The sequence below is a fragment of the Microcaecilia unicolor genome, chromosome 1 (genome assembly GCF_901765095.1).
Source record: "Microcaecilia unicolor chromosome 1, aMicUni1.1, whole genome shotgun sequence".
Classification (NCBI taxonomy): Eukaryota; Metazoa; Chordata; class Amphibia; order Gymnophiona; family Siphonopidae; genus Microcaecilia; species Microcaecilia unicolor.
The window spans coordinates 29,950,409-30,022,497 of NC_044031.1; the positions used below are offsets into that span (position 1 = coordinate 29,950,409).

Below are 72,089 nucleotides of genomic sequence, written 5' to 3' on the forward strand. Positions count from 1 at the left end.
CACCATATCCAAAGGAGTGGAGGAGTGAGTTAGGGGTGTATGCTGAAACGGAGGACATTAACAGCAGAACCCGAGTCGGAGGTATCAATCCTAAACCCGTAAGAGGAATCAGCTTGGAGTTTTTGGTTCCTGTGGAGGTTACATTGAATATCATCTGGAAGGCGCTTCAGGACTTAACGGTGTTAGTAAATAACTTAGTTCCAGATATAATCTTACTAGTGAGTTACTTGGATAACTTAACCAAATCCTTTGAGAATGAAAATTGATATAATAAATGAAGCTTTACAGGAGTAGGAAGTGGTTAAGATTTTGAAAATTATAATAGACCAGATATTTAGAATAAAATGAACATTATTATAGATGATTAATATTGAGATTATTGTTCTTTCCCAGAATTCCGGGTATGACTCCTAAAGATTTCCTCAAAAATTTTGTAAAGTTTTTTTTTCCTCTTTAAATTATTCCTCTTAGTAATATTAATTCAAAAGGAGTGAAGCCTGTGACAACTGGGATTGCCTTAATCAGTGGGATTTGAATTGAGACAAGTGTTTGCATTGTTCAACAATTTCTGGTTTTTTTATGTTTCAACGGTTTTTATTGATGACAATAAACATTGTGAACATAATCAATAAATTCAAACACTTCATAAACATAAGAACAAGTCACAGTTGCATACATACATCGTAACTGCATCATCAATATTTTCTATCATCATTTTCTCCCCCCACCCCCGGTTTAACATCATCACAGTGATCTTCTTACTTCATGGTGTCTAGTCTTTCCCAATGTCTATTACAGGACTGTACCCATCTACAACATGGAGTACTTACAACAATTTCTGGTTTTAAAAGAGAAAGAATGGAATCAGATGTATTATTTCTACTAACATTGGAAAATAAGTACATTTTCAACAAAAGGAATTGACTATACACCGTTTTGGCTTTGAAGGAGCCAACCAGACGATCAATGTGGAATAATGATTTAGACGAATAATAACTGGGGATAATCAGGTTAATATCACATTTTTTTCTTTTTTTAGTGTTGTTTAATTGATCTCCTTGCCTTGTTTCACTCTCCCTATTTAGTGGTCTAAGGAAGAATATAGAATTACCTGATTGAATTAATTCTTGTGTATTACTTTCTCTGTATTTCTGGCAAGTTATTTTATCACTAGTAAATTTAAATTGCTATTAAAAAAAAAAGAAAAAGATATGGTGGATTTAGAAAAGGTACAGAGAAGGACGACAGAAATGATAAAGGGGATGGGACGACTTCCCTAGGAAGAAAGGCTAAAGCGGCTAGGACTCTTCAGCTTGAAGAAAAGACGACTGAGGAGAGATATGATAGAGGTCTATAAAATAATGAGCGGAGTGGAATGGGTAGAAGTGAATCGCTTGCTTACTCTTTCCAAAAATACTAGGACTAGGGGGCATGCGATGAAGCTACAAAGTAGTAAATTTAAAACAAATCAGAGAAAATATTTCTTCACTCAACGTAGAGTGATGTGGTAGCCGTTTTAGTCCACTTTTAAAGGTAATCAATAGAAATAAAATAAAACAGAGAAAAGAAAATAAGATGATACCTTTAGTCCAATAAAAAAGGTATCATCTTATTTTCTTTTCTACATTTTATTTATTTCTATTGATTACCTTCACTCAATGTGTAATTAAACTCTGGAATTTGTTGCCAGAGAATGTGGTGAAAGCAGTTAGCAGGGTTTAAAAAAGGTTTGGATATCATCCTAAAAAAAAATGGCCATAAGCCATTATTAAGATGGACTTAGGAAAATCCACTGCTTATTTCTTGGAAAAGAGTGTTTATGAACTTGAAAATCTAAAGGTGGATAAAGCCATGGGTCTGGACGGGATCTGTCCAAGGATATTGAGGGAGCTCAGAGAGGTTCTGGTGGGTCCTCTTAAATATTTGTTTAATAAATCCTTGGAGGCAGGGAGGTTCTGTGGGATTAGAGAACGGCTGTGATCCCTCTTCACAAAAGTGGTGACAGAGAAGATGCTGGAAACTACAGGCCAGTAAGCCTCATGGGGAAGGGGTGAGAATGGGGACAAAGCCCCTGGGGTCAGGGACAAACTTTGCCCCTGTGCCATTTTCTACTTTGAAGCCTGATACAGACGACGATATTTTGATTTTTTGGAAAAATAAGCAATCATGCTGGCCACAACTAGCAAATAGGGGATCCTGTACATCCTGCTACCAGCACATCTTCTAAGAAGACAAATTGCTTGTTTTTCTTATTGTTTTCTATTTGTGATTTATAAACAACAGTTGCACAGCATCTTGTTCCTTTTTATACTTTAATAAAAAGATTTAAATATAAAATTATAAGTGTTCAAGGCTTCTACAGATGAGAACAGAGCCCACGGGGACGGGACAGAGACAGAACCTGCGGGGATGGGGACAAACTTTGTCTCTGTTTCATTCTCTACTAAGAAAGGAGTGGTTTAGCTTCAAGATAGTTGGCAAGTTGTAAAGAGGATTCAACAATCCATACAATGAACTACTCCTTCATTGTGTAAATTCTCTCAAGAAAGTTTGGTTAAAACAAAAGAGATGGATCAGAGACTTATAAAAGTTGAAACAGCATTTCGAAAGAGCAAACTGTTGTTACCTTGCAATCCACTGCAGCTTCTGCTGTTAAGGACAGTTGGCCGATTCATTCACACCTGGAAGCTCTGGAAAATGAAATCTCAGGGGTCCTTTTAACTAAAGGGTTGCCGTGCAGTGGCAGCTCCAACCCGAACGCGCAGCATTTCCAGCGCTAGCGGAAATATTGGAAAAATATTTCCACAGGGGTTTACCGCTAAGTTAGTGATGGAACCCTGCTTTGTCGGTGGGGCTTGAAATGCCCATTTGGCCTCCCTTTATCTTTCCTTTGTGCCAGCCGTTAGCATAATGAGGCGTGCCGGTGTGAGGCATGTTGCGCCCCTCCCATACACGGCACAGGAGATTGGGGATGTAGCAGGGAGAACTGGACTGACTCGAACATTTTCCTCCTTCCAGAGTGCTTTAGGTTGTCTGCTTTAAACGCTCCTTTTGCATGCTTTAAATCTCCTCCTTATTTGCTGACAAAAGTCCTTTTCCTGCTTGTCGGTGGGGCTTGAAATGCCCATTTGGCCTCCATTTATCTTTCCTGTGTTACAGCAGTTTTAATCTTGCCTCTGCTCAACACGTGGGGGTGTTATTCCCGCCAGTATTAAAAGGTGTGAAAAGTCGCGCTCCTGCCGGTCTGTGATGACGTACAATAGGGGTGGGTCACTAGAGAACGGCACCCCAGCAATTTAAAGATTACTTTCGTTTCCAAGGAAGGTTGCAGGGCTTTATTTAGGCTTCAGTTAAGAGGCATGAACAGCCTAGGGCTGCAATTTTGTGATTGACCACTGGAGGGAGCCCTGGCCATGCTATTCTGCTTGTTAGCTTCATCATAGTTTTCACTACGGTTTCAGACAGTACCATTCAAATATTTTGCTACTTATTTGTTTGTTGCATATGTATCCCACATTTTCCCATCCTTGGGCAGGCTCAAGGTGACTTACAATACAGATTTGTCATAGGGGGTTACATAAGGATTTAGGTGGCATGGTAATACAAGACATAATAGTATAATAGAGGACACAAACTCACAGGCAAAGGTATATGTGGGAGGTTTTCATGACTTAGTCATATAATCACTGCAGGTGTACCCCACAGTTAATTCTTTGCCATTAATTCAAAGAGATGCACATTTTGTTTTGGGCGTCATACCGCCATAAGCATGCTAATAAAATTCTCTTCTTAGTGATTTTACTGCAGATATGCCTTCTCGTTGCAAGACACAAGGAGGGACCCCAGCGACGTCTTATCGCAAGACGCAAGGAGGAACCGCGGCGACGGCGAAGTACACCAATAAGCCCCAGACACCCGCCAGCAGGAAGAGATCAACGACGGCGCGGAACGCAGCCTCCCAAGACTCGGACACGCTGATGGTCGACCTACAAAAACTTATTGATCAGCATGGGGCGGCATCCGTTACACAAAAGCTGCAGTCCATGGGAGGAGCAACATCAGCGGCATCGACTCCCCAGCAGCTGCTGCCCCGTGAAAATGGACCTTCACTGGTGGCAGCCTTAGCTACCAACGTGCCTCAGGCGCTGTCTGCAGCGGGTGAGTCTGCCAATTACTATACACCACAGCACACGAAGGATACATCCGTGATAGAGGTCCTTAGGAAAGTGCTAACTGACTTTGACGCTCGCCCTATATTGAGTCCGTCCTAGGCAGGGAGTGAGGCCACCCTGGCATCGACCAAGACACTCTTAGCCGGGACAGACTCGCCCCACGCACTGACTGCTCAAGCCCTCGACAATCCTGTCTCTCAGCATGGGGTTGTTAATCCGCGTGCTGACGTGGTTTGCGAGGTATTCACACTGTCTAGATGTGTCTCTAAAACAATGAAGGAAAAGATATAGAAACGGGAGTTCATCGATATTTTCTCGCTCCTTTTACGGGAGTCAGATGAGGAGGGCGGAAATGTACAGGAAAAATTTTTGAATACCATTGGTATGGAGAGAAAACCGCGCGTAGTTAAGTCCATTAACAACTGGACTTCCGCGTTCCATATCTTCATGTCAGTCTTAGTCGAAAAAGACCCCGGAATGAGCCAATACTTGATTTGATATATGGACTCCATCATTGGAGCCCACAAACGCTATGGGGGGTAGGCGTGGCTCAATTATGATACGAAATTCCGGAAGAGCATGGCCGATGACCCAGCTATTACATGGCAGCATAAATTGGTGGACCTATGGCTAGAAGAAATGTCTGCTAACTGGCCTTTTCCCCAAGAGAAAGGATATAGTCTCTGGGACACAACAGCGCAGACGAATACTAGGCAAGGGCAATCCTTTCTCCAGATCGGGGGGCGAGGAAAACTATCAATCCCCAGGGAGGTAAAGGGGTATGCAGGCAATATAACGGGGGACAGTGTACATGACATCCCTGTAAGTTCCGCCATGCATGCTCACAATGTGGGGGCGGTCACCCTTTTGTGCAGTGCAGATCACCAAAAGATAGAAGAGGCCCCTCGCACAAGTGCTTGACAGAGCTCGCCCCGTCTCCCATTAAACTGCAGCCCATGTTGCACTGGCTGGCTAAGTACCCAGACGAGACGAGTGCTGACGCTATTAGGCAGGGATTTCAAATGGGCTACCCAATTCCTTACAAAGGGGAACTGCTCCAATCGATTATGTGCCCTAAAAATGCCAAGTCCATAGATACTTACAAGTGGGTAGCTAGTGAAAAGATAGAAAAGGAGGTGCGGCTCCAGCGGTTAGCGGGCCCATTTGACACACTCCCTTATTCAGCCGCAATAATTTCCCCCATTGGCATCATACCAAAGAAGGACCCGGGTAAATTTAGGCTTATTCATAACCTGTCCTATCCATTAGGACGCTCAGTGAATGATTTTATTGACCCAGAGGAGTGTTCAGTGCAATACACATCTTTAGACCAGGCCATCAAAATCATTCAGGCACATGGCCGTGAGGCCTATCTGGCGAAAACCGACATAGAGTCGGCATTTCGATTTCTACCGATTTCCCCGGACTCCTTCCACCTATTCGGTTTTCGCTTCGAGGACAAGTACTATTTTGACCACTGTATGCCAGTGGGCTGCTCAATTTCTTGTGCCTACTTCGAACAATTTAGTTCGTTTGTCCAATGGGTGGTGGAACAGGTGGCCCCAGGGGGGGCACTGGTCCATTACCTTGATGATTTCCTGTGTATCGGCCGGGATAACCGCCAGTGCGCAGCCATGCTGCAAGCATTTTCGGAGGTGGCCCAGAGATTTGGCATACCCTTGGCAGCAGACAAAACGGTCGGCCCTAGCATGGTCCTCACTTTTCTGGGTATCGAATTAGACGTCAGAGGCCAACTGTCATGGCTCCCGGGAGACAAAATCGCCAAATTAAGGGCGGCAGTGTGGCAGCTGAGGCAACAGCGTAAAGCCACGTTACAACAATTCCAAGAAGTCCTGGGTCTCTTATGCTTCACAACGCGGGTCATTCCCATGGGTCGAGTCTTTGCAAGGAAATTAGCATTTGCAACGAGGGGGGTGACACAACCTCATTGCCACATAAGAGTCACTCAGGCCATCAAAACCGATCTTAGCGTTTGGGAGACATTCCTGACGCAATTCAACGGAATCTCCTTCTGGCACGATGCCCCTACCCCTTTGTCAGCTCTCCAGGTGTACACGGACGCGGCGGGGGGGGAAGGTTTTGGCATTTATTTTCAAGGAGCCTGGTGCGCGGCGTGCTGGCCCCCAACGTGGGTGGAGTCAGGGACCACGAAGGATATTACCTTCCTCGAATTGTTTCCCATTATGGTGACTTTCCACATTTGGGGCCAGAGACTCGCAAATCAGGCACTACTGTTCCACTCGGACAACATGGCGGTAGTTGAAGCACTCAACAGGTTGTCCGCCCATACGATACGCACAATTAACTTGTTGCGGGACATAGTGTTGCAGTGTCTTCATGGGAATATAGTGATCAAAGCGCAGCATGTGCCAGGCAAGCAGAACTCCATAGCTGATGCTTTGTCTCATTTTAAGTTTTCAGAATTCAGAATGCGAGCTCCGACGGCGGACCCATCGCCGACTCCAATACCGGCCAGCATCTGGTAGTTTGGCCCGTAGCATTTTGGGAACTAATGCTGTCCTCTCTGTCAGAAGCCACAAGGAGAAGATACCTGAGTGCCCTGGCGACTTTCCTGGATGACTTGGACGGTCAGGGAGAGTCGAGGGCGTTCAGTGTAGACACCATAGTGCGCTATCTCCTGGTATCCCGGGCAAACGGGGTCGGAAAGGGCCGAGTGGCCGTCACCTTGGCGGCCATAGGTTTCTTTGCAAAGGCGATGGGACTAGACAATCCGACACGCAGTTTTGTAGTCACTAGATTGTTACGAGGGTGGCATAGGGAGGAAGGGCATCGTCGCGATGGGAGGCGGCCCATTATGCACGGCGAACTGCTACAACTGTCCCAGGCGACTGGAGCAGTATGTGCCACCCCCCATGAGACTTGCCTGTTCCGCTGTGCCTTTTCTTTAGCATTTTTCGGGGCGCTGCGGGTGAGTGAGCTAGTGGCTAAGTCACATAACGCTTCCCCCGAGATGGGGCTATTGCTAAGGGATGTCACCTTGCACGGGGGCTCCGTAACCTTAGCAATCAGAAAATCCAAAACCGACCAGCTGTCTAAGGGAACCTGCCTATCTTTACATCAGCAAAAGGACATGAGGACATGCCCGGTGCGGTCACTGCCCGAGTACCTTCAGATTCGGCCCACGGGGGGGAGTGGCTGCTAGTCCATCAGAACGGATCACCACTCACTCGTTTTCAGTTCACCTGGGTGCTGGCTTTATGTGTACAGCAAGCAGGGTTGCCTACCGGTTTTAGTCCCCATTCCTTTCGCATAGGAGCAGCGGCGGCGGCCCAAGGGATGACAGCGCAGCAAATTATGAACCTGGGCCGCTGGAAGTCGCAGGCCTACAAGACTTATATCAGACCTTAGTACACCAACAACCAGGGCACCCAGTAAGCCTAAGGGGTTTCCTATCAAAAGGGGTATTGTGCCTTACCGGGCCCGCTCTCACGTCATCTTTTAGCTTTGCTTGTAATATCCCTTATTTCATGTATTGCATTTACCCTTGTCAATAACACCTTGCTTCACACATTGCAGGTGCCCAGGTGAAAGAGCGTGAAATATGGATCTGCGGTCATTCCTTCGTGCATTGGGCTCGTAGGAGGGCAGCAGTTCGGCCCCACGGGGAGAACTTGGGTTTCCCCAGAGGGCAAGTAACAGTCCCTTGGCTGGGACTACGAGGGATGCGATGGGCACAGTTGCTGCCAACCTTGGTATGGAGATTGAACTCTCACCCCCCCCCCCCCTCAAGTCCTGATTGTGCATCTAGGGGGCAATGATCTAGCACTGGTAAATAGCATCCTCCTTTTTTAAAAAATGCAACACGATTTGTTACAATTGGCATCCTCATACCCACAATTGCGGTTGGTCTGGTCTGATATTATACCGCGCAGGGTGTGGCGAGGGGAGCGGTCCCATGCGGCCGTTGACCAGACTAGGAGGAAGCTTAACAAGTGGATGGCCAAGTTTCTAGCCACCCTGAAGGGTCATGCTGTTGCACCTCCCCTCCTCACAGAAGCCTCTGCAGGGTTGTACAGACCAGACGGGGTCCATCTATCAGACATAGGGCTAGATATCTTTAATTTGGACCTACAGGATTACATTGAAGCTACAAACTGGGGGGGAGGGGCACTAGGGTTTACAGGACCGGGTATGCCGCAGCCAAGGAGCACATACAGGGGGGAGCCCCCGGCAAACGAGGCTTCGTTGCCGCGGGCTGTGGCGGTTAGGGAGAGGGATTAGGAAAACCTAAGGCGGGTACACAGCATGGCAGCACAGAATAGTTCCTCATGGGCGGAGACTAATAGCTGACGTCCAAGGTCAAGTTCAAATTTACGACCGGCAAGGGGCCAGGTAGAAGTTCATTTAGCGTGATCGCGTCGGCGTCTGGCTTAAACGGCTGGGGGCCCTGAGATTAAGCAGGGTGCGTCCTTAAACGGGAGGCACCCTAATCACCGGGGGGTGTGCTTTTACGGCACAACCGGCAACGCGAGGAGCAAGAAACGAATGACACGCTGTGTACCCAGGGGTTTCCTATGAGTTATGAAATTGGCAACAGAAGTAAATGCGATTTATGAGATGTAATGCAAAGTGCTTGGCTGCGGCCATAATAAATTCCAAATTCGTCAAAGAAGCAGCTGGTCCTCTGTCTTCTGTTGGTGGTAAAAGGAGAGTGGACGAATGAGCAGTGCCGAATGCCCCAGTTGTGTATCTAAAGAATATTGTTGGGTATCCTCATGCAGCTGTTCTATCTGTCAAGGGTATATTTTATGTTCAAAGAAGCTCAATTCAGATAAGAAGAGAGGGTGAAATGGACCAAGTACTGTCTAGTCCTGTAGAAAGTTTAGATTTATCTCAATTTTTGGAGTCGTCACAGGATTTGATAGCAAAAAAGAGCTAGTCTTCTGGTTACATTTTCCTCTAAAAGGGAAATGGGACTTGATATACCGCCTTTCTGAGGTTTTTGCAACTACATTCAAAGTGGTTTACATATATTCAGGTACTTATTTTGTACCAGGGGCAATGAAGGGTTAAGTGACTTGCCCAGAGTCACAAGGAGCTGCAGTGGGAATGGAACTCAGTTCCCCAGAATCAAAATCCACTGCACTAACCACTAGGCTACTCTTCTAATTGACCCCCCCCCCAATATTCTTAAATTATATTTCTCCAAAAAATCTGTACCTTTCTGTGGTCACCAAATTTATTTGTTTCCTGATGTCTCCAGGCAGAAGCAATTATGTAGAAAGCAGTTGCCACACTTAAAAGTAAAGTTTTGGCTGTGGGAGCAACTTTTTTCCTTAATTTTCCCCGTAAATGCCTTCAAGAGGGAAGCAATAGTTATATTTTGGGGAATTGTTTCTTTCTGATAAACCGGTACTTGCTAATCAGGTTTTTGAGGTTTTGGAGTGATAGATGAATATATTTGCATCGCCTGCTCTGCTTTACAGTGTTCCCATTTTCCTCTTGAGTTTCCAGCTTCCTCGTTAGCCTACTGCACTTTCCTAGATGTGGACTAAGCCTATGTATCTTTTTCTTTATTATTATTTTTCTAATTTTTGAATTATTCTTGGATGTTTCTCTACTCTTTTATCTGTGGTAATGGAGGAAAAAGACCTCAGGAGCGGTAGAAGCTCTGAAGATCAGTGGCTTAACACACCTTACAGACCAGCGGTACTTCCGAATTGCCACGCAGCGAGCCTGCAATAGACTTTCTGCACTTCAGAAAATGGTCCCTTTATACATTTGTTTTAAACCATTTTTCTCTCCGGTGACACCCTATAGGCCATTGCAGCTTCACTTCTTAAACATTTAGAATATTTAACTGATTTATTGAATAAGTCATTTCATGTCGTTGCAGCTTGATATGGCATTCAGGAAAATTTAAATGGTTTCTCTGTTGTATAATTCATTATATGCCATTTGCATCTCGGTCTCTGTAACCAGTCCACCATATACTCACTGTGAGGTTTAACCTCTTCACACCACCTCTGCGATGGGGACGTCTTACCCAAAAAATTCTCACACATCCAGCTGTCAAATTCAGCAAGATTCTCTTTATTTTTCTTAATTCAAGCAGCAGACAAAAATCATAAGCAAGGGCAGAGTGCAAGCAGCTACTGAAACATAAAAGAGAAAGATCAGGAGGGGAGCTCAGCTAGGGAAGATAAGACTCCTCTCAAGCTAAGGGTGGATCCCCTTATACAGGTCTTCTATCTGTCTATCTGTGCTCTCCTTCTCATTTGCTTATCTGTCTTTTCCACTTAGTTTCCATCCCTCCCATATTCCATACAGGCTTACCTTAATGTACTTTATATAAGTAATGCTAATATAATTCATATATGTAACTCCCTGCCCAGAGCTTATAATGTTACCGTTTTTACAATGCTTAAAGTGTAATGAACTCCTGAACACTCTCTACCGAACTGCCACACAGTTCACACATACTGGTCCACGATCCTTGCTCTTAAGCATGTCTTAATGCCTTAAACTATGTGACAGGCCTATGCAATCCCTCTTTTCAGATTTCCTAGTTGTTTGTGCAGGCCATTGGCCTGCTCTGACTTTCCTCTCTGACAGTAACCCCTTGTTTTTGAACATGTATAACATCTTGAATATTTATGTGGTTTTTCTACTGTGATTTATTGCAAGCCGAGTCAGATGGTTCTTCCCTCTGAAACATTTATCACATTCTAAACATTTAAATGGTTTCCCTCCCATATGAGTCCTTTTGTGCTATTTCAATTGGACCTTCTTATTAAAACATTTATCACATGCTTAATATTAAAATGTTTTTTCTTCCTTATGAGTTTTCGTGAACATTCTCCTTGGCCTTCCTTCTGAAACATTTATCACATTTGGAACATTTATGGTTTGTCTCCCATATGAGTCCTTTCGTGGTGTTTCAGTTTGTCCTTCCTATGGTAATATTTATCACATTCTGAACATTGAAATGGTTTCTCTCCCATATGAGTCCTTTTGTGCCGTATTAGTTGGTCCTTCCTATGGAAACATTTTACACATTCTGAACATGGAAATGGTTTCTCTCCTGTATGAGCCATTTTGTGACGTTTCATCTTGGCCTTGGTTATGAAACATTTATCACATTCTGAACAGTTAAATGGCTTCTCTCCTGTATGAGTTCTTTCATGATTTTTCAGCTCGGCCTTGATTATGAAACATTTATCACATTCCAAACATTGAAATGGTTTCTCTCCTATATGAGTCATTTTGTGGCTTTTCAGGTTCACCTTGGTTGAAAAACATTTATCACATTCTGAACAGTTAAATGTTTTCCCTCCTGTATGAGTCACTTTGTGACGTTTCATTGTACTCTTGGTTCTGAACCATTTATCACATTCTAAACATTGAAATGGTTTCTCTCCTGTATGAGTTCTTTTGTGATTTCTCAGGTTGAACTTGCTTATGAAACATTTATCACATTCTGAACATCTAAATGGTTTCTCTCCTGTATGAGTCATTTGGTGACATTTCATCTTGTTCTTGGTGATGAACCATTTATCACATTCTAAACATTGAAATGGTTTCTCTCCTGTATGAGTTCTTTTGTGATTTCTCAGGTTGAACTTGCTTATGAAACATTTATCACATTCTGAACAGTTAAATGGTTTCTCTCCTGTATGAGTCATTTTGTGCCGTTTTAGATACTCCTTGACACTAAAGGATTTATCACATTCTGTACAGTTAAATGGTTTCTCTCCTGTATGAGTCATTTGGTGCCGTTTTAGATACTCCTTGACACTAAAGGATTTATCACATTCTGAACATTGAAATGGTTTCTCTCCTGTATGGGTCATTTTGTGGATTTCCAGGTTTCCCTTGGTTCTGAACCCATGTTCTGAACAGTCTCCTTTCTGAGCTGCTGCTTTCTCACCGGTTGGTATTATGCTACCGCTACCTCCTTCACAGTCTGCTGAAGGATCTGTGCTGTCTCTGTCTCTGGAGGAGTCTTCATGTTTCCATTCCTCTTTCTGCTGCTCATCACACATTCTCACTCTTTCACTCTCATTCCCAAATCCATCATCTGTTGGATAAGAGTACGATCATTAATTTTACAGCTATGGAAAAGGATATACTTAAGGTGGGCAGGAGCGAGGAGAATGTGCTCCTACCCCAGAAAATCCACTGGAGCACCTGGGTAGAGGTAGAAGCGGGGGTTGGAGGGGGGGAAGAAAGGATGGAACACTGTCAGGAGAGTCCGGGGGTGGGGGGGTTGAAATTTAAAAAAAAAGGTTATGTGGGTTCCAGCCCAATATTCAGTAGTTCATGTCCTATGTGAGCCAGCTGACACCCGCATAACCCTGGGCTCCTCCTATATGCCTCCCCCTCATAACCGCCCCTTATTTTGTGAGCGATCAGAGGCAATATTCAGGGTATTGGTACTACCTGCTTTAATGCCACTGAACATTGGGGGTTAGGCAGCCCCAGGGAATTCTTGAGAATATGTCCTAGTTAATCTGAAGGGTACAGATTTACAGGCATGAAGATATTAAATACATTTCTCTTACTGTGGATTAAACAAAACACAAAAACATTCCCCTGCACTACTCAGGCCAAAGCAATTAAATTACCTCAGAAGAAACCTCCCCCTTTCCCTAAGAGGAACTCTGCTACAGTATAATTATGTCCACGACTATGTTTGATGAAGAGCGAAACAGCTGGAGAGAAGGAAGCAGGTGGCCAGTGTTTCCATCAGCGCTATATTATGGCTGGAGGGTTATGGAGGGAACAAGACAGATGAAGAGACCTGGGTGCCTTAAGGCCAGAGAGAAAAGATGGAACAATAAAACCAACTGGTTCCTGAGAACGTCACCTTTTCCTCAGAACCATGACCCCTTATCTTGTATAAGTGAGATAACTACTACTACTACTTACTTAACATTTCTAAAGCGCTACTAGGGTTACGCAGCGCTGTACAATTTAACATGGAAGGACAGTCCCTGCTCAAGGAGCTTACAATCTAAAAAGACAGGTGTACAATCTAAAGACAAGTGTAGAGTCCGTCTGGTAGGTGATACTATATTTCATGAGAGGTTAGGTGCCGAACGCGGCATTGAAGAGGTGAGTTTTAAGCAGAGATTTGAAAATGGGTAGGGAGGGAGCTTGGCGTAGGGGTTGAGGAAGATTGTTCCAGGCAAAGGGTGAGGCAAGGCAGAATGAGCGGAGCCTGGAGTTGGCAGTGGTGGAGAAGGAAACTGACAGGAGGGATTTGTCCTGTGAGCGGAGGTTACGGGCGGGGACATAGGGGGAGATGAGGGTAGAGAGGTAGTGAGGAGCCGCAGACCGGGTGCATTTGTAGGTAAGGAGGAGAAGCTTGAATTGTATGCGGTATCTGATCGGAAGCCAGTGAAGTGATTTGAGGAGAGGAGTGCTGTGAGTATATCGGTTCTGGCGGAATATAAGACGTGCGGCAGCGTTCTGAACGGATTGAAGGGGGGATAGATGGCTACGTGGGAGGCCGGTGAGGAGTAGGTTGCAGTAGTCAAGGCGAGAGGTAATGAGAGCATGGACGACAGTTCGTGTGGTTTGCTCAGATAGGAAAGGGCGAATTTTGCTGATGTTGAAGAGGAAGAAGCGACAGGTCTTGGCAGTCTGTTGGATATGCGCAGAGAAGGAGAGGGAGGAGTCGAAGATGACTCCGAGGTTGCGGGCAGATGGGACGGGGAGGATGAGGGTGTTATCAACTGAGATAGAGAGTGGAGGAAGAGGAGAGGTGGGTTTGGGTGGAAAGACGAGGAGCTCGGTTTTGGCCATGTTTAGCTTCAGGTGGCGGTTGGACATCCAGGCTGCAATGTCAGATAAGCAGGCCGATACCTTGGCCTGGGTCTCCGTGGTGATGTCTGGTATGGAGAGATATAGCTGGGTGTCATCAGCATAAAGATGATACTGAAAACCATGAGATGAGATCAGTGAGCCTAGGGAGGAGGTGTAGATTGAGAAGAGAAGCGGTCCAAGGACAGATCCCTGGGGAACTCCAACAGATAGTGGGATGGAAGTGGAGGAGGATTCATGAGAGTGTACTCTGAAGGTGCGGTGGGAGAGATAAGAGGAGAACCAGGAGAGGACAGAGCCTTGGAACCCAAAAGAGGACAATGTGGTAAGAAGTAAATCATGACTGACAGTGTCAAATGCAGCGGATAGATCGAGCAGGATGAGGATGGAATAGTGGCCTCTGGATTTGGCGAGGAGGAGGTTGTTGCAAACTTTAGAGAGTGCTGTTTCTGTCGAGTGTAGAGGGCGAAAGCCAGATTGAAGTGGATCTAGGATGGCATGAGAGGAGAGAAAATCAAGGCAGCGACTGTGAACGGCACGTTCAAGAATTTTGGAGAGGAAGGGGAGGAGAGAGATGGGGCGGTAGTTGGAGGGGCAGGTAGGGTCAAGTGATGATTTTTTTAGGAGAGGTGTGACTACTGCGTGCTTGAAGGTGTCAGGGACCGTTGCAGTGGAGAGAGAAAGGTTAATGATGCGACAGATGGAGGGGGTGATAGTATGGGAAATGGTATTAAGTAGGTTGGTGGGGATGGGATCGGAGGAACAGGTGGTGCATTTCGAGGAGGAAAGAAGGCGGGAGGTTTCATCCTTGGTGATCTCAGGAAAGGAGGAGAAAGAGGCCATGGTTGGTTGGTTGTTGGATAGGGCTACAGGCTGAGGAGGAGGTAGTTTGGTAGTGAACTCAAGGTTGATCTTTTGTACTTTGTTGCGTAAGTAGTCAGCCAGTGATTGAGGAGAGAGTGAAGGGGGATTGGGGGCACTTTGAGGAGAGAGTTAAGGGTGGTGAAAAGACGACGAGGGTTGGAGCTGAGAGAATTGGTCAACTGGGTGTAGTAGACCTGTTTTGCAAGGAATAGGGAGGAATGGAAGGAGGATAGCATGAATTTGTAGTGAAGGAAGTCTGAATGGGTACGAGATTTCCTCCAGAGGCGTTCCGCGGATCGGGTGCAGGAGCGAAGGTAGCGGATGCAAGGGGTCAGCCAAGGCTGGGGACTAGTACGCTTAGTGGGACGGGAGGTGGATGGAGCGAGGGTGTCCAAAGCAGAGGAGAGAGCGGCATTGTAAGCAGAGACCGCTTTGTCTACAGTCTCAGAGGACATGATGGAGGGAAGGAGATCAGAGATACTAGAGTGATGGGGGTCAATAGCCTGGAGATTCCTGGAGGTGGTGGTTAAAGTTGGGGGGGGGCGGAGGGGGGGGGGTGAAGAAGTGTGAATGTGATGAGGTGATGATCGGAGAGAGGGAGAGCAGAGGCGTGGAAATTGGAGGGTGAGCCGGAGGAGGAGAGGACTAGGTCAAGACAATGGCCGTCACGGTGAGTGGGGGTGGTGGAGCACAGCTGGAGGTTGAAGGAGGATGTTAGGGTGAGGAACTTAGAAGCGTTAGTCGAAAGGGTCATCAACGTGAATGTTAAAGTCTCCGAGAATGAGGGACGGAGATGAAGGTTCAAGAAAGACAGAGAGCCACGCATCAAAGTCGGTGAGGAAGGAAGAGAAGGATTTTTCAGGGGGGCGGTAGATGACTGCGACTCTGAGTGGAAGCGGGTAGAATAGGCGGATGGATTGGGCTTCAAAGGATGAGAAGCAGTGGGACTGCGGTAGGGGGAGGGGTTGGAAACTACAGGAGGGCGAGAGTAGTAGCCCAACGCCTCCACCGCGGCCAACTGGGCGGGGAGTGTGGGAGAAGAGATAACCTCCGTGGCAGAGGGCCGCGACTGAGGTCGAATCTTCCGGGGAGATCCAGGTTTCGGTAAGGGCGAGCAGTTGAAGGGAGCGAGAGATGAAGAGATCGTGGGTGAAGGGCAGTTTGTTACAGACTGAGTGAGCATTCCACAGGGCGCATGAGAAGGGGAGGGAAGAGGGGGGGAGGAGGGGAATAGAGACGAGATTGGAGACATCTCGGAATCGTTTGCATGGATAGGACGGGGACAGGCAAGGGGGACCGGGATTAGGGTTAATGTCTCCCGCGGATAGCAGGAGAATGCGGAGGAGGGTGGGGGAGGTCGGGCGGCGAAGGCAACGAAGACGAGGCGCACTAAGGAGGAATGGGGATGGGTTAATGGCAGGAAGGAAGTGTTGAAGGTTAAAAGCTAGGAAGCAGGTGGGAGACAGGAGGGATGGTGAGGTGGTGGGGGATGAGGGTGAATAGGGTATTGCCGTGGTGGGTAGGGTGGGAGGGCAGCGAGTTCTAGTGGTAGACAGTGGGAGTGGGGGGGAAAGAAGATTAGGAAGGGACAGGGCAAGGAAGAGAATGTGGACAGGGGCCATAAGTAGTGTCTGAGGTGTGACAGGTGACTATGTGGTGACTGAGGTGATAGGTCGTTAACAGGTGTTAACAGGTGGCTATGGAGTGACTGAGGCGACTGAGGGTTAAGTGGATAGATAGAGCTGGATTTTAGACTGGCGAGTAGGTAAGTCAATGGCTGAGAAGCTAGCAGGCAGGTTGGTAAGTCAATGGCTGAGAGGCTCGCGAGCCGGTAGGAGGGTTACTCGATGTGTTAACAGGCAGGCGGGTAGCATCTGGAACAAGTGGTCACGAACAAGCTGGGGTAGATGGACAGGAGCAAGCTGGAACAAGCTGGAACCGGCTGGAACAAGTCGGAACAAGATGGACAGGAGCAAGCTGGAACAGGCCGGAGCAGGTTGGAACAAGTCATAACAAGCTGGAACAGATACGCTGGAACAGACGGACTGGCACAGGCCGGTCATGCAGGAACAGATGGAACAAGTTGGGGCAGGCTGGAACAAGCGAACTGGAACAAGTTGGAATAGACGGACTGGAGCAGACTGAAACACACTGGAGTCGATGGACTGGAACAAACAGGGGGTAAGCTGGATCGCCGGACTGGAACAAGCTGGGAATAGGAGGACTGGAACATGCTGGAGCAGTTGGGTGGAGAGTCTGGATCAGGCGGACTGGACCACACTGGAGCCGATGGGCTGGAACAGGCTGGGAGTAAGCTGGATCGGTGGACTGGAACAGGATGGGATCGCAAGCAGGAAGAATCTGGATCAGGCAGACTGGAGCGGGGACTGGAACACACTGGAGCACACGGGAACACACTGGAGTTGATGGACTGGAACACGCAGGAGGAAAGCTGGGTCTGCGGAGTGGAACACACTGGAGTCGATGGACTGGAACACGCAGGGTGAAGGCTGGATCAGTGGACTGGATAGCAGGGGGAAGGCTGGATCAGTGGACAGGAACAAGCTGGGAACAGATGGATAGGAGGACTGGAAGAAACCAGAACACGCTGGAGCAGATGGAACACGCTGGAGCAGATGGATAGGAACAGGCAAGGAGGAGCTGGATCAGGCGGACTGAAAGACACTGGAGCAGATGAACTGGAGCCAGCAGGGCTGGAAGAAACTGGGACACGCTGGAGCAGATGGAACACGCTGGAGCAGATGAGCTGGAGCATGCTGGAGCAGATGGAACACGCTGGAGCAGATGGATAGGAGCAGGCAAGGAGGAGCTGGATCAGGCGGACTGGAAGACACTGGAGCAGATGAACTGGAGCCAGCAGGGCTGGAAGAAACTGGAGCACGCTGGAGCAGATGGAACACGCTGGAGCAGATGGTTAGGAGCAGGCAAGCAAGATAAGCAGTTCTAACAACAACGGGCCCAATTGGGACCCAGGAAATGCATCTTTTATGTGCCTTCTCAATGAAAAATAAAATGACATTTTACAGAACCAACTTCTTTGACTTCTAAGCTAAGAGAAATTGTACATAAGTCTCTTGTAAGGAAGGGGCAAGAAGACTACTGACCATCTCTCACTTGTTGGTCTCACCTAACAATGAGATATAGGTGTTCCTCCTGCCGGCTTCTCCCTTTTGCCTGTGTAGCCCAATTACCCTGCGTTATTTTTGCTGCAAAATACTTTCTTATTTTAACTTTGGTAAGAACAAAACAGAGAGAGAGAGAGAGAGAGAGAGAGTAAAGATGAAAAATGGCAGGGGGCACAGAAAGAGAGAAGGCTGCCTGGCAGGGGGAACAGAGAGAGAATGAGGGACAGAAGAGACATTGCATGGGACAGAAAGAGGAAGAAAGAGACAGAAGAGGCTGGATGGCAAGGGGTATAGAGAGAGAGAAGCAGCAGCTTTACTGCAGGGGGCAGAGAGAGAGAGAGAGAGAGCGTGAGTGAAGAGGCTGCACTGCAACGGGCACAGGGAGATTGAGAAGAGGCTAGGGTGGAAGTGCAGAGGAAAGAAGGGGAGAAATGGGACGGGGGAGGAATGGGGACACAGAAAGCAGATACTGAACATGGGAATAGGGACAGGGACACAGAGGAAATGATGGCGGAAAAAAAAAGTCAAATAGACAAATCCTGGAAAGCACAAAATGGAGGAAACTGGTGTTTGGGGGGAGGAAGGAAGGAGCAGAAGATGGGTGGGGTGGGGGAAGGAGCAGGATGCAGATGGGGCTAGGGGTAGAGGGGTTGTGAAGGAGGGGGAAGGGGTTGGAACAGGAGATAGGGCTATGGGGTGTGGGTGGGGAAGGGAACAGAGAAGAAGATGGATGGGACTGGGGAAAGGAGCAGGAGTTAGATGGGGCTACGGGTTATGGGTAGAGGGGAGGGGAATGAAGTAGAAGATGGGGCTGGGGTGGGGGAGGAGCAGTAGGTGGATGGGGCTAGAGGGTATAGGTAGAGGGGAGGGGAACAGAGTAAAAGTGATGGACAGACTCTTCAGGTGGCCGCAGGGTAACCCCAGGCAGGTGCTAGGTGTTTCAAGATACAGACGTACTGATTTTGGTAAAATGGGGGAATATCTGAAGAAGGAGCTGATGGCATGGGTCAGGATAGGTGAAGCGCAAGTGCAGTGGTCCAAGCTGAAAACTGCTATAAATAGGGCAACCGATCTTTACACAAGGAAAGTAAACAAAAACAAGAGAAACAGGAAGCCTATGTGGTTCTCCAAACAAGTAGCTGAAAAAATAAGAGCAAAAGAGGCTCAGTTCAAGAACTACAAAAGAACGCAACGAGAGGATCACGGAAAAGATTAAACTTAAAGAAGCGAAGAAGGAAATACAACTAGTGACAGCGAAGCAGAAGAAAATGGCTAAAGATGTAAAGAGAGGTGACAAGACCTTTTTTTTAGATATATTGGGGACTGGAATTGCAAGACTGAAAGATGCTGAGAATAGCTATGTGGAGAGTGATGAGGATAAAGTGAATGCGCTAAACAAATACTTCTCTTCAGTGTTCACGGAAGGAAATTCTGGAGAAGGATCACAGTTGGTTGAGGAGGAAATATCGGAGAATGGAGTAGATACTGCGCCGTTCATAGAAGAAAAGCGTTTATAAACGGCTTGAAAACCTGAAAGTGGAAAAAGCTACGGAGTCGGATAGGATACATCCCAGTGAGGGAGTGTTTTCTGCCTCTATGTCACTCCCTCCTTCACGGCCCACTATAATTAACCACTTGTAACCACTCGCCTCCACCTACCCTCCTCTCCTCCTTCCTGTACACATTAATTGATTTGATTTGCTTACTTTATTTTTTGTCTATTAGATTGTAAGCTCTTTGAGCAGGGACTTTCTTTCTTCTATGTTTGTGCAGCGCTGCGTACGCCTTGTAGCGCTATAGAAATGCTAAATAGTAGTAGTAGTAGTAATCAGGTAGAATTTATTACTGGAAGGCAAGCAGCAGATGGTAGAAGAGTACTTTCCATCTATGAACGGTGAAATACAAAAGAGGTGTTTAGACTCTTTGCTTTCATATCAGACTGCTAAAATAGACAAGGAAATTTCTTCCTGGATAGTTCAGGCATCAAGTTCAAAACAGATTTGTTTCAGAATTATGGAAGGAAATGAACATATTAGTTTTAATTCATGATAATGTTATGCTGTAATTTCTGGTTTGTCTAGTCTCGTTGTATGTAACCCACATAGAACTGCGAGGTGTTGCGGACTATAAAAACAAAGTGTTATTGTCACCAAACGCCTAGCGCCCGCCTGGGGTTAACCCTGTGGCCACCTGGAGGGTCTGTCTCCAACATTGCTCAGGACCGCCTCCACCTGGGCATGTGCTCTATACTAGCACCCTCCCCCACCGACTGTCCTGTTTGCCTCTGAGCTAGTCTCCAACTCTCAGATTATTCTCTGGTGATTTCTAGGACACTGGGGCCACACTCCAGGAGTTCCACAGTTTCTAGAAAGCAAACCCAAAAACACAAACCAGGATTCTTAGTCAATCCAGGACGGCAGAACTAATAAACTATAGGTTTATTATCATGAAAATGAACAGTGAATGTTTGAAAAACCAGATGCAAAAGTACAGCAAGCAATAACAGATAACCACCAAAACAAGGGCCAACATTAAAACTATCTAACACTTGTTCCTACCTGGGTAGTACCTGGGGAGTTCAGGAACTTAACTGTTCACAAGCCATGAACAGGATATCAGGACAAAGACGTTCCTCCTCTGTACACCCACACTGAGAATAAAGAAAAATCCGGTACCTCCTGGCTAGTTTGAAGTCCAAGTCTAATCAGAGCCCCAGGACATCAACTTTGAAAGTATCTGGCCAATGATTGCAGATTGCCTTTCCATAAGCTTAAACTGGAAAAGAGAAAGCCTTTTTTTCTGCTACAGCTTTAAAACTCAAAACAAGAGCCATATGCTACCAACTAGTAGAAAAACATTTCATGAAATAATAATAGTTTTCAGGCTTAGAAACCCAGTGTTTCGTCACATGTTATCTTTTGGAAGGCATATCAAGAGTGGATACCTATGATAGCAGTAGCAGTGTCACCCCTGTTGCTTGCCTTGGTGGTAGAACCTTTGTCACAAAAGTTTAGGGAAATTAAAGGACTTATAATAGGAGGTAAGGAACACAGAGTGTCCTTGTTTGCAGATGATCTTTTGATATTGACTCAAGGTACAGAAAAAGCCCAAATGGCTTTACAGGAGCAAATGGCAGAATATGGAAGCTTGTTGGGATTCAGAGCTAACCCCACTAAGAGAGAGATTTTGAATATATCCCTTCCAAAAGGGGAGGAGACGAATCTTAGGAAACGTTTTCCCTTTCAATGGGTTTAGTATTTTGGTATCAAACTTGGGGCGGACTGAGAGACACTCTGTAGTTGGTGCCGAGATTTAGAGAGGTGAGATTAATTAATACCGTCCAGGATAGGAAGGATGGAGGCAGTGAGAATGATGCTTCTCCCTAAATATTTATATTTATTCCAAGTTCTCCCTGTTGAACTACCTCATAGAAAGATATTTTGCTTTATATAGGGAAGGAAGAGATCCAGAATAGCCCGGGAGGCTGTATTCCAGTCTAAAGAGAATGGGGGGATGGGTATACCCAATCTGGAAAACTACTACCAAAGTGCACAACCTAAGGCAGTGTTACAGTAGCAGGTACCCCAACCCAAACAATGGGTGCTAGCAGAACAAGAGGCTAGTACGGTTCAGTTGAAGTTTCTCTCCTGGGCAACTAGCATGCTCAAACACATTCAAGAGGTCCAAAACCCATTTACGAGGACCACTAAGAATAAGACATGGGGACTTCCAACGGAGCCGTGCAGCAAGATGGCCGCCGAGAAGTGAGCTCCGCCAGACCCCGATCAAAGCCCCCAAACCTGCAGACTCCAGACCCCTTCCCGGAAGATCTCAAAGTTGCCTCAGACTGGTAGAGGTGTGGGGGTAAAAGAAGAACGGAGAGATCGCCCAGAAGGACCGGAGACAGCTGCGGGAGCTCAGAGTAAAAGCCGCAAATCAAGATGGCGGCTTGAGACAGAGCAAGGTGGCAAGGGATCCGGAACCGGGGACATCAGAGGGCCGCTCGGAGAGTGTTGGCTATGCCCCCAGCGGACCGGGAATAGAGAGAGCTGAGGCTGGTGCCGTGGAGGCCAGCAGGAGGAGAGAGTGACGGATCCCTCCCCCCCCCCCCCCCCCCGCCGCGGGGAGTAAAAGCTATGGAGGGAGCAGAGGAGGTCTACGGCGAGAGGCCAGGAGGAGGAACAGCGGAGATCAGATGCAGGGAGCACTGCAGTGGAAGAGAGGTGGTAGAGGTATCGCCTGAAGGGAATAGCTGCCTAAAGGGACAGAGGTAACAGATAAATCACCAGTGTAAAGTTGAAGGAGCACTCTGGATGCCAGATTGAGGAGTGACAAATGAAATAGGAGGGAGCCCTCCCTGGATAGAGAGGAAGCCTGGAGCTGATTGATGGACTGTGGGAGGGAGTGCACCTTGGACTACACCAGAATATATTCTATTGCTAGAGAGGACTGTTTTAAGGCGAACACCTTGTACGGATACAAGCTAAAAGTCTCTCACTAAGGGAGATATTGGGGGAGGCACACCCCCAAAGGGGTGGGAAATACAAGCGCCACAGCCAATCAGCCCCAAGAGACTTTTGAGCAAACAAAGCTAAGAAAAAGGAGATATACAGGATGCCACCAAAAAAGAGCTTGGAAAAATTCCGGTATGCGGCGGACCAGTCGGGAAAGGCAAAACAGGAGGCGGCAGGAACAAGCCAGGGAGTGGAGAAGATGGTCGCGATTCTCTCAGTTGCAGAGGAAGAATCCCTCAGAGAAGTGGGGGAGAGTAATGAAGAAATTACTAAAGCAGACGTGGTGGGCTGGTTCAAAGAGCTGAAGTCAGAACTGGAGGGGGTCCGAAAAGATATTCAAAGCACGCTCAGAGAGATGCGGACAGAGATCAGAGAACTGGGGTCACGTGTGGACGAAGTAGAGGAGAAGATGGAATTAGTTCAGGCTGAAGTGCAGAAAAAAAAAGGCAGAGACACATGGTGTGGCAACAGAAATCCAACAGTTAAAAGACCAGGTGGAGGACCCTGAAAACAGATCTCGAAGCAACAATTTACGGTTCAAAGAAATCCCTGAGCTGGACATTTTTAGTAATTGTGAGGTGGTGATCAAAGAACTGTGTCAATATATCTTAAGCCTGGAGGGTGAAAATGTGCACCGAGACATCAGCTTGCAACGAGTACATCGAAGTGCGGGCGCCCAACGGGATTCATCACCGAGACATCATAGCTTGTTTTCTGGATTTCCCTACCAAAGAACTAACATTGGCAAAGGCAAGACAACAGAAGGTGATACAATGGAAAAAATGACAAGATTGGAGTATACCAGGATTTGGCGGGAACCACGCTGCAATGAAGAGCAATGGGAGAAGTGACAGGCTTCATGAGAGCTAAGGGGATTAGATATAGATGGCTTTTCCCCTTTGCAATATGGCTCCCGGTGGCGGGTAAGTCACGAAAAGTGAAAACACCAGCAGAAGCGTGGGCGGCGTTGAGACTGTTGGGATGTGAGGGAGTTCCAGACCGTGAGCAACAGTCACAGGCGGTGGTGGAGCCAAGAACAGACTCGGCATGGCAGGTGGTGACCAGCAGAGGGAAGACGGCTGATAGACGTGCCTCCTGATGACCTAAGTGTGAGGGAGCAGCGATAAGTTTGATGAACTTTTATGAACAAAGTTTAATTTTGATGTTTGGTGGTGAGCTGATCTAGTACGGGGTTTGCTGGGAGGGAGAGGACGAGGGATACCCATTAAAAAGATTACAGGGAAAGGAAAGCGGGGGAGGAGCGGGTGGTTTCTAGGACGGGAGCTGGGAAGTGAGGTTAAAAGAGGGTGAGGTAACGCCACCAGCTTGCTCCAGTCCGTCTGTCCCAGCTTGTCTACTCCAGCTTGTTCCAGTCCTTCCATTCCAGCTTATTTCAGTCCGTTTGCTCCAGCTTGTTCCAGTCCTGCTCCAGCTTGCTCCAGTCCTGCTACTCTGCTTCCTTCTGCTCCAACTTGTTCCAGTCCGTCCGTTCCAGCTTGTTCCAGTCCATCTGCATTGCTTGTTCCAGTGTGTTCCTGCTCCAGCTTGCTCCAGTCCTGCTACTCCGCTTCCTTCTGCTCCAACTTGTTCCAGTACGTCTGTTCCAGCTTGTTCCAGTCCATCTGCATTGCTTGTTCCAGCGTGTTCCAGTCCGCCTGTTCCAGTCCATCCGCTCCACCTTGTTCCAGTCCAACCATTCCAGCTTGTTCCAGTCCATCTGCATGGCTTGTTCCCGCCAGTCCGTTCCTGCTTGCTCTAGTCCGCCGTACCAGCCGCTCCAGTCCATCTGTTCCAACTTGTTCCAGTCACATCGCATCAGCCCTGCCTGTTTTTGCCTTCCTGCCTGCCTGCCTACTAGCCCATCAACCAACCTGCCTGCCTGCTAGCTTGTCAGCCCATTGACTTACCTGCTCGCCAGCCCATCAACTTGCCTGCTTCTCAACCCATCGTCGTGCCTGCTTACCTGCCCATCAACTACCTGCCTGCCTTCAAGCAGCACATCTACCTACCTTCCTCCCCAGCCTACCTGCCTGCCGTTCCAGTTTAAGCCTCCAGTCCAGCTTTCCCGCTCTATCTATTTGCTTAACACCTCAGTCACTACTTATGGCCCCTTTACACATTCTCTTCCTTGCCCTGTCCCTTCCTAATCTTTTTCCCCTCCCCTTACCGCTGTCTACCGCTGGAACTCACTGCCCATCCATGCCCTCTCCCGTCCTGCTCACTACTGCAATACCCTACTCACCGCTGTCCCTCACCATCTCTCCTGTCCCCCTCCTCCTTCCTAGCTCTCAACCTTCAACACTTCCTTCCTGCCATTAACCCATCCCCATTCCTCCTAAGTCCATCCCGTCTTCGTTGCCTTCGTCACCCTACCTCTCCCACCCTCCCCCGCACTCTCTTGCTCCTCCTCCTGCTATCCGCGGGAGACATCAATCCCAGCCCAGGTCCCCCACACCTGTCCTCATCCTATCAATGCAAACGATTCCGGGATGTCTCCAATCTCATCTCTATTCCCCTCCCCCCCCTCTTCCCTCCCCTTCTCATGTGCCCTGTGGAATGCCCGCTTGGTCTGCAACAAACTTCCCTTCACCCACGATCTCTTCATCTCTCGTTCCCTTCAACTGCTCGCCCTAACTGAAACCTGGCTCTCCCCTGATGACTCTGCCTCAATCACGGCCCTATGCCATGGAGGTTATCTCTTCTCCCACACTCCCTGCCCAGTTGGCCGCGGTGGAAGCGATGGGACCAGGCTGCTGGCGTCAACTTTTAAAAAGGAAATAAGAGCAGCTTTTAAACTAGAAACAGGGGGAAGGCCGACAGTCGCTCAAAAGCGCATGGTTCGGGAGAAGGTATCTTTTGAGGATATCACCCAGATAGGGAAAAAAGAGTTACTCGTGAGTAAGGATGACAAAGAAATCATAGAGGATCAGATGGACTTACATAAAATTAATAATGACCAGACAGAAGACAACATATCAATAATGCCATGTATTAAACGTAATAAAAAACAGAACAGCAAGCACACATTGAAATGTCTATACGCAAATGCCAGGAGCCTGAGGCATAAGATGGGAGAGCTGGAATACATTGCACACAATGAAAAACTGGATATTATAGGCATCTCTGAGACCTGGTGGAAGGAAGATAGCCAATGGGACACGGTCATACAGGGCTACAGATTATATCGTAGCGATAGGGTGGATAGGATTGGAGGAGGGGTAGCTCTGTATGTAAATGAGAACCTTGACTCAGATAGGCTGCAAATATTACAGGAGACAAAACCCCAATTGGAATCCTTGTGGATTAAAATTCCACGTGAAAAGGGACGCTGATAGGAGTGTACTACCGTCCACCTGGCCAAGACGAGCAGACGGATGCAGCAATGTCGAGGGAAATTAGGGAAGCGAATAAAAAGGGCAATATAATATTAATGGGTGACTTCAATTATCAGGATATAGACTGGGTTAATGAAAACGTCGGCACATGCAAGGGAGGTGAAATTTCTTGATGAAATCAAGGACGGCTTCATGGAACAGCTGGTTCAGGAGCCGACAAGAGAAGGAAAAATACTAGACTTAATCATTAGTGGAGCTCATGATCTGTCCAAATGGCAGATGAAGTTCAATGTTGACAAGTGCAAAGTGATGCATTTGGGAAGGAGGAACCCGAATTACAGCTATGTTATGCAAGGTACCGCTTTAGGAGTTACAGACCGAGAAAGGGATCTGGGAGTCATTGTGGATAGGATGTTGAAATCTTCAGCTCAGTGTGCTTTGGCGGCGGCTAAAAAAGCGAACAGAATGTTGAGTATTATTAGAAAAGGGATGGAAAACAAGCATGAGGATGTTATAATGCCGTTATATCGCTCCATGGTGCGACCGCACCTGGAGTACTGTGTTCAGTTCTGGTCTCCTCATCTCAAAAAAGATATAAAGGAATTGGAGAAGGTGCAGAGAAGGGCGACAAAAATGATAAAAGGGATGGGGCAACTACCCTGAGGAGAGGTTAAGAAGACTTGGACTCTTTAGCCTGGAGAAAAGGCGGCTGAGGGGTGATATGATAGAGGTCTACAAAATAATGAGTGGGATGGAGCGGACGGATGTGAAGCATTTGTTTATGCTTTCTAACAATAATAGAACCAAGGGACACAAGATGAAATTAGAATGTGGTAGGTTAAAAACAAATCGGAGAAAGTTTTTCTTTACTCAGCGCGTGGTTAGACTCTGGAACTCGTTGCTGGAGAAGGTAGTGATGGCAGTTGGCCTTGCTGAGTTTAAAGGGGGTCTGGACAGATTCCTGAAGGAAAAGTCCATTGATCATTATTAAATTTGGGGGTTTTACCAGGTTCTTGGGACCTGGATTGGCCGCTGTCGGAGACAGGGTGCTGGGCTTGATGTGGCAGTACTTATGTACTTATGTAATACTCTTGCCCTCCTGTAGTTTCCAACCCCTCCTCCTACCGCAGTCTCACTGCTTCTCATCCTTTGAAGACCACTCCATCCGTCTATTCTACCCGTTGCCACTCAGAGTGGCAGTCATTTACCGCCCACCTGATAAATCCCTCTCTTCCTTCCTCACCTACTTCGATGCCTGGTTTTCCGTTTTTCTTGAACGCTCATCTCCGTCCCTCATTCTCGGAGACTTTAACATACATGCTGATGACCCATCCGACTCTCACACTTCTCAGTTCCTCACTCTGACATCCTCCTTCAACTTCCAGCTGTGCTCCTCCACCCCTACTCACCAAAATGGCCATTGTCTTGACCTCGTCCTCTCCTCCTCCTGCTCACCCTCCAATTTCTGCGCCTCAGCTCTTCCTCTCTCTGATCATCACCTGATCACCTTCACACTTCATCACCCCCCTCAGCCCCGCCCAACATTAACCACTACTTCCAGGAATCTCCAGGCTATTGACCCTCCCACCTTATCCTCTAGTATTTCTAATCTCCTCCCCTCCATCATGTCCTCCGACTCTGTCGACAAGGCTGTCTCCGCTTACAATGCCACTCTCTCCTCTGCTCTGGACACCCTCGCACCATCCATCTCCCGTCCCACAAAGCGCACTAATCCCCAGCCCTGGTTGACCCCTTGCATCCGTTACCTTCGCTCCTGCGCCCGATCTGCTGAACGCCTCTGGAGGAAATCTTGCACCCCTTCAGATTTCCTTCATTTCAAATTCTTGCTATCCTCCTTCCAGTCCTCCCTATTCCTTGGACTATTACACCCAATTGACTAATTCTCTCAGCTCCAACCCTCGTCGTCTCTTCGCCACCCTTAACTCCCTCCTCAAAGTGCCCTCCGCTCCCACCCACCCCCCTCACTCTCTCCTCAATCACTAGCTGACTACTTCCGTGACAAGGTGCAAAAGATCAACCTTGAGTTCACTACCAAGCCACCTCCTCCTCTTCACCCTTCAACCCTCTCCCTCAAACAACCAACCCAGGCCTCCTTCTCCTCCTTTCCTGATATCACCGAGGAGGAAACTGCCACCTTCTTTCCTCCTCAAAATGCACCACTTGTTCCTCTGATCCCATCCCCACCATCTCTCCTACTGTCACCCCTCCCATCTGTCATATCCTCAACCTCTCTCTCTCCACTGCAACTGTCCCTGACACCTTCAAGCACGCCGTAGTCACACCACTCCTCAAAAAACCATCACTAGACCCTACCTGTCCCTCCAACTACCGCCCCATCTCCCTCCTACCCTTCCTCTCCAAGATACTTGAGCGCGCCATTCACAGCCGCTGCCTTGATTTTCTCTCCTCTCATGCCATCCTCGATCCGCTTCAATCCGGTTTTCGCCCTCTACACTCGACAGAAACGGCACTCTCTGAAGTCTGTAATGACCTGTTCCTTGTCAAATCCAGAGGTCACTACTCCATTCTCATCCTCCTCGATCTATCCGTCGCATTTGACACTGTCAATCATGATTTGCTTCTTGCCACATTATCCTCATTTGGGTTCCAGGGCTCTGTCCTCTCCTGGTTCTCCTCCTATCTCTCCCACCGCACCTTCAGAGTACATTCTCATGGATCTTCCTCCACCCCCATCCCGCTCTCTGTTGGAGTTCCCCAGGGATCTGTCCTTGGACCCCTTCTTTTTTTCAATCTACACCTCTTCCCTGGGCTCATTGATCTCATCTCAGGGTTTCCAGTATCATCTTTATGCTGATGACACCCAGCTGTATCTCTCCACACCAGACATCACTGCGGAGACCCAGGCCAAAGTATCGGCCTGCTTATCCGACATTGCTGCCTGGATGTCCAACCGCCACCTGAAACTAAACATGGCCAAGACCGAGCTTATCGTATTTCCACCAAAACCCACTTCTCCTCTTCCTCCACTCTCTATCTCAGTCGATAACACCCTCATCCTCCCCGTCTCATCTGCCCGCAACCTCAGAGTCATGTTCGACTCCTCCCTCTCCTTCTCCGCGCATATCCAGCAGATAGCCAAGACCTGTCGCTTCTTTCTCTTTAACATCAGCAAAATTCACCCTTTCCTCTCTGAGTACACCACCCGAACTCTCATCCACTCTCTAATTACCTCTCGCCTTGACTACTGCAACCTACTCCTCGCTGGCCTCCCACTTAACCATCTATCCCCCCTTCAATCCGTTCAGAACTCTGCTGCACGTCTTATATTCCGCCTGCACCGATATGCTCATATCACCCCTCTCCTCAGGTCACTTCACTGGCTCCCGATCAGATACCGCATACAGTTCAAGCTTCTCCTTCTTACCTACAAATGCACTCAGTCTGCAGACCCTCATTACCTCTCTACCCTCATCTCCCCTTACGTTCCCACCCGAAACCTCCGCTCACAGGACAAATCCCTCCTCTCAGTACCCTTCTGCACCACCGCCAACTCCAGGCTCTGCCCTTTCTGCCTTGCCTCACCCTATGCTTGGAATAAACTTCCTGAACCCTTATGCCAAGCCCCCTCCCTACCCATCTTCAAATACTTGCTCAAAGCCCACCTCTTCAATGTTGCTATCGGCACCTAACCTTTATACCTAGTCAGGTAATCTAGACTGCCCCAATTTGACTGACTGTACATTTGTCCTTTAGATTGTAAGCTCCTTGAGCTTCTATGTTAAACTGTACAGCACTGCGTAACCCTAGTAGCGCTTTAGAAATGTTAAGTAGTAGTAGTAGTAGTAACGAAGGGTTGGGCAATGGATAATAGGCCAGGGAGCTATAGAAGGGGGGTTTGGGGGCCTTGGGGGTAAGGGCGGAGCCTCCTTTCTGACCAACAGACCAAGTCATGATCAGAGTGAGGAGAGGAAAGGGGGGAGGGAGGGGAAAGGGGGATACAGAGGGGAGGAGGGAGAGAAGAAAAAGGGGGGTGCAGTTAGGTCAGGAACGAGAGGGGAGAACTCAAGGGGGAAGAGGGACGGGGGAGGGAGAGGCATTGAAGGTGGGTTCCTGGAATGTCAATGGGCTCAATAACCCTGGGAAATGAACAAGGGTTATGAAGGAGTTAACTAGGTTGAGGTGGGAGGTGATATTTCTGCAAGAGACACAGTTGAGAACCAGGGATGCGCATCTGCTACGAGGTAAAATATACAGAGGTGGTGTCACACCAGGGCGCAGGGGGGAAGAGAGTGGGGGGAGTGGCCATATTGATAAGACAGACATGTGGGCTGATTATTAAAAACTAATTCAAGGACACAACAGGGAGATGTGTGGCCCTACGGGGACTGATACAGGGGAAGAAGGTAATACCGATTAACATCTATACCCCTAATATGGGACAGAAGGGATTCTTTCATACACTATGGGAGGAGATTCAAGGGTTCATAGGGGAACAGGTGATCGTGGGAGGGAATTTTTATATAGCCCCAGATGCACGATTAGATCACTTGGGAGGCGGGGGACATCAGTCGGGTTCGGGGAGAAAGGCGCTGCACAAATGTTTGAAACAGATGGAATTGGTGGACAGCTGGAGGATGTTACATGGTATGCAACAGGGATACACGTTTTATTCCCACACAGCAAGCTCCTACATCAGGATAGATGGGTTGTGGGTCCATCGTAATTGTGCGCAGATGGTAGAGGAGGCAGAGATAGAATCTATTCAAATTTCCAACCACGCCCCGGTGTGGATTAGATTACAAGGGTGGGGACACAAGAAGAGGAACACCACTTGGAAACTTAATGAATCTCTTTTGGGGGAGGAGCAGGTGAGGGACGAGATACAGGCCACCATGCAGGAGTACTGTAGAATTAATGACACCGGGGAAGTAGGGGATGGGATCTTGTGGGATGCGATGAAGGCAGTGAAGAGGGGAGTATTAATTAAATGGGAAGCCAGGAAGAAAAGAGAGAAGGGACAGGTGATGATGGCTTTGCGGCTGAGATTGAACAAGCTGGAGAGGATCCACCAGAGAAATCCATCTTCACGAGTATGGGCAGAACTCAAAAAGATCAGAGGGGAGCTGGATCAGGCACAGATGGCAGAGGTTGAATATATGAGAACGCGCCTCCAACAGCAGTATTTTGAATCTGCTAACAAATCAAGCACCATGCTGGCCAGATGTTTGAGAGCTAAAAGGAGGAAGTTGATGATACAGAAAATAAGAGATGAGAAGATAGGATGGGTATATACAGATTTGGACATAGAAAAGGGCTTCTTAAAGTATTATAAAGAACTGTATACAGCACCGGAGGGAGAACAGCTGGAGAGAATAGCTCGTTATCTGGACCAGACCCCCCTGCGTAGACTGAGCGAGGCAGAGCGCCAAAGGATGGGAGAGCCAATAGGACTGGGGGAAATACAGGGGGTTATTAAAAAAATCCCCAATGGTAAGGCCCAAAGTTGGATGGATTCACGGCCTGGTTTTATAAATATTTCGAGAGCTTAGTTAGCCCTTTATTGGTGAGGGTGGGAAATGGAGTACTAGAGGGAGGCAAGTTCCCGAGATCTATGTTGAAAGCGGGAGTGACGTCCATACCCAAACCGGGAAAAGATCCAACTATGTGTGGATCATACAGACCCATCTTCCTATTGAATGTGGATGCGAAAATCATTGCCAATGTTTTGGCGAACAGATTGGGTAAAACTTTGCCTAAATTGATACACACAGACCAATCGGGATTTATATCAAGGAGACAAGTGGAGGATAATATTAGAACACTACATCTGCTCTGAGAGGCTCAAAAAACAGATTCGGGAATAGCAATATTAGCGATGGACGCGGAAAAGGCATTCGACAGGGTAAACTGGGGGTTCCTCCGGGAGGTGTTGTGTAGAATGGCACTAGGAGGGAATTTTAGCTTATGGGTGAATGCTTTGTATAGGAGCCCGAGAGCCTGTTTAAATATAAATGGGGATTATTCTCCCTTCTTCTCGATAGGGAGAGGGACTAGACAGGGATGCCCGTTGTCCCCACTTCTTTTTGCCCTATATACAGAACCGTTGGCAGAGAGGATTCGGGGGCATCCAGGGGTGAAGGGGATGAGGATAGGAGAGCGAGAACATCGCATAGCGTTATTTGCAGATGATATGTTACTATGTGTGAAAGATCCGAGCGGAACTCTGTCGGTGATCCAAGAGATTTTCGAGGAGTCTGGGACATATGCAAGGCTTAAGATAAATATGGACAAAAGTGAGCTTATGGGAATATCTTTAAGCGAGGGGGAGAAGATAGAGGTGAGAGACAGGTATGAGTTTAAATGGGTGCCCCCAAAAATTCGTTATCTAGGGATACAGGTTCCCGGGGACCTAGATAGGGTATTTCAACTTAATTATGGCCATTTACAAGAGCAGATTAGAAATGACATGTTGAGATGGAAAAACAAGTGGCTGTCCTGGTGCGGGAGAATGGCGGTGATCAAAATGAATGTGCTGCCGCGTATGCTATTTTTATTCCAGTCATTGACTGTTGCGGTTCCGAAACCATTTCTCAAGAGAATACAGAGTTCTATAGTGAACTTTATATGGGGAAATAAGAAACCGCGATTGACGCAGAGAGTATTGTGGGGGAAGGTGGGGAGGAGAGCGGTTCCTAATTTGGAGTGGTACTATTGGGGGTCCCAATTGAGGAAGATTTTAGACTGGGAGAGGGGAACGGAGAAATCCGCAGTTCAGGTGGAACAATCATACTGGCCACAAAGGAGCTTGAAATCCTTGTTGTGGACTTCAGAGATCATAGGGAAAGGGCTAAGGGGGGAATATAGTCCATATCTTCGGCATTTATTGGAACTATGGGGAGACGTGAGGAAACGCTGGGGGCGGAAGGATGGAGTATCATCAATGGCCTCCCTCTGGTGGGAGCCTAAGTTTAGGGTGGGCAGAGAAAATGCCACATTCGTAAGATGGGAACAGAAGGGATTGGGGAGATTTCGTGATGTGCTGCATGGGAGCAGGATGTGGAGTTTTGAGGAGGTATGTAACCGGTACGGGATCCCAGTGGGTGATGGATTCGCATACATGCAATTAAAACATTTTATAGGCAGAGAGGGGTGGAAGAGAGGATATCCTCAAGATAGGGAAAGCCTAGAAAATCTGTGGATCCTGCTGGGGAAACTTCCAAAACCTATATTGTTGCTATACCGATTTTTTCAAGGCATATTCATTTCAGGGGGCATGGGAAAGGGATTTGCATTGCCAATTTACTGAGAGGGAATAGGAAGGCATATGTGGGGAAGTACAGAAAGCTTTGGTCTGTGTGTTAATACAGGAGAATGTGTATAAAGTGCTCACACGGTGGTACTACACATCAGAGAGGTTGAAGAAGATGTATCCAGGAGCATCGGATGTGTGTTGGAGATGTAAAGCACAGAAAGGCACATTTCTGCATGTCTGGTGGACCTTCCCGGGAGTGGTATTGTTCTGGCAGGCAATGATGAAAGCGCTGGCCTGAACAATGGTGGTTTCTCTGGTGTGCGGTCCTAGGGAGTGCTTACTGGGAATGTATAATGAGCGAGAGCTATGGGAGGAAAGTAAACTGATGCGGTGGGGACTAGCAGCTACTAAATGTCTTATTGCACGCTGTTGGAAAACAGTGGATCCCCCAGATATAGGGGATTGGAAGGTTAAAGTGAGACATTTGTGGCATATGGAGCGTTTAATGGTATATAGGAGGGAGGGAGAGCTTAGACGTAAAAGGGGATGGACAAGACTTCAACAAATGATTGAGGGACTTTAGAAGGGCCTGGGACACATTCCAGGGACGGGGGATGGGTAGAGGGAGAGAAGGAGGGGGGGAAGTATTAGGGGACCAAGGGTATATCTGGAGCGGGTGGGAGGGGGAGGGTACTGGGAGCAATGTTGATTGTACCATATGTGTTAGGTAAGCGAATAGTTAAGCTGGGAATAACACAGGGGCGAACGTGGTTGGAGGGAATTGATTAAAGTGAATAGTTTGGAATTAACAGGTTGTGATGATGTCTTGTAGCATCAGTTAGTTGGACAGTTTGTATGTCGAGACAATGTAAAGAGGCGGAAACATAAGCTGCTGTTTATTTAATGGTTTGATTGTTCCAAATGTTAAAATACTCAATAAAAAGATCTAAAGTAAAAAAAAAAAAAAAGAATAAGACATGGGGCATACAGATGTTTGTACCTGAGCTAGGCAATAGCTTGTTTCAAAGATGGTTGTTTCAAAGATGGGAAAGACATGGTCTTCTCTATTCTGGTCAATTTATAGGAGATAACCAAATTCTACATTTTGGAACGTTACAAGTTCACTATCAACTGGCAGCTAGAGATGTTATTCCCTTACCTTCAAGATAAACATTTCATTCAGGTAGAACAACTAATAGCAGGGGGTGGAGGCCTTGTCAGCTTTTGAAACTTTAGTGGGTGGAAAGGTTGGTAGGGGTTATATATCTTTTGTTTATGGGCTCCTCAGCACCTTAGAAAAATGGAAGGCTACCTACAGGGGGGGCATAGGAGAGGGATCTAGAGAGTTTTCTGACAAGGAATGGGAAAATGTCTCAATGCGATCTCATAAATTATCACATGCACCTCACATTATTGAGAACGGTTTTAAGGTACTGGTGAGATGGCATTACTCTCCATCTAGACTTCAAGCCATTATGAGGAAAGGGGGTGGTTTATGTTGGAGAGGGTGTAGCCGGAGGGGGACATATACTCACGTCTGGTGGGAATGTCCTAAGGTCCAGAAATTATGGAAGGAGGTATCTGCATATGGGCAACAGTTACTCGAGACTCGTATAACGTGTACTATGGAAAATGCCCTACTAAGTGGGAGAGTGGAAGGGATAACAGGAGCTATGGATAAATTATTTTTAAATTATTTATTTATAATTTCCATTTTTACAAGCAGATAAATACTCGTACAGAAAAGCTTGATTAAATTAACAGACTTCCAAAGAAGTGAAAAAGAAAAGAAAAAAGCAAATAGAGAATATTATTCCTTTTTAACCTCGCTCAAGTCCACAATAGAGTCCAATATTCCTATCATATGGAGCATTAAGGAAATTCAAATTCATTAAAAAAAAACGGACATGCTAATAGATCTTTATATATCTTTAAGAACTTCCATTACTCTTAGACGTTATATATACTGAGAGTTGAGATGGTTCATAGAAGATATACTTCTCTGAGTGGTGTCTAACCACGCATTTACATGGGTACTTAAGAAAAAAATTAGCACCTAACTGAAGTAACTGCGGCCTCATTTGAAGAAATTTCTGACGTCTTGCTTGTGTATCCCTTGAAATGTCTGGGTAAATCCGTACTCTTAGACCTCTAAAAGTTCTCTCTTTATTTTGAAAAAACATTCTTAATATCCACAATTTGTCTGGTGACAGCGCTACTGTGGCCAACAAAGTAGCTGGCTTTACTAGCTCTGCATCCGTTGTCTCCAATAATGCAGTCACGTCTAACATCTGATTATCTGAGACTGGGGGATTAACTCCACTCTTAGTAGGCAGATAGTACACCTGTGAAAAAGGAGGAATATTATCCTCTTCAATACCCAAAATATCTTTCATATAACTTTTTAACATATCTCGAGGGGAGACAGTCACTAATTGAGGAAAGTTTATAAAACGCAGATTATTGCTTCTAGAACAATTCTCCAGGATTTCTGTCTTCCTTCTTAGATTTGTCAAATCCTTTATCATTTCACTTTGTACCATATGTATTTGCTGTAGATCTTTTTGTTGATTTTGAACTTGCTGTTCTACTAATTTAAGACCATTTTCTGTCTCTCTTATTTTCCCTTCCATTATTTCTATGTCTTTAGTCATTTTTTATACCTGGGGGCATAAAACCGGTCTGCAATTAGGGCCCACAAGCTTTCTAATGTTACCTAAGTTGGTTTAGCTAATAGGAAAGTAAATTGCGTGGTTGGTACCTCCTCATGATGTTCTTCTGCAACTCTTTCTCGATTCCTCACCTCGGAATCTCCCTTCCTTGCTGTAACCGGTTCCACAGTTAAAAAACTGCTCAGCTCTCCTCCTGGGTTAGAAGCCTCCTCCCGTCGCTCGGTTCCAGGGGCCTGTCCTGCTCCCTGGTCCGAGGACGCCACAGGCGAGCTGCTTCCACACGGTTGGGGGGGAGGAGCTCTTTCGTCGGGGCTTAAGGAGACTTCCAGCCCTTGGTTAAACCCGAGACCTCCATCCGTCTCAGGAGAAACAAGCGGGCCGCTCACCGACGTTTGTAGACCCACGGCCCTCTGTAGATATAACTCAATCGGGTCGGGACGAGCTGTAGGGCTCTGCTGCTGGGAGGGTGTAGCTGCTGCTCGGCCTCTTCGTTTAGGCATTTTTCCATGGGAAAACCGCAGGAGCACAACGCACGTCCGTTTCAATCGGCGGCCATCTTGGACTCCTGCACTCTGCTATGGATAAATTAATGCTATTGGTTTTTTTTACAGCAACTCGACTGTTTATTGCCTCACATTGGCATATACAGGACATGCCAAAAAAAGACTGTATATTATATGCAAATGATATAGACTGACTACGTTAAAATCTAATAAATGCAAATATCAAGAAATGTGGGGCGATTCCTCCAGTTGGAAGGACAATCTGAGTTTTGGGGAGTGAGGGGATGGGGAGAGATAAGGGATGGGGAGGGTCTACTTTTAGTTTTTCATTATTGGAGGTGGCAGTTTGTTGTGTAACAAAATGTACACTTGTTCTTAATTTTTTCTGTTAAGAGATGCTGTCAGTTATTTTGCTAGAAAATTAATAAACATAAAGTTAGAAATGACAGTCGCGACTTCCCGTGGCAGCCTGCATGAGATTGTGGCCGCCATTTTGGAATTGAGAATGGCCTCATTACGATAAACTGCATTATATACTGTAATTTGCATTTACCTATCAGCAACACAAAATGTCCATGACTAAGTCAAACTGAACCATGTTCATCAGTCATGTCCCTCCACAACAGTGCAGAAGACTCTCCACCTCCAGCAGCCCTTTCAACAGTACACATTTCTCAACCCCAAGACACTCTAGGATGAAGGGTTTTGTAGACCAGATCCCACCGCTGGGATACCTACCTCTATCCGTACCTCCTCCATCTCCACAGACAATCTGTCCAAAGTAGGGAAACAGACAGAGGGAGAAGAGGAGATGACAACCTTTTATCTCACCAGTGCTGAATTCCTGAATGATTCCAGCTGACTTTAGTAAAGATGTGCAGGAGGAATTCTACACTTACCTGTTATAGATGGCAGGGTCTGTTCAGACATCTGTGATTCAGGATTTTCCATGAAGGGGACATCTTCCTCTTGTTTAATACTCAGTGAGAACACAGATGTTACAATTGGAAGGTCTGTGATGAGAAAACACATTTACAAGGATTCACGAGGTATCTGATAAAATCAGTTTCCTAATTTAGTGTTAAGTGTCCAAACGTTTGATGTTATTGACCCATCTCCTGTGATCTAAAAATGCAAAGCCCATTAAATCCAAAATATTTACTTACTGTTGAAGTCATTTGGATTTTCTTTTCCCTCCCACTCAAATTGTTGAATGAAACATTTCTCATCTTCCTTTTTAATCTTGAATATAACATCAGGATTAACAATTGAATAACCTGTTAATAAGAAGTAGAAAAATTACATTTATTTATTTATTATATATTTTCAACAAGTAGTAATACTTGATCAGGCAATACAGGCTTATACAATTTCCATCCAATTCAGACCATAAGTAAATTAAAAGAAAAACTATTAATGCCCTCTTTAGACCACAAAATTAGAGAAAGAAGTATCACATTCAGGACAGAATTTTAAGGAATAGAACATCAGTTTGTATATAGCATAGCACACATAAACCTAACCTTAATCTAAATTCAATCTTACTTGAAACTGGAATCAGGCTGACCCAGCTTTTTTTTGATTTACAAAAGCACTTATTTGTTCAGGTTGGAGAAAGATGTATTTGAGCCCTAAATATTTTTATTACACATTTGCAAGGATAAGTAGAAAGAGGCTTCCTAAGTTCCAAGAAAGCTCTTCTCCTTTCCTGAGTTGTTTTGGTAACATCAGGATACATCCATATCTTTTTCCCATAGAACAAGGTTTGAGATTTTTTTTTAATAGCTTTTATTGAAAAATATACCGCTTAACACAGCATATCATTGTCCACTGAAGACACATCAGCAAATATAGACAGATTAACATACTAACATAATGGAGTGGAGGAGTGGTTAGGGTGGTGGACTTTGGTCCTGAGGAACTGAGTTCGATTCCCACTTCAGGCACAGGCAGCTCCTTGTGACTCTGGGCAAGTCACTTAACCCTCCATTGCCCCATGTAAGCCGCATTGAGCCTGCCATGAGCGGGAAAGTGCAGGGTACAAATGTAACAAAAATAAAATAGATACTATTGGAGATTCTACATGGAATGTTGCTATTCCACTAGCAACATTCCATGTAGAAGGCTGCGCAGGCTTCTGTTTCTGTGAGTCTGCAGGACATCAGACTCACAGAAGCAGAAGCCTGCCCGGCCACATTGGTGATCTGCAAGGGCCGACTTCTAGTGGAATAGCAACGTTCCATGTAGAATCTCAAATAGTAGCAACAGTGGAGGAGTGGCCTAGTGGTTAGGGTGGTGGACTTTGGTCCTGGGGAACTGAGGAACTGAGTTCGATTCCCACTTCAGGCACAGGCAGCTCCTTGTGACTCTGGGCAAGTCACTTAACCCTCCATTGCCCCATGTAAGCCGCATTGAGCCTGCCATGAGTGGGAAAGCGCGGGGTACAAATGTAACAACAATGACTGCCTGCCAGTAACCAGAATTGTTTCATTTAATACCATTACCCAAACCCAGAATCCCTCCCCCCAAGAAAATCCCCTACCCAATCTCCATACACCTCTCACTGAAGAAGGGGGGAGGAATCCGGAGAAGAAGACCATCTCACATGACTGTCCCAAACTTTATGATATGTTACCAAATGACCAGTTTGCAAGGCTGTCAGTTTAGACATCAGATGTAGAGAGTCCAATCTCCGCATCACCACTGACAGATCGGGCAATGTACTCTGCTTCCAGGAGGCAGCCAGCACAAATTTGCTAGCCACAAAGACAAGAGTAATCAGATGATGGATATGTGGTTGTACTCCACTAGGCTTTACGTGTAGTAGACAATGTTCCATCTTCAAAGGATAGGAAAGCTTGGTGATACTGTGGACTAATTTTAAGATATTTGACCAATATTCCTGAGCCTTAGGACAAGTCCACCAAATATGATACATATCACCCGTTAATCCACATTGACGCCAGCACAAATCTGACATCGAGGAAAACATTTTATGCAAACGCTAGGGAATATAATACCAATTGTATAAGATCTTGTACCCATTTTCCATTACAGCACTGGAAACAGAGTCCTTAAGTAATAGCTTAAAGATTTTTCCCCATTGTGGAAGCTCATAGGATACTCCCATAGCCTGCTCCCATTTCTGTAGATAAAACAGAATCGGACTTGCAGAAGATAGTAGGGCTCTATACAATCTAGAGATCCCCCCTCCCCCCCCCACACTCATCATTGCCCTTTCCAGAGGCGTCTCAGTTAAACCCAAATCCCCTTTGGCCTTCCTAAACATAAAACCTCTCACTTGGTAATATTGGAAGGAATGAGAAATGGGGACCCCATATTCCTCCTGTATATGCTTAAAGGAAACAAACTCCCCCTCCTCCCATATCTGCCCCAATTCGCATAAACCCAACTGTTCCCATTACCCAAACCCACCCACCTCTCCTCCCGGAGTGAACTGAGGTGCAAAGCGGATAAACATATGTAAAAAAATATCTACGGCTTGAGAAAAACTTGCGCCGTATATCCCTTCAGATAGATAGTGGTTTAGTCAATAATGGCGGCAAATCTTTGATCAGCCCTTTAAGCAGCCCATCAGGAAGCCACGGAATGGCTGCTATCGTGAGCGGATCTATCCAAGTTTGCTCTAAAGTTTTCCATAATTTACCCATCTTTTGCATCCACTCTGCTAATCATGAAGATGGGCCGCTTGATAATATACCCAAAAAGAAGGGACACCCATTCCTCCCTCCACACGCAATTGATGCATCATCTCCCTTCTTACGTGTGGCGGCCTCTTCTTCCAGATAAATGAAACAAATCGTCGCAGACCCCGGTAAAAATTTTCAGGTATGGAGATTGGGAGTGCCATAAATAAGTACAATAACTTGGGTAACAGGATCATCTTTATCGCTTCAATACGACCCAGCCAGGAAATTGTCAGACCTTCCCAACGATCCAGCTCCAAAAATAGTTCCTTGAGCTTCCCCAAAAAGATCATCTCATAAAGGTCTTCAAATTTTTTTGTCAGGTTCACGCCTAGATATCGAACACTTCTCGTCACCCAGCTAAAGGGGAATTCAAGCTTTAATCTCACTACTTGGTCTTCAGGAATAGACACATTTAAGGCTTCAGATTTATTCATATTAATTTTAAAGCTTGAAACTTTCCCAAAATCGTCTAGGGCCGAGATCAAGGCAGGAAAAGAGGAACTCGGATCCAATAAAGTTAATAATACATCATCTGCAAATAACAGGAGTCTAGTTTCAATCCCCCCTTGCCGTATACCTTGAATCTCTGGATGCGTTCGGATATATTCCACTAGAGGCTCCATCACCAGTGCAAAGAGAAGGGGAGACAGGGCACAGCCCTGCCTCGTACCCCTGAAAAGAGGAAACGATGAACAGAAGCACTAGGGGCCGAATATACAAGATGGATCCAACGCAAAAAGGAACCCTCCAATCCAACTCTCCTCAAAACCGCAAACATATATGGCCAATGTACCCTGTCAAACGCCTTCTCCGCATCAAGTGATAAAATACAGAAGGGCAACTGTGAAAATTCAGCGTGATAGAGCAGATGCAATGCATGTCTGATATTATCAAACGTTTGACGCCCATGTACAAATCCAAGCTGGTCCTCATGTGTAGCTAAGATTTTAGTAAATATTTTGTAGTCTACCCCTAAGAGCAAAATTGGGCGATAGGAGCCACACAGCTGCGGATCTTTGCCCGGTTTGAGTATAACTGAAATAGTGGCCAAATTCCAAGTCTGAGGAACACCTTGGCCCTCACTAAAAGAATTAAAAACCCGTAAAAGTATGGGGGCTAACAGCCCACTGAAAACCTTATAGGATTTGTTAGTAAAAACATCTGGGCCCGGTGCTTTAGCCAGTGACAAAGCCTTTATAGACCGGAGGATCTCATCTAACTCAATAGGTCTAGACAGCTGCTGCTGTGCCCCAACCGTGAGTTCAGGCAAACGAACGCAATCTAAAAAAAGCAATATATCTTCCTCAGAAGGGGCAATATCTGGTGTATAGAGCTTCTCATAAAACTGTTGAAAGAGTTGTTGCATATGAAGGTGGTCAAGAGTCAACACCCCCCGGTCATCTTTCAAACTAACTATATGATTGTGCATTGAATGCCGCTTACGTTTATGGGCTAAGAGTTTGCTAGCCTTATTGCCAAACTCAAAATGAGCCTGGCGGACCCGTTGGAGGTTTTCTGATAAATCTGCCAACTGTAAGGCATGGAGTTCCTGACGAAGTTTGTGGGCCTGATTCATTAGCTGACTCGAGTCTTGGGCCGACTGCCTACCCAATTGCTTCTCCACTACTAGTAATCTATTGCAGAGAGACTTCTCCGCTTGATCTCGTGTTCTTTTGACATATGTACGCAATGCAATAAGATGACCTCTAAGGACTGCCTTCATCCCATCCCATAAAATACCAGGCGATACCTCCATGTTGTCATTGAAATGAATATAATCTCTGATATGCTTTTCAATCTGAAGGACATGTGTCATATCTGTTAATAGGGAATCATCTAGCCGCCATTCCGGAGAGGTGTTTGGGGGACCCTCTATATCTAACTGTAGTAACACAGGGCTGTGATCCAACCACGCACGTGTCTCAATATTAACTTCCAAAAGTCTCTGCGTATACCCCATTTCCCCAAACCACATCTCTATCCGTGAAAATGAATTGTGTGCAGATGAGAAATAAGTGTACTCCCGCTGTGTGGGGTAGATATGGCGCCAGAGATCTATCACATGCCATCGTTCAAGAAACTCTTGAAGTATTCATTACACGTTCTCGTTGGGCATATTTTATTTCCCTAGTCGAGTTATCCACCCTTGGGTCCACTGTTAAGTTAAAATCTCCTCCCAAAAGTAGGGATCCTGCCCTATACTTCAGCCATACTTGATCTAATTGTTTAAGGAAAGAACCCTGTTCAGCATTAGGACAATAGACATTCAAAATTGTATATCTCTGACTCCCCAGTGTCAATACTATAAGTATATAGCGCCCTTCAGTGTCTCCAATTATTTTATCGATCTGCCACAGTTGGGAGCTAACAAATAGCACCCCCACTCCCTTCATTCTGGAACCATCATGACTGGAGGCAAAATATTGTATCGGAAATTTAGTATGCTCACATAATGTTTCATGCAATGGTTTCAAATGTGTCTCCTGAATCAGAGCGGTATCAGTCTTTAAACAGACCAACTCTCGAAATAAGAGCTGGCGTTTCATGGAAACATAAAGACCTCTGATATTCAGGAGCACCATCTTTATATCACTCATTACAAAATAGTAATCGTATATAGAAGCAGTTCCCTACATGGCCCTTCCTCCAGACCTCACCCCATCCCTCCCACAAGCACCAAACCCTCTCAGTTCCTTTCACTTTATCATCCTCCCACCCACCCAACCTCTTCCCTCCCAACCCCCACCCACACTTGAATTCAAGATCCCTTTCCATACTAAGAAGGAGCATCTAGCAAAGGAAGTGAGCCTTCCCGCCCTCGCTCCCCACAGTCAACTATCATTTAAAGTACCCCACTTATAGTACCCCTAATTTCTATTATAACTGTCAAACAAGTAAGCACTATTAATAACATGTATTCTCATCTCAATAAACATCTTTCATCCCCCTGCCTACTGGCACTGGCGCAACCAGGTGCACCTTTTGGCTTCATGGGAAGCCCAGACGCAAGAAACATTTCCTTCAGATTTGGTCACCATACCTGCAAATTCTCAGTCCCAGGGGACGCAGTTTGCTTATTAATGCGGGAGGGAACTGATGGGCGCAATTGGAACTGGTTTCAAAATTCAGGAGCTGATTGTTACGGGAGGGGGATAGACAGTAGGTAGGGATCTTGGATGATATGGGTGGTTTGAATTGGTGCCAGCGGATTATGGTGAACTGTATGTCAGCCACCAAAGGTCAGAACTTGTGCATATTTCACTCTACAAGAGCACTGGGATGATCTGCCGCTAAAGGCCTTACAGTTGCAGTCTGTTGGATTCTGGGAAGCCTTGGGGGGGGGGGGGGGGGAATGGAAAACTCTGATGATTGTGCTGAATGATGTACATTTGCAAACATGTTGCGAAATTTCAATGTTTATATTTGGATTTTATGGTCATGTTATGTGTGCTGAAGCATTAATAAAAATTCTTGAAACATAAACATCTTTCATCCCCTTACACCAGGTATGACTCATAACATTCATAAGATCCATTGCGTCCAGGTAGATCTTATATTCCATATTTACATAAAAATCCTCTTCCTCAGCTTAGCTGACTCGCTGATTTCTGGCATTCCAGCCTTTTATTACCCTTAGATACTCTCTGCCATTTCGGTTGCCCTGACACAGAAACAGGTCAAGGCTTATTAGGTGGTACCGCCAATTTCTCCCTCTCTCTCTCTGACAAAATCTCTTGCGCTTCAGCCACCGATTTGATTTGATGCAGGCGGCCATCTTTATAAAAAGCCAGAGCAAATGGATGCTGCCATCTATATTTGATTCCCATTTCACGGTTTCCCAGTGACCAATTTTAGGCCTGCTCTTCTCTTTAATGTAACTGCAGTCAGGTCTTGAAATATTGCAATCTGGTAAGAGTCCAATTTAAAATTATCACGTTTCCGGCCTGCCTGCAGCAACTTTTCCCTGAGTTTGTAATCCTGAAAGCATGCTATAATATCTTTGGATAAGTTGCGTTGTGTCATACCCAGCGTTCTATGAGATCTTTCCAGCACCACCTCGCTCGGATTCATTAGGGTCCCTGCCTCTGTTAAAAGGGCACTTACTATCTTCTGCACCACTTCTTCACAGCTGATATATGTTGGCGATTCATGGAGGCCTCTGAACCGTAAGTTACGTCTCCTACTCCGATTTTCTAAGTCCTCCAGTTTGTCTGTAGCATGCATCTCCTCCATCTGCTGATCTAGAGAAGAGATTCCCGTCTCATGTTCCTCCATTCGGGTGTCCAGTTCCTCCACTCGATTGCCCAGATCGCGGATTTCACCGCAGAGATCCGCACTCAGAGTTGCCGGACTGCTTTAAGATCTGCCCGCATCTCTTGTAACCACTCTCTTAATTCTGAAGACCTAAGAGAGTCTGGGACTGCTCGATCGTGCTCTGAGGCCGTATTCAGTTCAAGTTTCTCTTATTGACCTTTAAGTGCATTCACTCTGCCGCTCCCCAGTACTTCTCCACTCTCGTCTCTCCCTACGCCCCCCATCGGGTACTCCGTTCTGTAGATAAATCTCTCTTATCCGTCCCCTTCTCCTCTACTGCTAATTCTAAACTTCATTCCTTTTATCTTGCTGCACCTCACGCCTGGAATAGACTTCCCGAGCCTGTACGTGTAGCCCCGTCTTTGGCCATTTTCAAGTCCAAACTTAAAGCCCACCTCTTTACCACTGCTTTTGACTCCTAACCACTATTCACTTGCCCTGTCTTTTATCCTCACCTCTTTATTCCCTTACCCTTAATTGTTCTGTTTACCTGTCTTATCTAGATTGTAAGCTCTTTGAGCAGGGACTGTCTTTTTGTGTATGGTGTACAGCGCTGCGTATGACTTGTAGCGCTATAGAAATGATAAATAGTAGTAGTAGTACACCGCTGCTTGCCTGATCCGGGGCAGCCGATACCGCATCGGCCACGTGCTTCACCGCCGAATTTTTGGAAAAGGCATACTGAGCTAAGCTCACGGGCACGCTCATGTTTCTTTCGCTTCTCTCAAACAAACAGACTCGATATCTCTCAAATCGTGCTGTGAGGTGTATCGCTAACTAGGGTACAGCCAAAAAAATCCACGTGGGGTAGCGGGAGCTCTCGTTTCAAGCAACCATGTTGCTTGGTGATGTCCGGATTGAGATTTTCTAAAGAACAAACGCTTCACTGCTTCCAAGTCTTGTTCAAATACAAAAGAAACTAGTAGTGTCATTCTTTCAGAACTTTCTGAAATGGATGTTTCTAGTATATCAGTTAAAATCAAATTCAATTTTTCTTGCTCTTTTTGTTGAAATTGTTGAGATTCTAAATCCAGAACTCCTTCGATACCTTTCTTTATATTAGGAATATAGTATATATGATTAATTGGAGGTATAAGATCTACATAACATATAGTAACATAGTAGATGACGGCAGAAAAAGACCTGCATGGTCCATCCAGTCCGCCCAACAAGACAAACCCACACATGCCACCCCCTGCGTACACCCCACCTTGACCTGCACCTGTCCTTTTCAGGGTACAGACCGTATACGTCTGCCCAGCACTACCATCCCGACCTCCCACCACCAGTCCCGCCTCCCACCACCAGCTCTGGCATAGACTGTATAAGTCTGCCCAGCACCATCCCCGCCTCCCGCCACCGGCTCTGCCACCCAATCTCGGCTAAGCTCCTTAGGATCCATTCCTTCTGAACAGGATTCCTTTATGTTTATCCCACGCATGTTTGAATTCTGTTACCGTTTTCATTTCCACCACCTCCCGCGGGAGGGCATTCCAAGCATCCACTACTCTCTCCGTGAAAAAATACTTCCTGACATTTTTCTTGAGTCTGCCCCCCTTCAATCTCATTTCATGTCCTCTCGTTCTACTGCCTTCGCATCTCTGGAAAAGGTTCGTTTGCGGATTAATACCTTTCAAATATTTGAACGTCTGTATCATATCACCCCTGTTTCTCCTTTCCTCCAGAGTATACATGTTCAGGTCAGCAAGTCTCTCACCCTCTGGGTGTGGGGAAGGTTCAGGAAACGAAGGTTCAATCTACGATTGTAATTTTCAAATCTGTTCAATTTTCCTATGAATCAAAGTCTTATCTTTATTGTCATAATTGAAAAATCTTGTAGCTTTCTTACTTCTTTACTAAACTCAGTCATCTGATTTTTAGAGTCTGTCTTAATATTTTCAAGAGATTTAGAAAGTGCGTCAACAGTACTTACTAAAGTGATAATTTCTTCTGTCGTGTTGGTCAGTTTGACATCCAGTTTCTTGAGAGCTTCCCAAATGCTCTCTAATGTTACCATCTCTGGTTTAGTAACAAAGCTTTAATCGCCGTTTGATAACCCGAAGGCCCCAAATCTCCGTTGGCAGTTCTCTCCTCCGAGCCTCTAGTCTGTGGCTGTTCTACTCCACCTTCTGATTCAGACGACCACAGCAAGGAGAGAAGGCCTTCGGGTGGAGGTGGTGGATTGAGATCCGGGGGAGAAAGAGTGGTATCAAGCTCCAAGTCACAGGGTTCTCCTCCTCCTGGAACATCGGGGCACCTCCCAGTTATTTGGTCAGGCGTTTTCACGGTGAACCTCTTTGATAGTCGGCTGCGAAGGAAAAGAGGTTCTGGTCGCCAAGCTTTGACCAAACCTTTTCTTTTTGTATGAGGCATAGTGTCCGGGGACTAATCAGTCTTTTCGAAAGTCGACTCGAGAGAGCTCAAGCTTGATCTCTGCATGCCGCCATCTTAACTCCTCCCTGGTGCGCTCGGGAAATTACATTTAAATTGTATTTGTAGAATCTCTTGGGAGGTTCCCTCTTCTTCATGTTTTGAAGGAGCAGTGTATGATTTGTGCATGGAGATCTGTGTATAGGTATCTTGGGGGGTGTGTATTTGACCGACAAAGCTTAGAGAGAAGAGGCAGCAGTGGCCCGACACTTGATTAAGATTATACCATAGAGGTTTTCTGGTATAGAGATTTCTCTTCGTTTCCCTCCTAGGTGGAGGCATTGCAGCTGCCAATCTTCTGGTTACCATTTGGAGAGATTATACGTTGTACAGTATAGTTGACTTGTGTGCAGCTGATATGTCATGACCTTATGCAGAAGTCTCAGAGGAAATCTCTCTCTCTGGTCTTCTGTGCCAAAACATTTTGTATAGGAATGGGAGAGAGACTCCTGCTTGTGCTGTGTGACACCTCTAGTTTAAGTTGTACATTTTATCGTACAACAGAGAGCAGCAGCTTTTGCAGATCCTGTAGCAGTGATGTCTTTCACAGGCTCCTATTGCATATGAGATGGCATCAGAAGCCAAGATCTAAATTTCAGGTGTCCATGGTATCTAGTTCCTGTGATTTTTATGTGCTTGTGTGGTAGATGACAGAAAACACATATTTACCTCGTGACATGAGAATGTCATGAATCTCCTTGATGACCTTCTTGTACAGCTCTTTCTGCCATTCTCCCAGAAGGTCCCAGTCCGCTTCCAAGAAATAAGCAGCAACATCCTTAAATGTGACCAATACCTAGAACAGCAAACAGGACACTCCACATCAAAGTTTCATAATTTTTTTCTTTTCATTTTATTAAATATACACCCTCCTATCAACATACTTCTAGATGGTTTACAACAAACATATGTAATTGTTCACTTAAAAATAAACAATAACAGAAACAGAAAATCATTCAAAATAAAATGGGAAAGTAGAAGAAAGCAGTCAAGCCTTTACCTTTTTTCAAAACATCAAATAATGCTACACACACCACAACTTCAAGGGTAAACTGTTCCAGTTGTATACATCATACTGAAAACACACACTGTCTCATAGAAGTGGTTAGAAGGAAGACGTTTAAGTAGTGTGCGATATTTTACAGGTGTCCAATGCAACTCCCTCAGAATGGATGAACTAGGCATTAAATGAGAGGCAAGAAGATGTCACAATCGTAAAACCCGTTTTTTGAAGCTCTGGGACTCTTATCTGTCCTCTCTGTCCCCTAGGGGAAGACGTTTGCTGCTTAACGTGTTGTGATTGCTTTATCTCTTTGATCTGCCCACATATTGAATAACGACTCCAAATTATTGCCTAATCTGTGTTGGGAGGGTACCTGGGTGGGTAGAGGGTAGGGTAATACAACCCTGTAGCCAGAGTGCCCTCCATGCCGCAACTACGAGAGACATATTCTTTGCTGATGCACGTAGCATATCATAAAGGCCACCAGCCAGGAAAGAAGAGCCCATCTCCAACTTCACTAAATCAGCCCTGTCCAAGACCGAATCTGCCCAGCGAAAGCAAGCGCGGGCCACTAGCCACGCACAAACACTTGCAGCACTAGAGCCAAAACATCAAAACTATGCTTAAGGAAAGACTCTAAGAATCCAGGGAATCTTCCTCCTCCAGCTCACTAAAAACCTCCTCTGAGCCCAGGAGGGAAACGACATCCAGATCCTCAGTCCAATCCAGGCGAGGTCTTTTGGCCACCACCGGGAGCATCAGCCCTGGCTGGACCTGTCTTCCAGGCCTGATATAAGGTCCAGACAAACACAGGAGGGAGCCCCATCCCTCCTGAGCAATCACCGGCCAAAAGAGGCCCAGATCGAATATCTTCCTGCAACAACTGAGGCGGCCCTGCAGCGCGGGAACCACCGAAAACAGAGCCACCGCTGGTGAACCCACTCGCAGGGCAGCCTCTGTTCCAGCTGTTCTTGCTGTGCTCCACAGTCAAATCGGGTGGAGTCACAGAAGACGACTTTGGCTCATCATCAGAAAGCTGGCACTGTGATCCAAGCACCTCAACCCCTGGTGCGCACACGAGCAGCAGTGGAGGAGCTTGGCTGCACACATCACCACAGTAAAAATAGGAAGGAGGAAAGATGCGACCTGCCCTACAAACCAAGCAAAAACAACTTCCCCTCCAGCACAGAATCAACACTCTGCTCTCCCGGACAGCCAAAACGTACCGGCACTGAGTCTGGTGCTGTTTACTCTCTCACTCTTTTTTTTTTTTAAACTTGAGCCCCGCTGCTGAAGGCTGAGCAAGGCACTCAAGGCTCCCGCCCAGACACGGCAACAGAGGCACAAAGCTGTCCACTCCAGAGAGCAGAGAACAGGGAGGGACCTGGCCACCTGGGTTTAACACCCCAAGGGGAAACGGGGCCCCACTGGACCCACTCTCCAGAACCCCAGAAGCACTACAAGAGACCAGGCACAGGGCTGTTTTTTTTTCCAGGCTAAAAAGAAGAAGAAAAGCCCCCAAAGAAAAAACAACCACAGAGCACCAAAGTACTCCTTAGGGCCTAACAGACCGGTTAGGCTGCACAGACTGCCACGTCTACCTTCTGCTGGAGAATGAGAAATACTGGCTGGTTGGCGTTCTGCACAGGACAGATATACAGGGGCCCTTTTACTAAGCTGTGGTAGGCTGTACGCGTGTGCAGCGCACGCCCAAATGAGACTACTGTCAGGCCAGCACAGTGGTAATTTCAGATTTGGTGTGTGCCCACAACGCATGGATGAATTCTTTATTTCCACCTATGCACCGGTTCCAGCGGTAATCGGCGCACGCTGAATGGTCACCACGTGTGTAGTGCGTGAGCCCTTACTGCTAGATCAATGTGTGGCGTTAAGAGCTCAGGCAGGTTTTAAGATGAGCGCTGGTTTTATTTTTACTGCAGGCCCTTTTCCCGTCCCAGTAAATAAAAGCCCTTTTTTGTAGTCACAGTAAAAACTGGCCCCAAAACACGCGCCTACACTACCACAGGCTATGTTTTACCACGGCTTAGTAAAAGGGCCCCACAGTGTTCAAAGTCAGGTGTTCTCAGTCTCCCTCTGCTGGTAGGCGTGTATAACGCAAGCGTCTTGACCGGTCTGGAGGGTTGTTGAGGAAATATAGAATATTAAGGTAATCAAATGAAGATAAAATCAGCAATTCTGTAAGCATACAAAAACCATCTGATGTGTGAAGATGAAGCAGCAAATAAAGGTAAAAAAACAAAAAACAAACATTACAAAAACCTGTGGGTGAAATATCAGGAGAGTCAAGTACTAAACCTAGATAACAGATTTGATGCTGAATTGGAATAGGTTCAAGAAAGGAGGGTAAAGACAAAAATGCAGCTGATCAGTAGGTAGCACCATCATATCAGTCTTTTAGGCCATTCTGACCACACTGTGCTGAGATCTCACTAAAATGCTCAACTATCTGTGACTGATGAGAACCAGGAGACTTAGAAAAATTGACAAACAATACTCTGTCACAAAAGATCACATAAAGAGGACAAATAGATGTCAAATAATACAGCAGAAAACACAGAACCCCCAGACCCCCCCCCACACCACACACACACACACACATACTAAACCACTGCAACTCTCCCTGGGGGAAAACGAAAAACATACTTGATGGAGACAACTTTCCAACAAGAAGGAAAACCATAGTAAAACTGTTCCCCCACAGGCAGAAGTAGGCCAGATGCCTTCAAGGGAAGAGCAGATGAAGACTGCTAACTATCCCTGACAACTACTAAGAAAGTTGTAAATACAGTACGGACAAAAAACACACTTTGAAATGTCTGTATACAAATCCTAGAAGCCTGAAAAATTAAGATGGGAAAGTTAGCGTTTGTTGCACTAAATGAAAAGACCTCATATAATAGGCATAAAAAGGTAGAAATTACATCATCATGACAGAGTGGATTAAACTGGAGGGTGTTAGTGCTAGAGTAAAAATTCAGCAGGAAACAGATTGCAAAGTGGATACAGAGAGGTCAGAAAGAGTGAGAGATATAGGGAAGATTATAAAAATTAACAAAGGATAAGAGACAATAGATACTAAAGATGAAGAGATGAGACAGAGCGATATGTGATAAGGGTGAGGGAGAATAAGAGAAAGAAGAAATGAAAAAAAAAATAAGAGAGAACACAAATGAAAGAAGAAAAGTAAAAATATGAAAAATAGAACAAACACATTATCTACACAAGAGCTAGAAGTCAGAGGCTGTGATTATAACACCTCATTCTCACTATTTATTTATTTATTTTATTTTTGTTACATTTGTACCCCGCGATTTCCCACTCATGGCAGGCTCAATGCGGCTTACATGGGGCAATGAAGGGTTAAGTGACTTGCCCAGAGTCACAAGGAGCTGCCTGTGCCTGAAGTGGGAATCGAACTCAGTTCCTCAGTTCCCCAGGACCAAAGTCCACCACCTTAACCACTAGGCCACTCCTCCACTCAAATCCTGGTCCACAGGAGGGAATCTTTCTTATAGGAAAAGTTTGTATCACCTCATTACTAGCTTTAATCCTAGCTTCATCACATGCTTCAGGCAGTTTCTCACATCTGCCTGTTGTGGTCAGATTTCCTGTTTCCGTAGATCCCCAAGGCTCAGTTCTGAATCCTTTTTGCTCAAATTGGATTAAAATGTCAGGCCTGACATTGTAGAAACCTGTTATAAGAAAAAGACAGCAAAATAAGTGTTCTTTTTTTTTTAAGTTACCACAGAATTATTCACAGGCACCTCCACTGGTACAGAATTAAAAAAAAGAGGGGTACTGCTGTACTGATCATCATCAAAAATGTATTCCAGAAATACCCCAATATATTCATGCTGTGGTGAGCAGCTCCTTTCTTAACAGATACAAACAGATGTGTTATACACACTAATACTGCATAAATATAATGGAAATGTCTGTGATCACGAGTTTTGTTGGTGATTCGATTATTAGGCATGTAGATAGCTGGGTGGCTGGTGGATGTGAGGATCGCCTGGTCACTTGCCTGCCTGCTGCGAAAGGTGACGGATCTCATGCGTCACCTAGATAGGATTTTAGATAGTGCTGGGGAGGAGCCGGCTGTCTTGGTACATGTGGGTACCAATGACATAGGAAAATGTGGGAGAGAGGTTCTGGAAGCCCTCTAACATCGAGTGAGATCACAGATGTTACAACTGGAAGGTCTGTTAAGAGAAAATACATTAGAAGGAGTCATCAAAGATACAATAATACTAAATTAGGAAATGGACTTTAAGTCTCTAAATGCCTGGAAACTTTGATCTGAAAATTCTTAGGTAGAAAGCTCAAATCCAGAATCTCTAGAGCAGCATTTTCTGAAGTCCTACCCGTTCCACGCGCAGGGCCCAAGAGATAGGCAGAGCTCCGGAGTCTCAATGCGTGGATGAGACGATGGTGAAGGGAGGAGGGTTTTAGATTTGTTAGGAACTGGGCAACATTCTGGGGAAGGGGGAGCCTATTCCAAAAGGATGGGCTCCACCTTAACCAGGGTGGGACCAGGCTGCTGGCATCAGCGTTTAAAAAGCAGATATAGCAGCTTTTAAACTAGAAACTGGGGGAAGGCCTACAGTCACTCAAAAGCGCATGGTTTGGGATAAAGTATCTTTCAAAGATATCACCAAAACAGGGAAGATAGGGTATCCTGATAGTGAGGTTGCAAAAAAGACCACAGTAGATCAGGTGTCCTTAAATAAAAATAAAAATCAGACAAAAGATTGCAAATTAATACTGTCAACTACTGAGCATGATGTAAATAGGAACAACAAACATAATTTGAAATGTCTATACGCGAAAGCCAGAAGCCTAGGAAATAAAATGGGAGAGTTAGAATATATTGCACTAAATGAAAAATTAGATAGGAATCTCTGAGACCTGGTGGAAGGAGGATAAACAGTGGGAAACTGTCATACCGGGGTACAAATTATATCGTAGCGATAGGATGGATCTAATTGGTGGAGGGGTAGCGCTGTATGTTAAGGAGGGCCTTGAATCAAATAGCCTGAAAATTCTGCAGGAAACAAAATACATCTTGGAATCCCTATGGATTGAAATTCCATGTGTAAAGGGGAAAAGGATAGCGATAGGAGTGTACTACCGTCCACCTGGCCAGGATGAACAGACGGATGTAGAAATGTTATCGGAAATTAGGGAAGCTAACAAGCTGGGCTACACAATAATAATGGGTGATTTCAATTACCATACAATGTTGGAATATGTAGAATCCAATAATCACACTTTCCAATCTTGACTGGGCAAATGTAACATCAGGGCATGCTAGGGAGGTAAAATTCCTTGACGAAATCAAGGACTGCTTTATAGAGCAGCTGGTACAGGAGCCGACAAGAGGAGGAAAAATTCTAGACCTAGTCCTTAGTGGAGCGCATGATCTGGTGCGGGAGGTAATGGTGATGGGGGCCACTTGATAACAGTGATCATAATATGATCAGGTTTGGTATTAGCTTTGGAGTAAGTATAAACAGGAAATCCAAAACGTTAGCATTTAACTTTAAAAAGGAAATTATCCGGCTCATTTTCGAAAGTGATTGCTGGCCATCTTCCGACACAAATCGGGAGATGGCCGGCCATCTCCTGAAACCAGCCAAATCGGTATAATCAAAAGCCGATTTTGACCAGATTCAACTGCTTTCTGTCGCGGAGCTGGCGAAACATCAAGGGGGGGCGTGTCGGTAGGGTAGTGAAGGCAGGACGGGGTCGGGACAGGGGCATGCTCACGAGATGGCCGGCTTCGCCAGATAATGGAAAAAGAAATCCAGGCTTGATGAGCATTTCGCCGCCTTTACTTGGTCCCTTTTTTTTCACGAGCAAGCTTCAAAATGGCGCCCCAACTGACCACCGGAGGTAATCGGGGATGACCTCCCCTTACTCCCCCCAGTGGTCACAAACCCCCTCCCACCCAAAAAAAAAACAAAAACAAAATAAACCCCTTTTTTCCAGCCTCTATGCCAGCCTCAAATGTCATACCCAGCTCCCTGATAGCAGTATGCAAGTCCCTGGAGCAGTTTTTAGTGGGTGCAGTGCACTTCAGGCATGCGGGCCCAGGCCCATTCCCCCCCCCCAACCTGTTACACTTGTGGTGGTAAAATGTGAGCCCTCCAAAACCCACCCAAAACCCACTGTACCCACAAGTAGGTGCCCCCCTTCACCCATAAGGACTATGGTAATGGTGTAGAGTTGTGGGGAGTGGGTTTTGCGGGGGATTTGGGGGGCTCAGCAACCAAGGTAAGGGAGCTATGCAACTGGGAACAATTTTTTTTTTTTTTTTTTGAAGTGCCCCCTAGGGTGCCCGGTTGGTGTCCTGTCATGTCAGGGTGGCCAGTGCACTACAAATGCAGGCTCCTCCCACAGCCAAATGCCTTGCATTTGGCCGGGTTTGAGATGGCCAGGCCCGGTTTCCATTATGGCTGAAAACCGAAGCCGGCCACCTGCTCTACACCCGGCGATCTCAACATTTGACCTAAATTTCGAAAATACGCTTGGCTCCGCCCCTGCCCCCTTGCGGGGTCTGCCCCGAAGATGGCTGGCGCCATTCGATTATGCCCCTCCACGATAAAATGAGAAGAAGAGTGAAAAAAAAGAGGAGCGGCTGCGAGGGTCAAAAATTTACATCAGACGTGGATGCTGTTCAAAAATAAAATACCATCCTGGAAGCCCAGGTCAAATATATTCCACATTTTAAAAATGGAGGACAGAAGACCAAATGACAGCTGGCATTGGTTAAAAAGTGAGGTATAGGAAGCTATTAGAGCTAAAAGAAAATCCTTCAGAAAATGGAAGAAGGAACAGACTGAAAATAATAAGAAACAGTATAAGGAATGTCAAGTCAAATGCAATGCGCTGAAAAGGAAGGCAAAGAGGGACTTTGAAAAAAAGATTGCGTTGGAGGCAAAAACACATACAAAATTTTTTTTTAGGTATATTAAAAGCAAAAAGCCGGCAAAAGAATCAGTTGGACCTCTAGATAACCGAGGGGTAAAAGGGGCGATCAGGGAAGACAAAGCCATAGTGGAGAGATTAAATGAATTCTTTGCTTCGGTCTACACCGAGGAAAATTTGGGAGAGTTACCAGTGCCAGAAATGGTATTCAAAGCTGACGAGTCGGAGAAACTGAATTAAATCTCTACAAACCTGGAGGATGTAATGGGGCAATTTGACAAACTGAAGAGTAGCAAATCTCCTGGACCAGATGGTATTCATCCCAGAGTAGAGAATTGAAAAATGACCTGGCGGAACTATTGTTAGTAATATGCAATTTATCTTTAAAATTGAGTGTGGTACCAGAAGATTGGAGGGCAGCCCATGTAACGCCGATATTTAAAAAAGGTTCCAGAGGAGATCTGGGAAATTATAGACCGGTGAGCCTAACGGCGGTGCCAGGCAAAATGGTAGAGACTATTATAAAGGACAAAATTACAGAGCATATTCAAAAGCATGGATTAATAAGACAAAGCCAACATGGATTTAGTGAAGGGAAATCTTTGCTCAGCAATCTATTACATTTCTTTGAAGGGATGAACAAACATGTGGATAAAGATGAGCCAGTTGATATTGTGTATCTGGATTTTCAAAAGGCGTTTGACAAAGTACCTCATGAAAGACTCCAGAGGAAAATGGAGAGTCATGGGATAGGAGGAAGTGTCCTATTGTGGATTAAAAACTGGTTAAAGGATAGAAAACAGAAAGTAGGGTTAAATGGTCAGTATTGTCAATGGAGAAGGGTAGATAATGGGGTTCCCCAGGGGTCTGTGCTGGGACCGCTGCTTTTTAACATATTCATAAATGATCTAGAGATAGGAGTAACTAGTGAGGTAATTAAATTTGCTGATGACACAAAGTTATTCAAAGCTGTTAAATCGCCAGAGGATTGTGAAAAATTCCAAGAGGTCCTTACGAGACTGGGCATCTAAATGGCAGATAACATTTAATGTGAGCAAGTGCAAAGCGATGCAAGTGGGAAAGAGGAACCCGAATTATAGCTACACCATGCAAGGTTTCACGTTAGGAGTCATCGACCAAGAAAGGGATTTCGGAGTCGTTGTTGACGATACGTTGAAACCCTCTACTCATTGTTCTGTGGCGGCTAAGAAAGCAAATAGAATGTTAGGTACTATTAGGAAAGGAATGGAAAACAAAAGTGAAGACGTTATAATGCCTTTGTATCGCTCCATGTTGCTACTCCATTCTCTTCTGTTCTACAATTAACCCTTTTGACAATAAATGTTAACTCCCTAATCTCTAACTTGTCTGTCTTGAATAGACTGTAAGCTCTGATGAGCAGCGACTGTCTCTTCATGTTCATGTGTACAGTGCTGTGTACGTCTAATAGCACTATAGAAATTATACGTAGTAGTACTAGTAGTAATAGCAATGCTGCTCAATTACACCTCCCGGCAGTATCTGCTTTACAGAGAGGATAATGACTTCTTATCCCATCAACTCTGAATTCCTAAATAATCCCGGCAGATTTTATTAAGATGTGAAGGAGGAATTTTCTACTTACTTGTTATAGGAGGGTGAGTCTGTTCAGACATCTCTGATTTAGGAGGATCCATCAAGGGGAGATCTTCCTCTTGTTTAACATCGAGTGAGATCACAGATGTTACAACTGGAAGGTCTGTTAAGAGAAAATACATTAGAAGGAGTCATCAAAGATACAATAATACTAAATTAGGAAATGGACTTTAAGTCTCTAAATGCCTGGAAACTTTGATCTGAAAATTCAGAGACCTTCAAACCCAAAACATTTACTTACTCTTAATGAGATCATCTGGGTTTTCTTTTTCCTCCCACCCAAAATGTTGAGTGAAATATTTCTCGTCTTCATTCTTAATCTTGAATATGACATCAGGATTAACAATTGAATAACCTGTAAGTAAGCAGGAAAATAGCATTTAAATATATATGTAGAAGCCCTGGGGAGGTTCCATCTGTTTCCTGTTATGAACAAGCAGTGCATGAAAGTGTGTGTGTGTACACATAGGACTAAGTTCTGTATATGGAGCCAAAAAAATGATGCTGATAAAAATTGGACCTAAACGCTATTCTATAAAAAGTTGATAGAACAGTGTTTTGTGCCGGGATCTGCGACTAATTTTGGGTGCAAGGATTTACACCCACTGAAACCTGGTTTATATTCTTACACAGAAGTTGTAGTTCTCAGGAAGAAGGGTCAAAATTTTGTTGTACAGAAAAGGGAGTCAGACTGCAGCTGGTCTTGTATGAAGCCTCCAGTTTAAGGTAAACATTTTATCTTTTGCAACAGAAGCCAGGTTTCAATTTCAGGTGCTCACGGGACCTGGTACCTGGGATTTTTCCAGCTCTGATAAAATAACAGCACCCATTCCATTAATGTGCCTGTGTGGTAGATGATAAAAAAGACATATTTACCTCGTGAGATGAGGATGTCATGAACCTCCTTGATGACCTTCTTGTACAGCTCCTTCTGCCATTCTCCCAGAACGTCCCAGTCCACTTCCAAGAAATAAGCAGTGACATCCTTGAACAAGGCCTGGAACAACAGACAAGACACCGTCAGTCACAGTTTCATTATAATGTTTACCTTGTTGGGTAGACTAGATGGACCGTGCAGCTCATTTTCGAAAGAGATCGCCAGCCATCTTCCGACACAAATCGGGAGATGGCTGGCGACCTCTCAAATCCGGCCAAATCAGCATAATCGAAAGCTGATTTTGGCCAGCTTCAACTGCGGTCCGTCGCGGGGCCGGTGAAAGTTCAAGGGGGCGTGTCGGCACGGTAGCGAAGGCAGGACAGGGGCGTGCGTTGAGATAGCCGGCTTCGCCCGATAATGGAAAAAAGAAAGCCGGCCTTGACGAGCATTTCGCCGGCTTCACTTGGTCCCTTTTTTTCAGGTCCAAGTCCCAAAAAAGTGCCTCAATTGACCAGATGACCACCGGAGGGAATCGGGAATGACCTCCCCTGACTCCCCCAGTGGTCACTAACCCCCTCCCACCCTCAAAAAAACTTTAAAAACTTTTTTTGCCAGCCTCTATGCCAGCCTCAAATGTCATACTCAGGTCCATCGCAGCAGTATACAGTTCCCTGGAGCAGTTGTGGTGGGTGCAGTGGACTTCAGGCAGGTGGACCCAGGCCCACCCCCCCCCCCCAACTTTTACACTTGTGGTGGAAACTGGGAGCCCTTCAAAACCCACCCGAAACCTACTGTACCCACATGTAGGTGCCCCCCTTCACCACTTAGGGCTATGGTAGTGGTGTAGAGTTGTGGGGAGTGGATTTTGGGGTTTTTTGGGGGGCTCAGCACCCAAGGTAAGGGAGCTATACACTTGGGAGCTATTTTAATTTTTTTGTTTTCTTTTAGAAGTGCCCCCTAGGGTGCCCGGTTGGTGTCCTGGCATGTGAGAGGGACCAGTGCACTATGAATCCTGGCCACTCCCATGACCAAATGCCTTGGATTTGGCCGGGTTTGAGATGGCCGACTTTGGTTTCCATTATCGCTGAAAACCGATGCCGGCCTTCTCAAACCCGGCCATCTCTGACATTTGGCCGGCCCCAACTGTATTATCGAAAAAAAAGATGGCCAGCCATCTTTTTCGAAAATATGGTTGGCTCCGCCCCTTCGCGGCACCATCCTCGGAGATGGCCGGCACCGTTCGATTATGCTCCTCCACGTTGGTATAACAGACTTTGTTATATGACCTCAGTCAGTAAGATCAGAGCTCCCGTACATTATAGTATGAAGTATATAGTACGAATTCTGTCCCCTTAAATCTCCAATATTTTGAACAGACTTCCTGGTCCTTACACTGGAAATCTGTCATGTTGACTAATGTAGCAGTTGGAAGGAGGAGGCAGCAACAGCTGAAGAGGTGGGAAATAAAGAGGCTGTGGGTTAGCGTAGCTAAGGTTGGAGAAAGAACAGGAGATGGCATGATGTCACAAAGCTGAAGCCGGTTTAGCCCAACAGCCGCCATATTGGTACACAGAAAACAAAGCAAACAATCAGCTGCTGTATCCACGCTGTCATTGTAAATTGTTATTTTATCTCAGTTACATTTAGAAACAGGACGGTGTGTGCAGCATATGTACACAGAGGATCTGTCACAATAGAATAAGCTTTCATCGGTTAGAGTAGTAATTTGTACTATGTCATTTTGAGGATTTGTATTGGTGCTGAGATTTTTTCACCTAGTAAAGGGCCACCAAAATAGACATCATGTTATGAGAATCAGGTGATCAACATTCAGAGATTTTTTTTATTTATAAGTACAAAGGGTTTTTCAAACTTTAAATAGGGGGTGGTGGCTTGCCTGAGGCAATAGTGTGAGTTGTCAACTTGCAGAGGGAGGAGCCCTCCTGTGAGGGAGAGTCGGTGCCGATTCCAACAGGCACCCTATTGGACACCCGCAGATATCAAGGGTCCTGTTGCCTTGAAAAGATTTACGCCACAGGTGTGAGGCCGCAGGGCACGCCAAAAGGGGAGTGCCGTAAGTTGCACACCCTGCCCCTTGGAAGTTTTGACCCTATACTAGGATTCTCAAAGGGGAAGCGTAAATTGAAGCCGAAAACAGCGACGCCAAGTGTCCCGGGTCCTATGGACAAACACCTGATTTCTTCTGGACCATCAATTAATCAGGTATTCTCTCCCCTTGGAGCTTCTTTGAGCTCACCGGAGCAGACACCACCTCTCCATCCCTTTTCCTGTCAGATAGGGGCTTCCCAGGTGGTGCCCATTCCTCAGGCTGGAGGCTCAGTTGGAAGAAGCAGTTTCATCATTAACTTTTGTCAAGTTGCCAACAGCTATTCAGCACCTACCCCAATTCAGCAGCCTTCAGCTATTGAGAAACACCAGGAAATGATGTTAAGAGATTTAGGGATTCAATTCAGCTTATGGAGAGTATGTTCCAAGTCCACTGTTTCTCAGATTGCAGTTTTTCTCAGGTGGTGGTAAATAAATTGGAGAATGTAGATTCTAATACGCAATGTTTTGATAAGAGTGTATCTAATGTTGAGAAGAAAACAGAATGTTAGGTATTTATTAGGAAAGGAACGGAAAATGAAAATAAGAATTTTATCATGCCTTTGTATCACTCCACAGTGTGACTGCACCTCAAATACTGTGTGAAATTCTGGTCACCGCATCTCAAAAAAGATACAGCGGAATTAGAAAATTTACCGAGAAAGACAACGGAAAAGACAACAGGGATGTGACGACTCCCCTATGAGGAAAGGCTAAAGCGGCTAAGGCTCCTCAGCTTGGAGAAAAGACAGCAGAGGGGAGATATGACAGGTCAATAAAATAATGAGTGGAATGGAACGGGTGGACGTGAATCGCTTGTTTACTCTTTCTGGAAATACTACGACCAGGGGACACACAATGAAACTATTAAGTAGTAAATTTAAAACAAATCGGAGAAAATATTTCTTCCTCAATGTGTAATTAAACTCTGGAATTCATTGAAAGAAAATGTGGTAAAAGCAGTTACCTTAGCAAGGTTTTAAAAAAGGTTTGGCTAACTTCCTAAAAGAAAAAAGTCCAAAAGCAATTATTAAGATGGGGAAAGTCCACTGCTTATTTCTAGGATAAATACATAAAATCTATTTTACTGTTTTGGGATCTTGCCAGGTACTTGTAAACTGGTTTGGCCACTGTTGGAAAATAGGATACTGGGCATGATGGACCTTCAGTATGTCCCAGTCTGGCAACATTTTCCTACTATGGCACCATTCATGTGCATTTCCCCTTCTCCCTTCCCTTCCATCCATATGCATTTTCCCCTCTGCCTTCTCTTCTAAACACACTTTCCTTCTATCCATGTACTGAACTGTCTCCTCTCCCTTCTTTCCATGTGCATTCTGACTTCCCTTCCATGTGCATTTCCCCCTCTCCTCTTTCTTTTCCTTCATGAGGATCCCCCACTTCACTTCCCTTCCATCCATTTGCAGAAACTTCCCCTCTGCCTTCCATCCATGTGCAACTTCTGGCCCCCACCCTGTTCCCCCCTAGGGGTCCCACATGCCTTCCTACCTCCCACTGTCCCCCTTCCTCAGCTGCACTGGCAGGTAGGGTCTGCAGTCTTGCTCTCTCCAACTGGCCTGAAGCTTTCCCTCTGCTGCCTCTACTACTACTACTATTTAGCATTTCTATAGCGCTACAAGGTGTACGCAGTGCTGCACAAACATAGAAGAAAGACAGTCCCTGCTCAAAGAGCTTACAATCTAATAGACAAAAAAAATAAATAAAGTAAGCAAATCAAATCAATTAATATGAACGGGAAGGAAGAGAGGAGGGTAGGTGGAGGCGAGTGGTTACGAGTCAAAAGCAATGTTAAAGAGGTGGGCTTTCAGTCTAGATTTAAAGGTGGCCAAGGATGGGGCAAGACATAGGGGCTCAGGAAGTTTATTCCAGGCGTAGGGTGCAGCGAGACAGAAGGCGCGAAGTCTGGAGTTGGCAGTAGTGGAGAAGGGAAAAGATAAGAAGGATTTATCCATGGAGCGGAGTGCACGGGAAGGGGTGTAGGGAAGGACGAGTGTGGAGAGATACTGGGGAGCAGCAGAGTGAGTACATTTATAGGTTAGTAGAAGAAGTTTGAACAGGATGTGAAAACAGATAGAGAGCCAGTGAAGCGACTTGAGGAGAGGGGTAGTATGAGTAAAGCGACCCTGGCGGAAGACAAGACGGGCAGTAGAGTTTTGAACCGATTGGAGAGGGGAGAGGTGGCTAAGTGGGAGGCCAGCAAGAAGCAGATTGCAGTAGTCTAAGCGAGAGGTGACAAGGGTGTGGATGAGGGTTTTGGTAGAGTGCTCGGAAAGAAAGGGGCGGATTTTACGGATGTTGTAAAGAAAGAAACGACAGGTCTTGGCAGGACCCTGGGGCTGGCTGTAAACAGCTTTAATCTTTTGTTTACCTTTGCAGTATATTGTTTTAATAAACATAAACTAGACCTACTGCTTCACGACATGGACAAATAAGGAGAGAGAAGAGAAAGCAGGAAATACTGTACAGAAATGTTTTCCTGTTAGTGATGGAACCTTGTGTGCAAGAGGAGAGAGAATAATTTCTTACCTGATCAGGAACCAGGGCTGACATTTCCCTGCTGTTTCCCCTCTGAATTCTGCAGCTGCTGCTGGAATAGATTCAAGCTGGAGATTTCCCTTTTCCTGACAGATAAATAAAACAGGAGGAGGTTGAGCTGATTCCAGGTCTCAGATAAATTCCCTCTGCAGATCTGAGACTGGGTCTTGCAGGGATTTCCAGACCCCAGAGACAGAAAGTTTTTGCTTTTGTTCTGAGTCTTTTTTTCCCCTTTTTGCAGCTCTTGCTGACACTAGATAAAGAAAGAACAGACAACAAAGCATGTTCAGAGCTCCTCCCCCTGGTGTGGTCAAGGAGATGGCATGATGTGAAAAGGCTGAAGCCACTTCATCCAAGGACGTTTTCATTCCCCCAAATGCAGCCACGGCCAGCTTGGTACACCCAACACAACATACTTGATAGGATGATAAGCTCTGCCTACTAACTTCAGGTCACATAATGGGTCATGCACGCTCCTTGGGTGAGGTGTTTCTAGGATTTCTTACTTCCTTAAAGTGCATCTGTGTAGAACAAGGAGGTTAAATAAACAGGAGTGGAAGTGAGCCTCAGCCTATCTAGTCCACTGTAAGCAAGGAAGCCAATTAGGACAATTTAAGTTTCCTCTTCCCAGCGCAGCCGTCATCTCCATTCACTCAAAACAAAGCAAGCAAACCTAGGAGCTGCTGCTCCACATTGTCGTTTTTTAATTGTTCCATCTGAAATGAGTCTAAAGCTGTTTCAACTGGATAGACAGTGCCTTAAAAGGTGGAGGACAAAAGGTTTTTGTTTTTTGTTTCTTATTGGACAGCAGGCTCTGTAAGCCACCCACATTGAGCCTGCAAATAGGTGGAAAAATGTGGGATACAAATGCAATCAATCAATCAATAAATTATTTATTTATTTATTTATTGCATTTGTATCCCACATTTTCCCACCTATTTGCAGGCTCAATGTGGCTTACAGAGTTCTGTTATGGCATTGCCATTCCAGGATATCAGATACAGTTGATGATGCATTGAGATTAAGGATGGGAGAGTAGTTTTAAGTGAATAGATATAGAGAGATGTCTTTCAGACTGGGGTGGTTTGGTGAGGTGGTATAGTTAAGCTATGGGTCCTCTTTGTAGGCCTTGTTGAAGAGATACGTCTTCAGGAATTTCCAAAAATTAGATATTTAGTCGATTGTTTTCAGGTCAGTTGGTAGTGCGTTCCACAACTGCGTACTCATGTAAGAGAAGGAAGTAGCATGTATAAGCTTGCATTTTAGTCCTTTACAGCTGGGGAAGTGTAGGTTAAGAAATTTTCGGGATGATCTTTTGGCATTTCTGGAAGGTAGGTCCACAAGGTTTAGCATGTAGGTCGGGGCGTCTCCGTGGATGATTTTGTGTACAGTCGTGCAGATCTTGAACGCGATCCGTTCCTTAAGTGGGAGCCAGTGGAGTTTCTCTCTTAAGGGTTTTGCACTTTCATATTTTGGTTTTCCAAATATGAGTCTGCCAGCGGTATTTTGGGCTGTTTGGAGTTTCTTGATGGTCTGTTCTTTGCAGCCAGCGTACAATGTGTTACAATAATCCAGGTGACTTAATACCATTGACTGTACCAGGATACAGAAGATGGATCTCGGGAAGAAAGGTTTTACTCTTTTGAGTTTCCACATGGAGTGGAACATCTTTTTCGTTGTATTCTTCATGTGGGTTTCGAGTGTGAGGTTTCGTTCAATGGTAACTCCAAGAATTTTCAGATTGTTTGAGACGGGGAGAGAGAAGTTTGGTGTGGTTATAGTGATGAAGTTGCTTGTATTATGCTGTGAGGTGAGTACAAGACATTGTGTTTTTTCTGCACTAAGTTTTAGCTGGAATGCATCGGCCCAGGAGTGCATGATTTGGAGGCTTTGGTTGATCTCGTTGGTGATTTCATTTAGATCATGTTTAAACGGGATATAAATCGTGACATCATCTGCATATATGTAGGGGTTGAAGTTTTGATTGGCTAGTAATTTAGCTAAAGGTATCATCATCAGGTTGAAGAGGGTTGGTGAGAGGGGGGAATCCTTGGGGGACTCCACATTCACGAGTCCATGGGGCTGATATATCTGCATTCATTGTTACTTGGTATGATCTTGTGGTCAGGAATCCTTTGAACCAGCTAAGAACTTTACCTCCAACTCCGAAGTATTCTAGTATATGTAATAGCATTCCATGATTGATCATGTCGAAAGCACTGGACATGTCGAATTGTAGGAGGAGTATGTTGTTGCCAGTTGCAATTGCTTGTTTGAATGAGTTCATTACAGATACTAGTACAGTTTCAGTGCTGTGATTCGACCGAAATCCTGATTGAGACTCGTGCAGAATTGAGTATTTATCTAGGTAATCGGTGAGTTGCTCCATTACTATGCCTTCCATGAGTTTGGTTATTAGCGGAATAGATTCTACTGGGCGATAGTTGGTTAGGTCCATTGTGTTTTTCTTAGCATCTTTAGGTATAGGGGTGAGTAGGATGTTTCCTTTATCCGTGGGGAATAGGCCATTTTGTAGCATTTAGTTTAGGTGTTTTGTGAGGTCTGTTGTGAGTTATTGAGGGGCAGATCTAATAAGGTTAGTAGGGCAAATGTCTAATTTGCATTGCGACTTGGCATATTTTCCAAGCAATTGTGAAATGTCGTTGGCTGAGAGTGTATCAAAGTTGGTCCATGCTCAGTCTGCTGGGTATTCCCCGGGTATTGGGTCTAAGCAGTCAAGGAGGTTTGTATAATCTGTTGTATTGGTAGGTATCATGAGTCGCAATTTTATAATTTTTTCTTTAAAGTAATTAGCAAGATTGGTAGCAGATGGGGTGTCTATATTGTTAGAAGTAACCGGTGTAGTGTTTAGTAGTTTGTTTATGAGTGAGAAGAGTTTGTGTGTATCTTTGTAGTTTGGTCCAATTTTGGTTTTATAGAATGTTCTTTTAGTTTTTCTAATGGTATATTTGTATTTTGTTTGTAGTTGTTTCCAATATTTCGTCTTTTTTCTTGTTCCATGCTCGTTCTAATCTTCTGACTTGTGTTTTTAGTTCTTTCAGTTCTTCGTTGAACCATGGTATGGAGTTATTTCTACGGGATGTTCTGGTTTTAAGTGGTGCAATGTTGTCTAAAACTGTTCTGCACCTGTTCTCCCATTCATTAAGAAATAGGGGTGAGTCTGTTAGTACTGTCCATTCGTCATTATAGAATTGTTGCCAAAATATTGGCGGGGCTATTTTGCCTCTCGTAGTATAAGTTTGTTGTTCTTGTTTTTGTTGTGTGTTTTTTGATCGCCAGTGAAGGGAGAGGTTTGCGCTGTAGTGATCGGACCATGGTGTAGCTGTCCATTTTGTATCTATTAGTGTGAGATTTGGTTCTGATGAGAATTTGTGAGTAATGATATCTAGTGTGTGCCCTTTATTATGGGTGGGTTGCATATTTGGCCAATGGAGTTCCCATAATTGTAGGAAGTCCTTGCATTCACCTACGTTACTTAGGTTGGTATCCTCAAAGTGAAGGTCGCCTGCTATGAGAAGGTTTTGGGTGGAGACACAAGTGTTTGATATGAAATCCATAAAATGCGTTTGGGAGTCTTGCCAATTGCTTGGTGGTCTGTAGAACAGGATAAGGTCTAGGTGGTCGTGTAGAGTTGGGTGGTTGATTCTGACTGAGGCTATTTCAAGTTGGGGAAGAATGGATTCGGCTGTTGTTGTGACTGTGAATTGGGAATTATAGATTATAGCTATGCCTCCTCCTCTTTTTCCGTTTCTTGTCCAGTGGGTAATTTTGTATCCTGGAGGGCACAGCTCTAAGATTATGGGATCTTTGGAGTCATGGATCCAGGTTTCGCTGATGAGTAGGAAATCAAGATTGTCAGTTGTGATCCAGTCGGTTATTGTCGTGGTTTTGTTAACTACAGATCTGGCATTTATATAACCTATTTGTATTAGTTGGTGGGGTTCCGTTGGGATTGAGGTTGTAATGATTTCTATCAGTTGTCTGTCTTCTTGGTATTTGAGTTTGTTGATTCCCTTCTTTCCTTTCTGTTGATAGTGTCCGTGGGTAGTGGGTTTTCTGTGCCATTTTTTTATTTTTTGGGTAAGTGTATTGTGTTTAGGTTTTCCCCCACAAACCCACCTCCCCGCTCCCGCCGTTTTCTATTTCTGTTGATGGCTCTCTCATTCTCCCCGTCTCCTCAGCTCGAAACCTTGGGGTCATCTTTGACTCTTCTCTCTCCTTCTCTGCTCATATCCAGCAGACTGCCAAGACCTGTCGTTTCTTTCTTTACAACATCCGTAAAATCCGCCCCTTTCTTTCCAAGCACTCTACCAAAACCCTCATCCACACCCTTGTCACCTGTCGTTTAGACTACTGCAATCTGCTTCTTGCTGGCCTCCCACTTAGTCACCTCTCCCCTCTCCAGTCGGTTCAAAACTCTGCTGCCCGTCTCATCTTCCGCCAGGGTCACTTTACTCATACTACCCCTCTCCTCAAGACCCTTCACTGGCTCCCTATCCGTTTTCACATCCTGTTCAAACTTCTTCTACTAACCTATAAATGTACTCACTCTGCTGCTCCCCAGTATCTCTCCACACTCGTCCTTCCCTACACCCCTTCCCGTGCACTCCGCTCCATGGATAAATCCTTCTTATCTGTTCCTTTCTCCACTACTGCCAACTCCAGACTTCGCGCCTTCTGTCTCGCTGCACCCTACGCCTGGAATAAACTTCCTGAGCCCCTACGTCTTGCCCCATCCTTGGCCACCTTTAAATCTAGACTGAAAGCCCACCTCTTTAACATTGCTTTTGACTCGTAACCATTTGTAAACACTCGCCTCCACCTACCCTCCTCTCTTCCTTCCCGTTCACATTAATTGATTTGATTTGCTTACTTTATTTATTTTTTGTCTATTAGATTGTAAGCTCTTTGAGCAGGGACTGTCTTTCTTCTATGTTTGTGCAGCGCTGCGTACGCCTTGTAGCGCTATAGAAATGCTAAATAGTAGTAGTAGTAATGTGGGAATATTATTGTCTGTGAGAGGGGATGTGAGTGCATGGTGGATTAGTGAGAGGCAGTAGATGATTAAGAGTAGTTTGCTAGTATTCATGTTAGTGTTAGTTTGTGTGGTGCAGGAGGAGTGTGTGTGAGTTAGTGTTACATAAGTACATAAGTACATAAGTAGTGCCATACTGGGAAAGACCAAAGGTCCATCTAGCCCAGCATCCTGTCACCGACAGTGGCCAATCCAGGTCAAGGGCACCTGGCACGCTCCCCAAACGTAAAAACATTCCAGACAAGTTATACCTAAAAATGCGGAATTTTTCCAAGTCCATTTAATAGCGGTCTATGGACTTGTCCTTTAGGAATCTATCTAACCCCTTTTTAAACTCCGTCAAGCTAACCGCCCGTAACACGTTCTCCGGCAACGAATTCCAGAGTCTAATTACACGTTGGGTGAAGAAAAATTTTCTCCGATTCGTTTTAAATTTACCACACTGTAGCTTCAACTCATGCCCTCTAGTCCTAGTATTTTTGGATAGCGTGAACAGTCGCTTCACATCCACCCGATCCATTCCACTCATTATTTTATACACTTCTATCATATCTCCCCTCAGCCGTCTCTTCTCCAAGCTGAAAAGTCCTAGCCTTCTCAGCCTCTCTTCATAGGAAAGTCGTCCCATCCCCACTATCATTTTCGTCGCCCTTCGCTGTACCTTTTCCAATTCTACTATATCTTTTTTGAGATACGGAGACCAGTACTGAACACAATACTCCAGGTGCGGTCGCACCATGGAGCGATACAACGGCATTATAACATCCGCACACCTGGACTCCATACCCTTCTTAATAACACCCAACATTCTATTCGCTTTCCTAGCCACAGCAGCACACTGAGCAGAAGGTTTCAGCGTATCATCGACGACGACACCCAGATCCCTTTCTTGATCCGTAACTCCTAACGCGGAACCTTGCAAGACGTAGCTATAATTCGGGTTCCTCTTACCCACATGCATCACTTTGCACTTGTCAACATTGAACTTCATCTGCCACTTGCACGCCCATTCTCCCAGTCTCGCAAGGTCCTCCTGTAATCGTTCACATTCCTCCTGCGACTTGACGACCCTGAATAATTTTGTGTCATCGGCGAATTTAATTACCTCACTAGTTATTCCCATCTCTAGGTCATTTATAAATACATTAAAAAGCAACGGACCCAGCACAGACCCCTGCGGGACCCCACTAACTACCCTCCTCCACTGAGAATACTGGCCACGCAATCCTACTCTCTGCTTCCTATCTTTCAACCATTTCTTAATCCATAATAATACCCTACCTCCGATTCCATGACTCTGCAATTTCTTCAGGAGTCTTTCGTGCGGCACTTTGTCAAACGCCTTCTGAAAATCCAGATATACAATATCAACTGGCTCCCCATTGTCCACATGTTTGCTTACCCCCTCAAAAAAATGCATTAGATTGGTGAGGCAAGACTTCCCTTCACTAAATCCGTGCTGACTTTGTCTCATCAGTCCATGTTTTTGTATATGCTCTGCAATTTTATTCTTAATAATAGCCTCCACCATCTTGCCCGGCACCGACGTCAGACTCACCGGTCTATAATTTCCCGGATCTCCTCTGGAACCCTTCTTAAAAATCGGAGTAACATTGGCTACCCTCCAGTCTTCCGGTACTACACTCGATTTTAGGGACAGATTGCATATTTCTAACAGTAGCTCCGCAAGTTCATTTTTTAGTTCTATTAATACTCTGGGATGAATACCATCAGGTCCCGGTGATTTACTACTCTTCAGCTTGCTGAACTGACCCATTACATCCTCCAAGGTTACAGAGAATTTGTTTAGTTTCTCCGACTCCCCCGCTTCAAATATTCTTTCCGGCACCGGTGTCCCCCCCAAATCCTCCTCGGTGAAGACCGAAGCAAAGAATTCATTTAATTTCTCCGCTACGGCTTTGTCCTCCTTGATCGCCCCTTTAACACCATTTTCGTCCAGCGGCCCAACCGACTCTTTGGCCGGTTTCCTGCTTTTAATGTATCTAAAAAAATTTTTACTATGTATTTTTGCTTCCAACGCTAATTTCTTCTCAAAGTCCTTTTTTGCCCTCCTTATCTCCGCTTTGCATTTGGCTTGGCATTCCTTATGATCTATCCTGTTACTTTCAGTTGGTTCTCTTCTCCACTTTCTGAAGGATTGTTTTTTGGCTCTAATGATTTCCTTTATCTTACTGTTTAGCCACGCCAGCTGTGCGTAACAATAGTGCAGTGTTATATGATAAATAGAAGGCATACAAAAGCATTAGAGGATTAGGTCCTTAAACATTTGAATGATACAGTGGCTTTAAGATATTATCCTGGCCTACTATACAAATTAATGACTAGAGCGACAATGATTTTAAGAAAATATCCTGCCCAAGTATGCAATATACTGACTAGAGCGCCACCTCAATGATTTTAAGATATTATCCTGCCCAACTATGTAAAATACCGACTAGGGCATTATTTCAAAAGGTTACTTATCATGATATATATATATACCAGAAGTCCATAGTGGGGCATTCAGGTCCTCTCAGCTTTGGCTTTGCTCACGAGTTGCAATCTTGTCCGCTGTCTTCGCTTCGGGGCCTCATGCACGGTGACTGTTTCCCTGTTTCAGTGCTGATCTCCCCTGCCTCAGCGTGCGTCCAGTCGGCGATTTCAAGCGCGGCTCCGGCGTGGTCTGGGTAGGTTGGTCGATGCAGGAGTTTTAGGTGGTTCTCGTCGTGTCGGGGGGAGGTCGGCGAGCGGGAAATCATGAAATCACAATTGACTATCACAATTGAATATCACTAAAACAGCTTTTAAAAATATTATAGCTGGTAGAAACAGCAATTTTAAACTCTGTATTTTGTGCTCATTTTTCTACACTAAAAACTAAATAAAATAAATACACTGTATACAATACAGATGGCCAAATTTCAATGAGAATATCCTGTTTCCTGATGGGTTCAACTTAACTGTTGTTGTAATCTGCCCTGGGAAGCCTGGTGTTATAACGATGATGGAATATATTGAAATTCAATGGAAGTAGAATTAAACTCTCTTTTCATTGGGGCACATGGAATCACATCTTCATCTGTTTTGTAGAACTTTACCTTTTAGATACACAAATGGATTATTCTGTTGTTTGAGCATATTTCAGGGACAAGTGGATTATAAGTCAAAATAATAAAAATATTTTCTGTCAAACAGATCTATCATTTGTGGAAACATAACTAAATGGGCTACAAGCTCCTAATGCCGCCTATTGGTTTTCTTATATTTTGTTCTTTTGATAGCTCATACTGTGCTAAAACTGGAAATACAGTGAGACAGAATAATAGAATTCAGTTAACATCCAAAACTTATTTTTTAAATGTGTTAATCACCTTTATTAAAAGCATAACATGTTTGTTGATAAGTAGCCGGTAAAAGGGAAGTCTCGCTTTCCTACAGGAAATGACCAGGCGGCAAGTAAAGTACTTGCCGCGCTTAGGGTTACCATATGTCCGTATACCATTATTTCAGAGCAGTCCATCCCTACCACTGGATACAGCTTGATGCCGTCATCACCAACGGATTTTTCAGTTGCAAGTTCATTGCACCTTTGCAATTCTTTTGTAAGCGTGCCACAAAAAACGTTTTTAAAACTTTTTATGCCCTTTTAATCTGTTTAGATTTTACAACAATATTGGTCTAATTTTCAAATCACTTACACTTGCCAATGTCCATATCTTACTATGCAACTTTGTAAGTCTAAGTGTTTTGAAAATATATGTCTGCAATACCTGTTTGAAATCGATTACAATTCTGTGTGCCACACGTTATGTATTCGGTCTGTTTCAGTCTTGGCTTGCATATGTCAGAGGGTGCATGATCCCTAGAAGACATCATGTGTGTGCTTTTAAATCCTGATTACACAACTCTAAAAATGCACTATTCACACGTTTGTACCGGCCTAATAATTTGCATGCATCCACATTTCTCTTATAGCCCATGGCACTGTGATGTCATTCCTTGGTTTGATACATTCGATGTAAATTGTGCATGCTCTTTTTCTTAAGAATTGTAACGTACTGTTTTAACAACCTTTCATCATCTTTTTTGTCCTAAAAAGGCTTTTTAGTCTTCATGCATGATATGAACACTACGTTACTGTTTGTGATTTTTGCTTGTCGATTATAAATATCTTAGCATGCTTTTTATTCATGCTTATAATTTTTTACACTCCATTACTTTTATTCCTAAATGAGAAATGAAAAATAATAACTTTAGTTGTAAATAGATTTTCAAAAAAACATCTTATTTTGAACGCAAGGCCAATACAACGTATATATCTTGCGTTCCCTTCCTTCTGCTTTAATGCCATTCTTGAAATGTTTCAAATGTTCAGAAACATATCACACATGTGCTACATGTTTTGCGTGTATCAGGTTTCACTTTCTTTCCTGTTTTTCAATCCTTTTCTAATCATTACATTATTTTACACCATTCTTATCTATCTTCATCTTCCATTCCATTCCATCTAACAAACTTATATGGAAAAAAGGATTTCCATCTATCACTTTCACTTGCTTTGTCTTTTGAATAAATGTCAGGTGCATGTGTGTATGACTTGTTGTGCCAAAATGCACTACTTTTTCTTTCAACTGTACCCTACAATTTCAATTTCTGTTTTTATTGTTGCTATCATGGTTCTGAGGCAGATGATCAAAAGCTAATGCAGGCACTAGAGGCTATTAGTACCGTACTATCTGTGTTTGCTCCTGCCTCATGATCACAGCCCCCGAGTACGTGAAACAATATGCTCATGGGCTTTGACCGCAAGTACCATGCAAATGCATTCAAAACAGGGATTATATTATTCTTCCCCAATGATCAGTGGCCATCATCTCAAACCCTATGCCGGTTCTGAGGTGGTGTTAGGGTTTGTGGAAGAATGGAAAGCCCTGTCCAGCATGCATTTGTGTGCTAGCAGGCCCTCCCCCACCACCCCAATGGAACCCCTCCCGCTGAGCAAGCCCTGAGCATCCACCTCAACCTACCAACATGGTGGATGGAAGCCCGCCAGACCTCCACTCACCCCCCCCCCCCCCCCACAAATTCACGGGATGCTGGAGATCATGCATCCTGGATGCGCTAGACAGCGCCTCACCACCATGTAAGGGACAACGCCATTCTATGGTGGTAAAGACCTACACAACACATACAATGATGCA

General features: G+C 45.2%; 1 protein-coding gene across 1 annotated transcript; it reads right to left on the bottom strand.

Moving 5' to 3' along the window:
• Positions 1 to 10,226: 10,226 nt before the first annotated feature.
• LOC115464371 (oocyte zinc finger protein XlCOF6.1-like) lies at positions 10,227 to 37,452 on the bottom strand. Its single transcript, XM_030194760.1, has 3 exons — positions 37,417 to 37,452; positions 37,150 to 37,263; positions 10,227 to 12,234 (listed from the first exon to the last, which is right to left on the bottom strand). The coding sequence occupies exons 2-3, from the start codon at positions 37,199 to 37,201 to the stop codon at positions 11,057 to 11,059; spliced, it is 1,230 nt and encodes a 409-aa protein (XP_030050620.1). The 5' UTR covers positions 37,202 to 37,263; positions 37,417 to 37,452; the 3' UTR covers positions 10,227 to 11,056.
• Positions 37,453 to 72,089: the final 34,637 nt, after the last annotated feature.

Bases quoted from the DNA above. Each gene is read 5' to 3' on its own strand.
- LOC115464371 (XM_030194760.1), bottom strand. From the start codon at position 37,201: ATGGAAAATCCTGAATCACAGATGTCTGAACAGACCCTGCCATCTATA. The intron at 12,235-37,149 runs GTAAGTGTAGAA...CTTATCCAACAG, and splicing joins GACCCTGCCATCTATAACAG to ATGATGGATTTGGGAATGAG.